Source organism: Amphiura filiformis, chromosome 17 (genome assembly GCF_039555335.1).
Source record: "Amphiura filiformis chromosome 17, Afil_fr2py, whole genome shotgun sequence".
NCBI classification, from domain to species: domain Eukaryota; kingdom Metazoa; phylum Echinodermata; class Ophiuroidea; order Amphilepidida; family Amphiuridae; genus Amphiura; species Amphiura filiformis.
In genome coordinates, this window is record NC_092644.1 from 20,400,306 (window position 1) to 20,472,394 (window position 72,089).

A 72,089-nucleotide genomic window follows, 5' to 3' on the forward strand; every position below is an offset into this window, starting at 1 on the left:
CATTAACTAGTTCCGGGATCCCTGCATTAATGAGTCCCAAGCGGAGATCCTCGCTGTGCTCTTAGGTATAAATCTCCCTGTAGGCCTATAAAGCTCCATCAGGTTTCCAATGTCAAAACAACACAAGAGGCACTTCAGTTTTTTCCACACAAGTTTTATCATTTGTGTTCACTACTGACTAAAAAATAAATTTATCTATTAAAAAATAAATTGGTTTAATATGCATTTCTTGTCTTTTTAACACTTTTACATACAAAGATCACGTATACATGTGCATTCTTAACATTAAATGGCGAGAATCAATCAGAGCAAATGTTAGAACAATGCGGAACCATGCATTTATTTATACTTCAAAATCAAGTGTACTATTACGGGGCAGTGTTGTCTGACATGTTCATTTTTATTGCGGGTTGATTAGGCCAATGGAACTCGATTATTAGTTTCCGATTGGATGTTTGAAAAAAAGGACAAGGTCGCTATTTCATTATTCATTATTCGGTCTCTTTTCATTATCCATTATGTCAACAAAATCAATGATTTTATGAACAGCTTTCTCCAAATTTAGGTTCCCCACCAGTTAACCAAAGTATATATTGTTGATGAAAGACCATCTCAAAACCGGTATTAATGCTTAGATCATCTTTACAGACATTTTGCAACAGATTGAGAAAAATTTGAATTTTGTCATTAAAATGAAAAGAAATTTGCAATTTTGTAATCACTAGAAACATGATGAGGTAATCCTTAAATTTCCATTATTTACTACATCCTCTACCCCTACAACTAAGAAAAACTGCTGATTATGATCAGCAGGGGATGTCAGACATTTTGAGAGTTTCAATTTTGATTATTTCCATTTCAATTTTCAGATAATTCACTTTTTTATGAAAATAATGAAAGTTTTGGTCAAATCGAAAAAGTGATGCGGGCGGTCAATAGGAAACTAACAATCGAGTTCCATTAGCCTTAAGGGCGTGAGAGAGTCCAGGGAATTCGAGTCCCGCCCGAGAATTCTAAATTCCCTGCCCGGGTACCAAAAAAATTTTTTAATTTTTAAGAATTTTTTTTCTAGTGTCCCTGGACCTAGACCTAAATGCTAGGATCATTCATGGTTGACCTTAGACTATGCCATAGTCGATTTTTTATATATAAAAATATGTTATTATTCATGATGAACGCATTCAGTTGAACTCGAAATTATCCTGATATTTATTACATCAAAATACTAGTATAAAATGGTTATGAAAAAGTTTATATAATTATATTAATTGTGACAGTAAAAGTATATGTAGGCAGGCTTATATTATTGAATGCAACATACATTGTATTGTAATGCTTTGACCCAGAACCAGATGGGCAAAATGGACAAGGATGATAAAATAAACAAAGACAAAAGAAAATGGAGCTAAAAGAGATGAATGATGTTATATCAAACAGTAAAACATAATTTATTTATCCATAGGCCTAAAGAATCCTAATTACAAAGTCTGCCGCTCTGTGAATGTATGTCTATAGTCCATAAATCATATCGGTCATCAATGGGAGTTTGAGCTTTTTTTCTGCATACTTTGGGAGATATATTAATTTAATTAGCAGGACTAATTTGGGAAAATAAAATGGATGACGATGGCATTTTGGGGCATTTTCTGCCATGTTCGACCAATTTACGTGAAAACTATACATTTTTAACCTTTTTATTTTTTCATATTTCAAAATAGGTCCACTAGTACTCCTAAAATATGCAATTTCAAGAGTTGCAAGGATACTTATTATTGATTTATGGCATTTTGGAAATTAAAAATATAAAAACTGCCCAAATTAGCAGCCTTTTCGCAAGAAATTGGTTTAGAAAAGACGTTTTGGGCTGTAACTTGAATTTCAACGATTCAAAAAGTGTTTTTTGTTTCTGCACACAACCTTTCCAACAAAAGCAAAATTAATCATATTTTGTCATTTTGAAATTTTCCTGTGACCCCGCTACTATAATAGTACTTCAATACTGAACAATTCTAATTTTAGAATCTGCCAGTTTATTAATCGCGAAAGCCCGAGTTAAAAATCGACTATGGACTTTTAATATTAAACGGGACTTTGATAGGGCAAAGTCCCTTAACACACCTTGTTTATCGATCCAATTAAACCGCAAGCAAGTACAATACACGCTATGCACCTACTGAGAGTTTAATGTTCCTGCCAACACAAAGGGCGGTATAGTTGTGTACCATGTAGACACAACGATACCGCCCTTTGTGTTGGCAGTGACCGGATAATTTAAACCATAACCAGTCAATGAATTTTGAAAAAAGCAGGTGTGCTACAAATCGCACTCCTGGAAATAGTCAGGCGAGCTACATGTGTGCTGTTAATTGCACTCGGTAAGGATTTTAGGTGTGCTATCATTTGCACTCGGTAAGAAGTTTAGGTGGGCTATTTGAATTATTGCACTTTGATATTCAGATAAGAAGCATTTTATGCAAATTTCCCAGCACTGCCCCACGCACCCACTGCATGACATCACATGCACAGAACTGACGAATAATCGTAAAGCGTGGGATCGGTGAAATTTTGTAAATTTTGGTAAGAAACACCTCGTGCATATTGTCTGTCTCAATCCGTTGAAAAACTGGATCCTCCGCAGTAAAATCCACCATGACCACTTGAAATAAGCTTCCAGCAAAGTCAGAAAAAATATACCATGTCCAACAAAAAATTATAACTAGGCCGCAAAAAACGCAATTTTTTGAAGTAAAAAACGAGATCCTAAATTTTGAAAAGCGAGAAAAGCGAGATTTCCCCCGAAAAATGGCACAAGAAGCTTTAAAAACGCCCGAAAATACGAAAATGCAAAAAAAATCCAAAATGTTGCCTGCCCTCTGTTGTTCAGATTAGGTCAGTTTAAATATAAACAAGACTCACTGAACTGCCGGCGTGAGTCGAAGAAAAAGTGACCAAAATTGGACCTTGAATTATGTTTTATAGCCGAAATATTACAGTAATTCGATAAATATAATGATATTTGGCCTAAACTTGAACTCATTTGAAATGAAATGTCAGTTTGAGTATATGACTTTTCCACTCATCCATTATAAAGCTTGCAATGATGCTGAATTCTGCACTTTGGCGAAGTTGGACGAACTTTTATGGCATAAAGCAACATTTTTACAGTAAGTGCACTGCTTGGAAACAAGGTGCGCTATAAATCGCACTCGGTAAAGTGATTTAAGGTGAGCTCTATGCGCGCGATCACACTCGCGCGCCATCACACTCGCGCGCCTTAAAATGCATTGACTGCATTACGAGATCTGGGCGACCAATGCCAGATCCATTTAAAGATGCATTACATCATGGCCAATTTTAGTAGGCCAGAAATCTGACAATCTCATCCATAGACAGCCGTGTTAAGCATGTAAACCGCAATACCAAAGTCAGTAGTCGCAATACCAAAGTCAGTAGTCCACTTGGGACAAACAGAGGGAGTACAGTGACTGAAAAGATCAGATGTGAAAATCTAACAATTGTGCACAAATTAATTGAATCAGAGATCTAAGCTTAAATGCAATAGCCAGAGTATGCACAGTTGGCAAGTGGACTACGGAGAAGTCTAAAAAGTGGTAGAATGAGAAGATTTCCCCCCCCCCAAGTGAACGAAAGGACTTTTGTTTATAGGACTTTGGTGGTATTCAATTGTTCCCTAATGGATCCCTGTTGTTTAATCTTGTTGAAAGATATGCCAAATGAAATAATTGTTTAATACCATGTTGTCTTTTATGGTGAGCTTTCGTTCTTTAATATTTGTATGTGGTGAAAAGTTTACCGACCGACGGGCGACCCTGAATTTGTGGCTTCAAGGACTTTTGTTTATAGGACTTTGGTGGTATTCAATTGTTCCCTAATGGATCCCTGTTGTTTAATCTTGTTGAAAGATATGCCAAATGAAATAATTGTCTAATACCATGTTGTCTTTTATGGTGAGCTTTCGTTCTTTAATATTTGTATGTGGCGAAAAGTTTACCGACCGACGGGCGACCCTGAATTTGTGGCTTCAAGGACAACAAACTCTGATTACAGTTTTAGGAGGAATTATTAATTCTAAGTGTTGTAACTTATTATTTTTCCACCAGGTACTCATAGCATCGGCTAACTCCATTCCCTTACCTGCCTACCAGACCAAAGATTCTTCCTATATTTTTATACAAATTTGTACATTTACCTACCAGCATCATGCGTTTCATAGAAAATAACGAACTAAGGGAATGGGTCAAGGACAACCTGAGAAAGACCATCTTTCAAAAGGTAAGTTTTGAACAAGGTTTTGAAACATTAAAAAACACAAACAAATATGTTTTGTAGAATTACCTACCAGCATCATGCGTTTCATAGAAAATAACGAACTAAGGGAATGGGTCAAGGACAACCTGAGAAAGACCATCTTTCAAAAGGTAAGTTTTGATTAAGGTTTTGAAATATTAAAAAACACAGAAAAATGTTTTTTTAGGAACTTTGCAAAATTGTAGAAAATGTAATAAATTTTACTCGGGGGACAATGAAGTATATCAGGTTGCTGGTGTTTCCTTTTCAGAAAGTAAGCATTCTTACAAATTCTAACCATCAGGCCATGAAACAATTGTTTTGTGTAGGCAACAAAGAGAAAACCTGAATCTGCATAGCCTTTTTGATCTGAGCCAGTCATTTGAAGTTAAGATTATGAAATGAAAGTAGATACCAAATTTATCTGTTTTGTAAAAGTTAAATTCTGTGTTTTCAATTTTCTAGAAATAACCATGCAAATTGACCCATTCTAGGGAATCAGATTTCTTAAAAAACAATGTAAAATTGTAAACCATAGATTTTAAAATAAGCACATTGATTGGAATGTTCCATCTGTCGTGTGAAGTTTCTTTTGTGTTTTTATTCTGTGACTAGTAGTAATATCTTATATTTCTGATATAATCTTTCCAGGCACATGCTTTGGCAACCCAAACAGGCTGTGAAGTCCTTGTTAAACTGCAAGATGTTACCGATGCCGCCGGCTGCCAGTATTATGCCACCAGTACACTACAGCAAGCCTACAAAATTAGCAATCTCAGGCAGCCGGGTGAAATGGCCGTGTCTGGGGAAACAGGAATGCCAATGTTTCCTATGGTCGACAGGGCTATTCAAATTGGAGATGACTCCAACACAGGCTTTGCAAGTTCGCTAGCTTCAGAAGGAGATGGTGATGATGGAGGAGGCGGTGGTCAAGGCGAACTGAACGGAGATGGTCAAAACACACCAGTACCAATGCAATTAAGTATGTCAGGCAATGAGCAGGGAACAGAACAAAGAACTTACAGTGAACAAGGGAGTCAACCGCCAACGCCCAGTGAACAACAACAAGCCGCTGGTATGGGTTTAGGTATGAATATCAAATCAGAACCAGGAAGTGACTTAATGGATTTGATAGGACTTATTCCTGGTTCAGGAAGTGCCATGAACATAAAACAAGAACCTCCAGGAGGGGAGGATAAATCCTCTGATGGGACAGTTAGTTACGAGGACAGTGATGACATTGTTGATGTCACACCTGCTCAGCAAGCAGCTCAGATGCAGATGATGTTCCAACAACAACAATTACAACAACAATTACAACAGCAAGCAGCAACTCAAGCTGCTGCTCAACGTATGGCGGGTCCTATGGGCTCACCACCAACGTCGCCTTTCGGTGCTGCTTCAGCACAATTGCAAGCTTTCAGCTCGAGTGTGCCGACAGCATCACAGGGTAGCCCAAGTGGGGCATCCCAAAGATACCCAGTGCCAATGGCCCCTAAACCATACCAGTGTGCAACCTGTCAGAAAGCTTTCGGTAGTATTCAATTGTTGCAAAAACATACACAGACATTCCACATGAGAGCACAAAATGTAATGGGACAGAAAACGCGAGGGAGAGGAAGGGGCTCGCGAGGAAGCCGGGGAGGAGGTCAAAGGCAATCATGGCAGTCATCTCCCTCACAGTCACCTAACAGGTAAAGAAGCTGCACTCTTGTTGTTCTCTTATTTTTGTTTATTAAAGATTAAAATGTGGAAGAAATCACAAACAGGCCAAGTGTTCTCAAGATCTAGCTGATCACACCACGGTGATTGAATAGATGCAATGTACATAATTATCGAGAATCAGATTTTATTAGAACTGGACAGTTCTGGGGTTCCTCCCGTCTAGTTTTGATTGTTTAATTTTGTTAGTTAACTGATTTTTTTTGGTGATTAAAGCCAGGCTCTCATTTGATGAAAATTAACACTTTCTAATCATGCTCTGCTCCACAGATTCGCAGCACCCGGTCAACAACTAAGCCCCCAACAGCAGCAATGGCTAGAACAAGTAGCAGCAACAAGTTCGCCGTCCCAAATGCCCCAAATAGCCCAAGTCCAAACGTTACAATCACAAGGAGGAAGTTCACCAGGCGCAAGTTCCCCCTATGGCCAGCACAGTCCGGCTCCGCTTTCCGCCCCTGGTGCTGGTCCATCACGTGCGCCCCACAAGCTAGAAGACAGTTGATAGGATCATCTCCAAGTCGGGTAAGTGTCTTCATCCATGTATGATGTTGTCTTGAATGATGAGGGGCAGAGTTTTATCACAGTTCTTAGATGGGTCTGGAAAAAAAGCTTTTGAAATAATTTGGTATTTTTACTATTTTCTATGATGGAATCTTTCCCTGGATTCCCTGTATTTAGTCTCAGTGTGGATACTGTTGCATGCCACATCAGAGAAAAGAATTTGAAACAACAGAAGAGGTTAAAAAATCTTATCGCTGTTCTAGCAAACATGGACAAGCCCATGGTGGAAAAAAATGGGGGAATTTGGGAAGCTCCTTTCTAGGAAATATTGGTAACTGGAGGGAAATTTTTGAATTTCGAGGGAACTTGTGGCTTTCTCTGCACGAAAACACAAATGGTGGGAAGTTTGGTTTGCTTCCCGGGATTTTATTTTTTTAGCCCTAGATTTATAACCTAAAGGGGGATGAGTGAAACTTAGAGGGTCAGTTCTTGTGATTACAAGCCAACTTGCAAGAGCTAGCACTTGGCTATGCCTTGGTGCAAATAGAGGTACCTGTCACAGACATGGTTTCAACCAATTTCAGATTAGTAGTGGTACCTGTAAAATATGCATAAATTTGTGTAAGCCCCTATCTGTACTTCTGCAGGGGGAAGTAAATTGTGAACTAAATTACTTGGCCATACTTACAGAAGGTTACCTAACATTTAACTTGTGATGAAAATTGAGAAAAAAACGATCACCTAAGTTTTGTGATAAAACTCTGCTACCATCATCAAGGCATATTTAGTATGAAGATGATCTCGAAAAGGAAAGGGGGTAAACTTTTATTGGTGTGATAAACAAAATTCTATTAGACCAAAATGTTACATCTTAGATGTAGTTGAAATAAAAAAAATTCAGATATCAAAATCTCATGCTCCAGGACTATTGTGATGCAATCGACCTAAAACAAGTAAGCATGGCAGACCATATGTCATTTTGATATTACTGCATTGTTGAAGAACACAAGTAAACATGCTACATTTTTGAATCAATATTGAATTTAGTGATGGCATAAATAAAAGGAAAAAAGAAACTGCCTACTTGTCACATGACCAAATCTCGTCAGATTTCCAGACTGCTTGATTGCAACACAATGATGCCATACTCCAGACAAGAACCCTTACTCCTACTGCAATCCTATCTCTACAGCACTTTAGCCCTCTTTTGCCCGAATCGTATTGATTTTGAGAATAAAATGTTCCTTTATTTACATGCAGGCCTGGGGTGCCGCATAGAGCAAAAAAAAAAAAAAAGATTCCAAACTTCATTTCTCCTAAAACCAAATTACATTGCCAGCGCTTAGCTACAAATAGTCAAGTTCCTCGCACTTCATTATTGGTCATTTTAAAGAGTCATAGCCGTTTAAGTCATTTATGGGGCAATTTATGCACAGATGAACATTTTTACGATATATTTCTGATATGCGCTTCCGAAAATTGGAAGTGTTGACTGCAAAATGTAGCCAACTTTTGAATCTTACTACATTGTCATTTTGTGCGGTTACAATGGTTATTTTCATTTAACATTCATGAGTAGAAATCATCTTCATACGTCTATTCTTATTAAAATGTTTCCTAAATAATATGTGTTATGTGTTGATGTCAAAGGCCTTCACAATACAGCAAGTGCATCAGTCAAATTTTGATATTGATAATCCTGTTCCAAGTTCAACTAACCTCAGTTTTAAATTAAAATAAATAAAGAATATCAGTATTTAGTACTTTCAAGTTGATAATCTCCATTTTAACAATCAGAGATCCAAATAAATGAGGGATTGTGGTCTTTGTTATAATTAAAGTAACCCTGGGGAGAAAAAGTATTTGGCAATGGGGAAAATACACAGGCTAGGAGTGTGATTTTCATCAAAATCTGTAGAAACATGACTCCTTTCTCAAGTAACTGGTGCAATTGGCCCTGTTAGTGGATTGGTTTCTTTTTCAAATGATCTAAAGCAACAAAAATGTGAAAAAGAAGTTGCATTGCTTGTGGTTCTCACAATATTTAGGTTGGGATTCAGTAGAAGGGCCAGGAAAGTTGAACAGCAAACATTTGGTTTCTAACGATTAACAATAACATTAACAATTTAATAACTTGCACAAAAACATTTCACCTGTCAAAAAAAGTAAGAGCAATCACTGCCCTTGAATTCATTAATCATCAAAGCACATCTAGTTGTACTGGTAGGGCAATGTTTTATAATGAAGTGAAGGCCTTTGATCAGTCTTGGTGAAAGGGGGACATTCTCCATGATGCGACAATGACCCTCTTTGATCTTGATTGAACTGTGTTAATGATATGCAGGCAAGAAAATGCATGCTTTCAAAAGTGTAATGAATCCACAGAACCTGAAATTCAATGCCAAAAAGAAGCTCATTGATTATTTCTGAAAGTTTTTCAAGTTCTGACAAAACAAATTTTATTCGGTATGTGTGTTACAGAAACACCTGTTCTCAAATTACCTACTTACATGTATGTATCTTTTCATTCACACTGTTGAACACGATGAAAGCATATATTTTCTGTGTCTAGTGTATGCATCAATAAATTGAACTGATCAAGATCACCTAGAACTACATGTACTAGTGCCAGTGGGCAGGATTACGTTCACGACATATGAAAAATTGCCCCTAAAAAAAGGTAAAAGAGTGGTTGAAAGTGGGACAAGTATTTTGCACATGTGTATTTGATCTGAAGTGCATACTAAAAAATAAAACAAGATTTCAGAGATCTTTTTTTTGCATACATGTAGTACGGTAGTCTATGTGAATTTGAATCAGGTTTGAGATGGACATATGGATTGAAAAAGGGAAAAAAGACAGAAAAAACAATTCTTTGAAAAAATAACATATTGTCAGATGAACAGGTGGTCTGAGTGTGCTGTCTATTGAATCAAATAAAACAAAATGTGAAGATCTGATCATCCTGGTCTGTCACTATACTTGCAACATTCTTGAATCCCAATTTACTCCAGATGTCCATCTCATTTTACTAAAAATGGCCTATGGAATCAGAGATAATATCACCACACCAAGTTCCTCTTAACAGAGAAATATCAAATCTGTACACCTGAGCATTGTTGCGCAGAAAACATCTGGCGTCGTTGAGCTGTTGATCTCCTTCAAATAACATAATCCTGTGCGATTGGAACTTTGTGTGTGATACTAGCTCTTTCCTAGATTCTAATTGGGTGCAAATCAAGCCAGTATACATAAAATTACCAGGTAAATTCATAGGCCTTGTAGTATACAACTGAGACTCCTTAAGAATTTGTCATGTGCTGTGCTGGGACCTTGTCACTGAAAACAAATAATATTTAGCATTAAATCCCACCTCGTTAGCAAAGAAATGAACGAACATAACATTTCCTAAAGGCACTTTAGGGTTTAGGCTATTATTGAGTAAAACCTAACATCAACATGGAATCTAGACTTAGGGTAGAGCTGCATTTTGATGGTGGTTTGATGTTGGTTCGTTAGTGTGGCAGGTCCGGTGCTCTTTTCCAAGTCCTGAATTCGATATGAACAAGCCTTGCCCTATTTGAAGTTCTGGTTTAGTTCCAAGTTAACACCAATCCATGTCAAGTCACATGTACAGTCTTAAGGCGTCTCATGGAAAGCCCTAGCCAGTGTTGCAAGTTATATTAGTGTCAAAACGGTTGATCATCCGGTTGTTTATATGGACGGCATCATTCTTTCATTGGAGGGAAGCCAGGAAGGAAAGTTCAATCACTGCATTCAACATGTTGCCAATTCTTTTAAACTTTGTGGTAAATCTATATCAAAATTTTTGGTTGGGACGCAAAGAAAAAATGTTTTGGTATGATTTTCAAACGTCGTAAACTGGTGAGCATCTTTCGCTGTTTGAGGCAAAGCCACGTATCATCTTCATTACCCTGCACATGCGGAGTGAGTCAGCAAGACCGGAGGCGAGGTGGAGCACAATGCACACAAGCATTCGAGGATAGAATCAGGTAATCCTTTGTAGTGTAGTCACATATATGCAAACTTTTCAATGTTATGGCCCCTATTAAAAGGCATGACATAATAGCCCATAATTTGAGGAAACTTGTTTAAGATTGTGATGACTTAACTTTGAAGTTTCCTTTATTGTGTATCCAAAATGGACGCAAATTTCACACATATTTATCACAATTTAGATGTATGTGTACCGTAGTGATGTTGATTTTTGATTCTTGGTTTTAATGTTAAGGATGTACAAAGCTTATGAAGTAAAGCAATGTAACATGATGCGATCACTCTACAGTCAAATTTATGAGTGAACGAATGCATTCATAATTGGGAGAACTCTGCCTTTTCTAGTTTCCTGTGATAGCTAACAATGAAACTCTTTTGTGATCTTAATTGGCTTGGTCTAGTCTATCTCTGGACAGACAATGTGTTGGATGCATTGTAAATGATTTGGACAAGAGTTTCAGTGAAAGATGTGATTGTGATATGCGTTGTAAATGATTTGGACAAGAGTTTCAGTGAAAGATGTGATTGTGATATTTCCCAATTGAAATGTTACATTGTTTACATTATTGTTCAGCTGTTGATGATGTCAATAAAGAAAGAATGGAGAATACTTCTTGAATGTTGTGTTGTGTGGTTTATTTCTGATACTGATACAAAATTTCCTTGCCGTTTCAGTCCGTATTATAACAAAAACGTGTTTTGTTTTTAAGGAACATTACCAGCATAGTTCATTGTTATTATAAGGAGTCTGCAACTTACAGTGCAAAACAACAGATGCCTGTTTTCTTTTCATGCAGGGTGGACAATCAAAGAAGCATGGTGGACTAGGGCGTTATTTTGGAACCCCAAAGCTGAGAAACATCATGTCCGGGATCTTGCTGGCCCCTGGTCCAGTGGCTACACACAAAGCTGTGAAGAGTCTGAGCTCCGTCTTCAACCTTGCTGTAACAAAGACCAAGTTTGAGACTGCTGCAAAACAACTTCAGAACAGCAACATAGGATCCCTGATATCAGTTCAGGCCATGGGGGCACGGGCTCCTCTTGTGTTTGTAAAGAAAAGCCCAGCAGATTTGGCACAACTGTTAGAGCTGCCACAAAATAAAGATCTGTGTACTCTTCATGAGTATACATATCGGTATGATCTGCCGATACCATCGTACAATCTTACCGCTAAAGTCAGGGAAAGTTTAGTGAAGATGGGGTTGACCTTGCCACAGTTGCTTCCGCAGGAGACGGACAGGTCATCAGCAGCAGGGGCGGATAATCAGCAGGATAGTCCTCAGGAGTCGAGTGGATCTAGTTTTGATTCATTTTCAGGGGTGCAGAAATTTGACTGCTAAAAAATGCTCTTGGTTGTGGTATCCTGGTGGTGTTGGGCCAGTCTAGGATGTTCTCTTAAAGTTGACTCTTTGACTGTATTGATCAGTGTTGCCAGTCTTTTCCTGAAATTTCCTGATTTCAGGAAATTTTACTCGGATGATCCTGTACAAATGTATAGGCAAAGTACATTTTTGACAACACTGACTGGCATCTCTGATTGATAAACTTGGTATTGTGAACTGGTATTGTAGGCCAGTAGAGTTACTAACCCAAACCACAAATATACATGATGTAGTATTGATAGTATAATGAAATGGTGTATTAAAAGAACTCAAACAGACTCGCCAAATTATCATGTATCAAGGGTTACAAGGGGTTTGTTTGTAAATTTAGGACCATTTTCATTTTTATTATTTCACAGAAAAATAGGCGTGTGGGCCAGAGAGACACAACAATAAGAAGCCGATTTGCAACCCCTAAATTGAGAAACATCATGTCCGGCATTCTACTGGCTCCAGGGCCGGTAGCCACACACAAAGCCGTCAAGAGCCTGACGAGAGTTTTCAACCTGGCAGTCACTAAGACCAAATTTGAAGCAGCTGCTAGTAACCTTCATAAAGCTAACCTGGGAACCTACATGCTCAATGTGGGCGGTCTGAAGACGAGTGTCTTTGTAAAGAAAACGCCCGTGGATGCATGGGAACTGTTGAAGCTGGATGAGAACTCGGATCTGTGTACACTGGAGGAATACGAGCGCAGGTTCAACATGAAGACACCGTCGTACAATCTTTCGTCAAAAACGAGGGCGTATTTGGTAGAAACTGGTCTAGTTAATGGTGAACATTTCAACGTGGTCAACATTTCGACATGTAGCAATGTGAATTCTGCTTCGGAAATTATGTGAAGCGTTCACAAGATATCAGTTGTTATACAATGACTCCCACTTGAGTTCCTGTTTGTTCTTTGTAAACAGCATCGCTGTCAATAAATGGTAGAGGGTGGTAATTCATTTGTAGGGACAAGGCAAAACAAAACAGGTTCTTGATTGTTAATGTTTGGATTGGTATTATTTGTTATATTCAGTGACATTGAAATCAGATCCCTTAAACTGGATGTTCCCTGTGATGTGTCATGTTCATAATCACCTACATTGGAAAGATTTACAAAAAGTAGTCGTGTGTAGATAATCTTCTGACAAAGAGCCTGTTTTATTTTGTGTATTTTCAGGGGAAGGGGAAGTCATCACCTGGGACCACTAGGCACAGGAATGTCGGCAAGCGATTTGCGCTGGCTACAGCTCGAGGGATCATGTCGGGCGTCTTGCTGACCCCAGGCCCCGTTGCCACACACAAAGCCCTGAAAAACTTGAGCATGGCCTTTAATGTAGCTGTGACCAAGGCAAAGTTTGTCTCGGCATGCAATCGGTTGCAAGCGTCTAATCTGGGTTGGCTTACGACTGTTGAAAATAATAACCGTCAGGCTGAGGTGTTTGTGAAGCGTCCACCGGAGGAGGCGAGCATGCTCTTGCAGGCTGGAAGTGAAAGTGCAGATCTTGCATCAATTGAGGAATATACCCAGAGGTTTGGACTGCCCCCATCTGCAGCCATTACCCCATCCATCAAAGAGAATCTGATGCGCATGGGAATGGTTAAGCCGGAACATTTTAAAGAGAAATGAAACCTTTAATGGAATAATTGAGCTTTAGTATAAATAAATTGGTGAAAATGTCCATTATTGCATAGCCAATTAGCCATAGATGTGTGAATATTCATGATGTTCTGTGTGGGGTAATTGAATTGTGACTTGTGTGAAATATTTTCAAAAGTAGAGTTGTGCTGGTCTTGCTGATCATGACATGGCATGTTTGTGAATCTTGATCTTAGTTTGATATCATAGGAGCTAAGAGTATGATCTGCCGAGTATTTTGTGGACTGCAGCACATACCTGCAAAATTTGCTCGTCCCAGTACCCCCTCCATCCAGAGTTTTAAAATAAAGCCTTTACACAGACCAGTGCTAAACATCTGTCAATGAAGCAATGTAGTAGTTACCACCCTTGGCGCCCTATTGTATGAAAGCGATGTAGTCAGTGTTCGAATTTTGGAAAAATAAATGGTTGTCCCACGGACAACCAGATTACAATTTCTGGTTGTCCGTCTAAGTTTTTGGTTGTCCGTAGGCCTACAAATGTGACTTTTGGCTAGATTTATGGTTGTCCGGCGGACAACAGAATCAGTATTTTTGGTTGTCCGGCGACTTTTTTAGTTGTCCCGGGCAACCGGACAACCAAAATTTCGAACGCTGGATGTAGTACATCCTGTTGTATTGTAGTACTGGTCGCATGTCACAAATTGGTCACCCAAAAATGGAGGAGCCGTAACATGAAAATCCTTTCTTCACACTTCAAGTTTGATTTATTCTAAAAGTATAATACCTATTGTGGAAAGTTTGGTGTCATTTTGTAGATAATTATGTTCTTTGTCAAATACAAAAAACCCCAAGTCAATTGGACAACTACTTTGAGATTTATACTTCAATATGTAAGATGTGTCAATGGGGGAGCCGGGGCGGGGGAGCCCCATAGAGTTGTACACAAAATTGTGAAAATATGGCAAACTTCAAACCTTTGTATCTTAAAAAGTACAACTAGCATGGACCACAAATTGCACATATATCATCCTGTATTGTAGATCTACCTCATAATAGATCAACTGTAACAAAAGATGTAACTAATTAATTGCCTAATTAAATGCTAATTAAGACAGTTTTTCCTATATGTTACTGTACAAAGTGTACACGTAATGCTCTGACATTTCTAAATGGCCCATCTTTGGCCTGAGTCATCCTGCTTATTCAAAAGTAGACATATTTTTAAGGAAATTTGATGGGGAATTCAATTATGCTATTAGTTTTAGTACCAGAAATGGAGGAAAAAAGTTTTGGTTGATAAATGTCATAAAAATTGTAAAATTTTTTTACAATTTTTGACCACCCTGTATGTTTAACACAACGGATACCAAACTCTTTCTTCCTAATTTGTTTGAAGGGCCCATGAAATGTCTTTCTGAATCCATATTTATTTTGAGCTACATAGCTTTCAGAAAAGTAAAATATGGGGTTCACTGTGCCAAGAAATATGCTAATTTTGTTGATGTTCCACCCTGTATATTTCTTACCCACCCTGTATTATGATGTTAAATTTTGTTGATTTGGCATCCTTGTAATATAAGCTTTCCAGAAATATATACTTATAATGGTCTAAAATGTATTTATTAAAAGTTGTGTTGAAGTGAAACACAATTGGTGATAATTTCCTCATTTTACATTTATGTTACACAAAAGATGACCAATTCATGACATGCGACCTACTGTCCTAATGTATTGGCACGCGCCTATGATCACAGCACAAGCGTATGCAGAGATCAAAACCAATGAATGTCATCCAATCTCTCTTGACTCAAGTATGATGTCACCATAAGCCAATCAGCTCCCACACTTTTTACAGGATAAATGTCTGGAATTGAAGCAATAGAGAAACCCCAAGAACAAGTATTATACCGTACATTGTATACATGCAAAAAGGAAGAACGGCTACAGTTACATGTGAACATGTCAGATTTAGGAGTCATAGTCATCAGTGTCTATAGAATTGTATTTTGAAATTTGAATTGCAGTGTTCCTTATTTTGAGGCTGTTTTGTAAAATTTTTGTAAATGTTTGTGTTGAAACTATGAAGTCAAATAATAAGTTATTACAGATATGTACTGTTGTTAGCATTACAGATGTGAAAATATATCATAGTTGTGTCAGGGAAAAATATTTAGGAAAGGATGTACATTGTACATATTTAACTGGAAGACATCAAATTGTTTTGAAAATGATGTTTATGTAAATTTGATTAACATGTTTAGTAATTGTTTACCTTCATTGGCAATAGATAGTTAAGGAATATAATTAGCTTAGCAATAGCATCTATTAAATATTAATGTTAACATAAGTTGTGACATATCTTTGCTTTAAATTAAGAGGCTAAAAGCAAGACGCTGCTTTGTCCGGAGCCACTCACTGCGTTGCTAATATTTAACCCGGCCGTACCCCTTGAGCATTTTTGTACTTTTTTATGTTGTTGGTCTACTACTTATGCTGTTCCTGCAACCAGGCTTTTTATTTAGTTGGTGGTGTCAAGTTTGGTGCTTCGCTGGGACGCTGATCAATGTGGTTTGTCACTTTTTGGTGTCCTGATGACTATGTTACGGGAGCTCTTTGATGTGTTAGTTAGTGTCAATGGCATTTGGTCCTAATGTTAACAAGCACAAGGCATGCTTTTTAATTTTTCAGTATACTGTATTTAGTACATGTATATTGTACCTATATGATACAAAAGGTTGCTTCAGATGCACATTAGGTTTTTTCTTTTCTCATCCAGGACCTTTTTTTTTTTTTACTACTTTTGTATTGCAGGGAAAGAGAATTGGTGGATTTAAGGAACGTTTTGCAATGGCGTCAATAAAAAACATCATGGCTGGTGTGCTTCTCGCTCCCGGGCCTGTATCAACGCGGCTGACGGTGAAAAACATGAGCCCAGCTTTTAAATTGGCAGTGTCAAAAGCAAAATTTATGTCAGCAGCAAATCACCTGCAGTCTGTAAACCTGGGCACTCTGGTTGTGTTGGATCAGATCTCGAGTCAAGCTCACGTGTTTGTGAAAAGACATCCCTCTGAAATTCATGATGCATTGCAGTTAAAGGAGAACCAGGAAATGTGTACCATAGAGGAGTACATGGATCGATACAGCATGCCCACACCAGTGAGTGTGACGGAAAAAATGAAGCAATGCATGATCGACCGCGGGCTAGTTCCGTCCGAAAGGTTCATTCTATCACCCACTCAAATGGTGCCGTCAGTGGTGTCACCGGTGGTACCCATCTACCTGGAACAGAGTGGCAGTGAACAGAGTCCTTCAATGCAAGATGAATCAATGATGCCTGCATATACAGATACTGAATAATATGCGTCATTGGGTGGCAAAGTTTATGTTTAGTCTTTACTGACAGTATTATGTATCAAACATAGGTCATTGGTCATGCTAAGTTAGGCAATGTTGTGGCATATCAGTATGATATTGTATTGTAATTGGCAGAAAACATTTTCTTTAAATACACCACACCAAGTAAGGTCCCATTACCCCTCTGTACTCCATTGGTGTCAGTGTTTTGTACTCAGTTGGTGTCAGCGTTTTTGCACTCAATTGGTTTCAACTTGTTTTCTTAATTGGTTTCAAAATTTGTCATCAAGAGCCTCTTTTTGTCCTTTCAGGGAAGGAAGCAAAGCGGGTACAGGGATCGCTTCTCGGTGGTATCCATCAAGAACATCAAGGTTGCCGTCTTACTGGCCGCTGGCCCTGTCTCCACGCACTTGACTGTGAAAAATATGAGTGCAGCTTTTAACATGGGGGTGTCCAAAGCTAAGTTTCTGTCGGCAGCTAAGCAACTGGAGGATGCCAACCTGGGCAGGATGATGATACTGGAACAAATTTCACGAGCCACACATGTGTTTGTGAAAAGAACACCAGTCGAGGCTCAAGCGATTCTGGAATCGCCAAACAATGTTGAACTTTGCACTGCTCACGAGTATGAAAGGCGATACAGTATGCCTTTGCCGACAACAATTACAGCTAAAATGAGGGAGTGTTTGCATTCGTTGGGAATATTGGCGCAGGGATTGGTTGGGCCTGGCGGAGATGATCAGGTTCACAACCTGCCCATTCTGGGTCCACAAACAAATATGCCAATAAAGAGAGATGATCAAGTTTTCAACCCTCCAATACCTGGTCCACAAACAAATATGGCAACAAACTACCAGTACCCCAATCAGTACTAGCAAACTAGCTACACTAGACTTCGAAAAAAACTCTCAAATGTGGTGGTGTGATTCAAGGGGAAGTTTAACTCTCAAAACTTACCAAATATGTAATAATAGAAGGAAATATTTTGAGAGGTCAAACTGATTATCAATGCATTCAGTAAAAATGAAATGAAAATGGCTCTTGGATGCCCTAGCAAGTCTCTTGATGGTTTGAAGCTTTCCTGTATACAGTTGATGCATTGTTATAAGATGTTGACGGTCTGTTAAATGAATTTTCATTGAAAAGTGTGGAATTGAAAACTATTTCAGTTGAGAATGACTGGTGTATCTTGTTTCATTTTTATTCCCATTCCTTACAGAGAGTGCACCAGAGTTTCGTACAGCGTTTCAACATAGCTTCAAATAGGAAGATCATGTCGGGGGTTCTGCTAGCCCAGGGACCCGTGTCCAATCAGAAGTCTGTCAAAAACCTGAGTAATACCTTCAAAGTTGGCGTATCGAAAGCCAAATTTCTGGCGGCTGCCAACCAACTGGAACAAGCCAGTCTAGGGTCTGTTGTGGTCTTGGGAGAAATATCAAATACTTGTCATGTTTTCATTAAAAAACCACCAGTAGAGGTTGAGGAGATCTTGGCACAGAAAGAATATTGTGATTTGTGTACTGCAGCGGAGTATGAGACACGGTACTATCTGTCGCCCTCTTGTCATATAACCCCAGCAATGAAGGAATTTCTGGTTTGGGGGAAACTTGTTCCAGAAGAATTACTTTCGGGCCAAAAACAGCTTCAGTTACAATAGCATGCACATGCTCAGAAAATATTTGATGCTGTTGCAGACTTGTTTTTTATGATTAAAAAAAACCGACCTTGCATGTTTTATTTAGAAGGGTCACATGGTGGCCAGGCCTGGCATGTTATGTATGTAGTTGCCATGATATATGTTTACATCCAGTCTTGTTAGGCGTACACCTTTCAAATAAACCAAACCGCCTCTCTTCTTTGTATTTTCAGGGAAGGGGGCGACAGAGAGCTGTGTACGATAAGCAGTTGGTCATGCCTACCACAAGAAACGCCATGAAAGCGGTGTTACTGGCACCGGGACCAGTGTCCACACGCCAGACTACCAGAAACATGAGCTCCTCATTTAAGGTTGCGGTGACCAAAGCCAAGTTTCTGGCAGCCGCTGCTCAGTTACAGGCATCCAATCTGGGCAGTCTAGTGGAACCGTCGGGACTCGGGTCCAGGAGGCAAAGCGGATGCCCCGTGTTTATTAAGAGATTACCGCATGAAATGGTGGATATTTTGACAGTGAAGGAGTTCAGTGATTTGTGCACCGTCGACGAGTACGAGCATAGGTTTAGCTTGCCAACCCCAGCCTCCATCAAACCACAGTTACAAGCCGATCTGATCGCTAAAGGACTTGTGCTGCCACAGTATTTCAAAATCGCCGACAGGAATGTCACAAGCGACAATTCCAGCTATTGATCGCTACTTGGATTCACACAAATGGAGCGAGATAATTGTCTCTTGTGGTAGAATAACTTTCAGTTCCACTGCTTGACATCTAAACATACTTAACATCCATGAAAATTATACATCCCACACACTCTTGTACCCCCACATAGGCACATATATCACCCAGGCTTATTTGAGGAATTTGTGAGAGTATGCAAGGCCCAGTTAATGGTGTACATGTATTGAAAGCTTTATGGTAGCGGTTGCAGGTTGATTAATATTTCATTCAGTTGATACTTGGTACCTGTGAGGGGAGGGTAATTGAACTAGATACATTAGGATCCATAACATACTCATCTATCAAGGCACAGTTCTTTAACCCCAATACATTTGCACATTCATTGAATGACGTTTGAAAATTTGGGTACAAAAATTCATAGTCTGCAACTTGAGGTCAAATTTTGCACAATGATTGGTTAATTGAGGTTATTGAACTATGCCATTGGGATGAGACCATTGTGGTCCATAGTGCTAGTATTCAGCATACTTGTCTGATGATGATTTCATTCATTGAATGACGTTTGGGTACAAAAATTACAGTCTGCAACTTGATGTCAAATTTTGCACAATGATTGTTTAATTGAGGTTATTGAACTATACCATTGGGATGAGGCCATTGTGGTCCTTAGTGCTAGTATTCAGCATACTTGTCTGATGATGATTACATTCATTGAATGACGTTTGAATACAAAAATTCATAGTCTGCAACTTGAGGTCAAATTTTGCACAATGATTGTTTAATTGAGGTTATTGAACTATGTCATTGGGATGAGGCCATTGTGGTCCATAGTGCTAGTCTGATGATGATTTCATTCATTGAATGATGTTTGGGTACAAAAATTCATAGTCTGCAACTTGAGGTCAAATTTTGCACAATGATTGTTTAATTGAGGTTATTGAACTATACCATTGGGATGAGGCCATTGTGGTCCATAGTGCTAGTATTCTTGTCTGATGATGATTTCATTTTGTCTTCACAGGACAGGAAGACGCAGAGCATGGGTTTTGAAAGGCGTTTGACTATCGCCACATCAAAGAATGTGATGACCGCAGTTCTCTTGGCAGCCGGGCCAGTGTCCTCCCACTTGACAACGCGAAACATGAGTTCGTCCTTCAAGGTTGCTGTCAACAAAGCAAGGTTTCTGTCGGCTGCAAATCAGCTGGAATCGGCTGGGTTTGGAAAGTTGGTAGTGCTCGACAGCATCTCGCGTAGCGCTCATGTGTTCGTCAAAAAGACTGCACCGGAAATAGCGGGACTTCTCGCAACTCCAGAGCATGGTAGTATGTGCTCGGTCGAGGAATTTGAGCAACGCTTCAATTTGCCCACTCCGTCTTACATCAACGAGAAAATGCAGGAAACGCTTATTCAGATGGGACTTGTTCCGCAGCAGTACTTCAAACGAAAAGTTAAAACACCAAAGGCTGAGTTTTCAGAGCTTTCATATCCTCCTGGTCTTTTTGCTGTTCAAGGGTCCACTTCTGAAAGCCACTTTCCGGAATAACATTTCCTAAAAAGAAAAGTGGTCTGGTGGTAAATCAAATTTGGTGCTGGACATAGAATTTGGTTTTAATTGACTCCAGGTTTATAAAGTTGGTAGGAAATAGTAGTTTGAATTCAGTTTCAAAGGAATTTGATCATCTTGTTGTACCCCTGTCAGTAACAGTATAAGTAGTCTTTTTGCAGAACAAGTTTTTTCAATTTATATGTTGATCTGGTGTTTTGTTTGCCTTTGCAGGGCAGGAAATTGAACTTAGATTCGCGTCTGAAAACCGCTACAACGAAGAATGTAAAGACTGCCATTTTACTCTCGCCTGGCCCAGTTGCAAACCACCTAACAACGAGAAGCCTGAGCGCTTCGTTCAAGATAGCAGTCAACAAAGCCAGATTTTGTGCAGCAGCAAGTCAACTCGAAAGAGAGGGATTTGGGTCATTGGTTGTGCTGGACAGCATCTCGCACAAAGCTCACGTATTTGTTAAGAAACTGGCTTTGGAAGTGACTGCACTACTGGCAATGCCAGAGCATGTTGGTATGTGCTCAGCGGAGGAATATGAACAACGTTTTCAGATGCCAACTCCAGCATACATCAACCAAAAAATGCAAGAGGAACTTGTAAAGATCGGGCTTGTTCAGCGAGAGTACTTCAAACCAAAAACGACACAATTAATGGATGCTTTAGCGCACTTTAAGTCGGACTTGGTGTGATTTGTTTGTTTTTGTAGTTTTTGGTATTTCAAAACAGTTCACAAACCCTGGCAAGTACATGTGTGTGGAAAATATATGCAAATAAAAGTACACAAACCGTATTTATGATTGTGTCAGTAGAGGACAGTGATCGATACCTAAACAGGTTTGTTAAATTGTAAAAGAGAGGTTCCAAAGTGCTGTAGAGGTTGGTTGAAGTTGATACCTGAGGTAATATTAGGTTTTTATTTGTTGGGGAAAAAGTTTGGCAGCTGTGACCCAGCTTTTTGTAAACAGTGTAACCACATTGGCCAAATTGCACAGCTCCTTTTTATTATCGGAAGTTGCAGTGATCTCCCTCCTTTGCAGGAATATAACTTAACTCTTTGTCCCTTTCAGCCTGTGTTGTAACTTGTGTGGCATTTTTTGTTGCACTTGATATTGATGTGGTGTCTTGTTTGCCTTTTACAGAGCAGAAAAGCGTCTTTTGACAGGCGTCTGATACATGCTACTACCAGGAATATAAAGACGGCCATTTTGCTCTCGCCCGGTCCGGTTGCAAACCACCTGACTACCCGCAGCATGAGTTCATCGCTCAAAGTTGCGGTGACAAAGTTAAAGTTTCTGGCTGCCGCCACGCAATTGCAGGATGCAGGTATGGGGTTGTTGGTCATTCTGAATGCCATTTCTGCCAGTTCGCATGTGTTTGTGAAGAAGCCGCCCTGTGAAATGGTCTACCTAGCCCACGCCAATTCCGATCTGTTTTCTCTTGAGGAATACGAACGTCAGTACGGTTTAGCCCCATTTTCTTATGTTACTCTGGCTATGCAAAACGTGTTAGTAGAGTTGGGGTATGTTCGGGCCGAGGATTTTAAAGTGCAAACACTCCAGCGACGAATCAGGGCTCCTAAAGAAGAGGAGGTTCAAAATGCAATATGCTGATATCTTCTGAATACTCTGAAAGTTGGTCTTTTTCCCTTTAATTTCATTGGTTCTTGCTCTGCGAGGCAATAGAGTATGACTGGTTGCATATTGAATGCACAATAGAGTTGCGGGTTACATCATGGTATGGGCACAGCGTGATGTTTTACATTAATTTACATGCCATGAATTTGATGGATTTGCCAATATCGTGCATTGTAATGAACTTATTAAAACTGGCCGTAACTTGACATAAATTGCATCCAAACATGATTTTACGCTTTACCTGTTTAAAAATGAGGATAAAAGTATTGTTTTGAGACCCTGCAGTGAATCTATCGCCTGATACATGTAGAACACTCGGATACCATTATTGTAAGTGGAACAACAAGATGGAACCGCTTGTTCTAAATATAATGGCATTTCCTGCATTCTATCAAAGCGGTATACACATGTATTGTCGTTGGGCCGGAAAAACAATGGGACATAAGAGGTGTTTCCTGCCCAACGACGATATGTTTTTATACATGGCTGGGTCTCAAAGCAATACCTTTGTGAATCTAATTTTATCTTGTTCTTACCCCTGCTGGAATATTTGCTGCTAGTACAGTTTAAATTCAGTTGGTATGTGTTTGTATCAGATCATGTATATTGTAATTGTCACATAATATTTTTATACAAAAAACAAAAACTGAAAGTCTGCTGCTTTGTAAATACAGCATTTCCTGGTCGGGTTGTGTCTGCCCTAATATTGTCATTCTTTTGGCATTTGTGGAGAAGTTTCTTTAATAAAGTGGTTCTACACCCCTTGATAAATTGGTGACTATTTTTGCATTTTTCTCAAAAAATAATAACACACTGGTAACAAAAGTTATGTAGATTACAGGGACAAGGAATCCAATACACTGGAATTTCAGTGACTCAAAACAAGCGGTACGTTACTTATGATAAGAAAAGAGGATTCCTTGCCCCTATAATATACGTATAACTTTCGTTACCAGTGTGTAGTTATTAAAATTTATCAGGGAGTGTAGTACCATCTTGAAGTTACATTTTGTACTCAAGATGAATTTGAAATATAAGTGAACACATCAAGGTAAAGACTATGCCACTTTAATATTTCCCTTGATTTACAGGATGGAACGTCCTGCCAATTTCCAAATTGAATAAATTGTTTTAACAGCTGATAAAAAGGCTAGTCTAGGCAGTTTCCATATCGTGTTTATTACTGTTCAAATTGCCTACAAAGTGTTGTGAATGGACATTTGTCCATGTTATGAAATGTTAAGTGTTACTGGGTACAAACCAAAAAAGTTGTGTTTCAGATTGGGAGGGAGGTATACTTTGCAATTAGAGTTTCATTGATATTTTGTGTGTTCCATTGAACTCTCTCAAGTTTTTTTTTAAAGAAACATGTTTTACAGTGACAAACATACATGTTTTTACAGGATTTAAGCATAAGTACTTTTGAAATGTTGATGGTAATGTAGAAAATTTTTAATTATTCCACCCATGTTTGCAATTGATTTGTTTAAAGCTTGCCCATGTTAGTCTGTAAATCATCTGCTCGCTATTTAATGGTGATTAACATTAGCAAAACATGGAACATGATGGTTTTTGTGAACTGAGCCAGACTTGGTAAGCAAATGAAGCAATAGTTAATCAAATATAACATGTATACATAGTTATGTAAGATTTCCTAAAATTTGGATTGATTTCACATCTGGGTTTGCATTGCAATCCATCAGAAGATGTACCCCAAATGTTTTGCTACATGTAATTCCTAAAACCATCATTAATCTATGCCCAGTTTTGTGTTGTATATGATGGGTTTGGGTTGGGAAAGTTTGGGAATTCTGATGCTAAGCAGCTGTGCTAAGCAAGTCTTTCATTGGTAACATTGAGTCCAGATTTGACAATTATTGTGGATTCAAGGGGATGAGTTTGATGTTGACATAAGAGACTTTTTGATTCAGATACATAATACATTTGGTTCACTTACTCAGATTTTTGTGTTGTACCTTTCTAGTACTATTTTTATATATGATTTTAAGGTGTCATGACTGTCATCTTAATACCAGTCTCTTTGCTGAATGTTTACACATGAATACATCAAGACACATGCTCCTCACATACATAATTTTACCCATATGGATACTAGAATAAAGTTATTAAGTCAAAAGCAAAGTTACGATTGAATAATGCTATAATGTACAATTTCAGGCGAACCTGGTAAAAAAATCATGTTTATTCAGTCAAATCTTTATTCACCCAGAATTATAAGCCAAAATATGTGGTAACAGCTAAAATATGAGGTAAAAAACAAACAAAACAAAAACCTTGCTATCTTGGCTACCGGTACAGAGCTGTGTGGATTTTATGTCGGAAGAATTACCAGAAGAATTAAAAATTTCCTACAAAAAACTTTGGGATATGTGTGAACAATGAATACATTACATTGCCAAAAAGTCAGATTTGACAAAAATATATGCAAATTCATATTAAGATATTGTACATTATGGCTTTGAAAGTTTACATAAGTTTCTTAAGTGTGTAACCGAGAAGGAACATAGTGATTTTCATAGATCCCAGGCTGTCGATGGGTATAAGCTGAAACATTTGTCGGATTTGTTAAATCATGTGTAGTAACTGTAGTTGGTATCTTTGTGGTTAATGCCAATTAATTTTCATAAATAAGTAACCATGTATAATTGAGAAAATATGTGTAACATAAAATTTGATGTACTCTCTATATAATACAATTTGTCTTGATTCTTTTGATCTGTTTGTTTTTGACTTAGTCAAGTTGTACTTTGAAAAAATAAATTGCTATTAACAAATATATTGTTCAGAAGTGTCTTTGTTTTGTTTTTATAGAGCACCTAGATTTTTGCAAGTTTTTTAAAGCCCAAGTGTTTCTTGGTATACAGATATTAACTGTCTATGAGTTTAATGGTCAAAATATAATCATAAGGTGAAAGATGGAACCGGAAGAGTGGAATGGAACAATACATCTTTCACTGAGTGATTATTTTGACCATTAAACAACTTCATGACTCATCACTCATACATAAATTCTACTAAAAAATACTAATTAAGATAGGAAATGCATTTTTTCATCAACATCATAACACACTTTATATTTTGGGGTCCATTCTACCTACTTCTAAATCAGGAAGTCTGCATACATCTTGGTGCACATGTTCTATGATGCTGCACTGTGATGGTAAAAACTAATCACATGGAGAGGCAGATGGTAAAAAAAATGGCAATGAACTGTCTAGAGATTGTGTACGAGTGATATTCAATATTGTGTTGCAAAGGGAGAAAGGGTGTGGCTCTCTAATGTCTATACTTAAAACAAGCACAGTCATCGATACATAAACATTGTGCAGATCCCTAAAGAGAAGATTGGGGAGGTTGTTGATGGTGTGACATCCACAATATTTAATGCTGTGCAAATGAATTTTCATTTCAAAAAATGTTTGAAGATGACCAAATTCCACACAAACACAACAAGGATGATTTCCTTTGAAGAAAAATGTCCCATCATGCTTCAAATAAGAGATGCCCCCTGAACAACCACTCAGACACGATGAATGCCTGCTATGATGATGCAAAATTCAACACTCCTGGAAGATGTACAGGTACAGATAAAGCATAACATTCTGTATTAAAATTTTGGGAAATATTGGTAACTGGTGTCTGATTAGGGATGGCAATGTGTTTTTTTATGAACATGGAAATCTTGAGAACAAGCTGGGATTGTGATAGACTGCGCTGCATTCCTTTTTTTTTTTTTTTTTTTGGTAAACAATTCATACGCTTCCATGCATGAAACCATTTAAAATCTATGACTGAAACACATCACATCTCCAGTGACTGCCCTGCCCAGAGAAAAAGGACTGCGGTAGTTGGATATGACCTGTGTGACCCACCATATCTTAACACATAGACTCAACCTCTTTCATCTCGAATCTGAGATGAATGTTAATGAAGTAAAAATCAATGTGGGTGGTAAATCTTAACCAATAACAGATAGGCAAGCATACATGTTTATGCATTAGCCCAACCCACTGTGTTCACTGAACTCATTCCACGTTGGTTAGCTCTATCTGCGTCAGGTAAACTTTTTATTCAGATTTCGTTTGACAGCTTAACCATCGCGTATACGTGCGCGACGTCAAGCGTATACATTGGACCTTGTGCAAATAATACGCGCTGGACGGCTATTCAAACGGCTTAATTTGTAAAAACCACAGGATATGTGCATAAACAGACAAGACTGCATTTTTAATGAGGTAACATCATACCCACTATAGAGTGCATAGTTCATTATATATTCGAAATACAGTAGACCAGTTTTCTCATGGATATCTGAGCTGTTGAATCAGAACAGGAATGATGAGTTTTCCAGTTCAGAGAGATTAATTTAGGGAATGATAAATTAAACTGGACTAGGATTGTGAGTGTAATGGCTGCTTCAATTGCTATTGATACAAAACCCTGTGGGCATAGGATAAGGTACATACATTTAGTGCTTCAAAATCGTATGACTGAAATGGTGGAGGGATGTTATAATTTGCAAAACTGAAAATAGCTTGAGATCTGGGTATTTAGCAATACTGGTCAATCATATTTACATTTAGCCTGTCACAAATATCCAAGTTATTTTTTATTGCATTTGCATCAGCGGTTTTGATCCTAGAAGTAAAAATGATCCAAAATGGGCCATGGGTGGTGTATCACCATTTTGGATGCTATTATGACTGCATCACCCACCTTAATTCCTAGGAATTGTCCTGATCAATGCACAATGTTGGCTGTCCTGAATGCAGAGATATGACCAGGGACAGGCGATTTGAGCGGAACCTTTTTTCCGCGCAATTGGCTATTTTTTTTCCTATGGGCAGGGATGCATGATTTGCACTGAAAAAAGAATTCCGTGCAATTTGCTATTTTTTTCCGCGCAAATCGCCTGTCCCTGGATATGACCTTATTTGGTGTTGTGTTTCTCCATTTGCAGGAAAAGAGACGCAGAGAGAACCCTTTCCAAAGTCGTCTGGAGAACCCTTTCCAAAGTCGTCTTGCGACAAATCGTAACATCATGGCCGGCATTCTTTTAGTACCGGGACCGTTTGCTGTGCACAAAGCCGTAAAGAACATGAGCCCTGCTTTCAATTTGGCCGTCTACAAGTCCAAGTACTTAACCGCTGCCAAATCGCTACAGGATGCCGGCTTTGGATCACTTCACATAATTGAGAAAATTTCAAGTAGGGCCCATGTTTTTATCAAGAAAGAACCCAAGTTTGTCAAGCCTATGCTCGAGTTGGCGGAAAATGCCGACTTGTGCACAGACGAAGAATACGAACAACGATTCTGGATGCCTAGCCCATCAACAGTGAAACCGATGATGATAGAAGGATTGATAGAAATGGGTCTTGTTCCTTCTGTTAGCATTAAACCACAGTTGTCGTAATATTGAAACCAGTGAAACAATCAAGTTTTGAAACTGAAGTGCCCATTCTTCATATACCAGTGAATCTACTCATCTATGACTTTAAGATTTAAGATTTATAATTAGGACAAATAATCAATCAAGACATCTTTGATTGAATAGCTAAAGAGCCCAAATATTAGAGCTTTTTTTGGGGGGGCATTTTATCTTGTAGGTGCTACCGCTACCCGTCATTAGATATTTTAAAGCTCTGGTGGTTTATGTTGAGTTTTCTTCTGTCTACCAGGATGACTTAATTAGTTTAAAGGTCTGTCCATATTTGGTATTTTTGTGTGACCTCTGACATGGTTGGTGGCACCCTCCTCCAGGGTGTTCACTAAAGTGGATGGTTTGGCAAGAAAGAGATTTATTATAAGTACTAGGTTTCACTGGATTATGTCAGTGCTTTGGCTAAGATATTTACACTATCCCAACATCTGTTGTTGTAAGGCCTATACTTGTACTTTTAAAATATGTTAGAAAAGAAGCTTGAATCTGTCTGAAGAGAGCATTTTTTCCCAAGTTTGTCCTGATCAATCTGCTTTCATTTCTTTTGTCCCTGCAGAGAAAAAAGAAGAAGAACGAAATACCCAGAATAGGTTGCAGCAGACGTTTTCTTGTCGCAAATATGAGGAATGTCATGAGCGGTATATTACTAGCAGCGGGACCGGTCTCAACTCGTGTCACCGTCAAGAACCTAAGTCCCGCTTTTAACCTTGCGGTCACCAAGACTAAATTCATGAATGCGGCCGAACAACTCGAAGCGGACAATTTAGGCCATCTGATATTGATAGAGGAACTTTCCCGCAAAGCACATATTTTTGTGAAAAGAACACCCGCTGAAATACAGGATCTTTTACTGCATCCGTCCAATCAAGATCTGTGCACAATGAATGATTATGCACAACGTTTCTATGCCGTTTCCCCGACTACAATCACAACGCAAATGCAAGAGAGTCTGGTGTCACGAGGATTTGTCCCACCGGACTCATTCAGTCGCCCAGCCATGTCCGCCCATTTGCAGCAACAGCAGCCACCTCTTCCACAAGCACTGATAGTGCCACCACATGCTCTGTTGGACCAACTAATATTAGAACAGCAGCAACAACAACAACAACAGGAGGAAGAGGCAGAGGAGCATGAAGATCTTACAAAACCATCAACAGAAGGCTGATATTGAAGCTCTGAGCAATTTTGCTGTTTTCCTTTCATGTTGTCACTGCCTTTATCTAGATATTTATATATTTTCAATGTTATTTATTAATATGGCCTATATACAGTCTGTCCACTTAGAAGTACAAACCAAATCTGTGGCATCGGGGTCGATGCTTTGCGTCACACGCGAACGCGACGCAACGCGTAAAGAGCGTGATGCACAAATCGCGCAGCAGTTGGCGCGCCAAAGAAGCATTGCGCTGAAATAATTATTCTCATACTTCCAGTTTCCGAGGTCTATTTACTTTGTACTTTTATGTGGACAGACTATAGTTGAACTTGTGAAACTACTTTGACAAACATCCCACCTAAGTTATTAGAAAAGAGGCTTGAACTGGAGTGTTTGAGCTTTCTCAAGATACTGATTTATTTCCAAGTTTTGTCCTGATCATGGTGCTTTGTCTATTTTGTTCCTGCAGGGAAAAAGAAGAACATAGCATCCAGAGTGGGTGGTAGCAAGCGTTTTCTTGTAGCAACTATGAGGAACGTCATGACTGGTATTTTGCTCGCAGCAGGACCCGTGTCAACTCGCCTCACGGTCAAGAACCTGAGTTCTTCATTCAACCTGGCAGTCACCAAAACCAAATTCATGAGTTCGGCCAAACAACTGGAAGCAGCCAATATAGGACGGCTGGTGTTGTTGGAGGATGTGTCTAGAACAGCGCATATTTTTGTGAAAAGACCACCTGCTGAGGTGCAGGATATCCTATTGCATCCATCTAACCAAGATCTGTGCACACCGAATGAGTATGCACAACGTTATCAGTCTGCTTCTCCATCTACGATCACAACACGGATGCAAGAGAGTCTTGTCTCGCAGGGATTTGTCCCGCCAGGAGTGTTCGGTCAGCCCAGAGCACATTCTCAGCAGCAGCAGTTTCTTTCACAAGCAGTACCAGTGTCGCAGCAAATGCCACCACTGTCTGCCCAACTGTTATTTCAACAGCAGCAGCAGCTGCAAGCTCATGTAAAGCCACCTTTAGATGACTGACAATTGACTTTGTATTTTCCAAAGAAAGCCCAGTTAGAAAGTAGGAGACACCGTTTTGAAAATGATTGAAGACTTATGTTGTATTTGTCCCCAGTAACTACATTGTACGGATAACTTTTAAATTGCATTTTCTGTGTTGACACAAATCCTGTTTTATTTGTGTTTGCAGGGAAAGAAGATGAGCAGTTCCAAGATGTCAACAGCTATGGGAAAGCGTTTTGGTCTTGCAACTGTGAAAAACATTATGAGTGGAGTGCTACTTGCACCTGGTCCTGTTGCGACACATTTAGCCGTGAAAGGTTTAAGCCCCACCTTCAATCTAGCAATTACTAAAGCAAAATTCATGACTGCTGCCAACCAACTTCACTCGTCAAATTTGGGTTCATTGGTATTGCTTGACTCAATCTCACGATCCGCTCATGTGTTTGTCAAAAAGCCACCTGACGAGGTCAGAGGTCAGCTGCAGGATCTTACAACAGATGATGAATATGCGCAGAGGTTCAGCTTACCACCACCTTCCACGGTCAATGCGAAGATGCAGCAAGAACTTGTTCAACGTGGTTATGTCCCTGAAGCTCATTTCAAAATGCAATTAAAGCAAATGTACAGAATGCCACTACCTGCGGAGCTAGTGGCAAAAACAGAACAAATTGATCCCCAAACCCCAGTAGAATGAGAAGGTGTAGGGTTTGGATACATTTTGTAATATGGACTTAGATACATTGTATTATAGATCCATTTCAGTGTTGTTTATCGTATTCAAACACTTGAGTAACATGAACGATCCACAGGCTTATATCTGTTCCCCTTTTGTTTTGTGTCTGCAGGGAAGCCCTGGAAAGAAAGCAGCTGGAATCACTATGAGCACCAAAAAGCGTTTGGCAAATCCAATTACGAGAAACGTTATGACTGGCATTCTCCTAACGCCGGGACCCGTGTGTAATCTCCAGGTGGTTCACAGCATGAGTAGAGTGTTCATGGGTTCTGTCAACAAGTCCAAGTTTCTCTCTGCTGCTCAAAGACTTGAAACGGCTGGGCTAGGCTCGGTTGTATCAATTACAAGTGGAGGTCACATTTTCGTGAAAAGGGTCCCTGAAGAAATTGGTGAACTTCTGCAGCAGCATGAAAATCAAGATCTTTGCACTGTTGAAGAGTTTACATTTAGGTTTGATCTGCCTACCCCTGCGGTGATTTCTCGTAAAGTGCGAAGTACTCTGGTGCAAATGGGTCTGGTGCCTCCCCATCATTTTAAGGAGAAAGAGAAGCGAACAGTGAAACAAGATTCTGATGTGGATTCATGGGCAGAAACTTGACTGAATATATGACAGGTTTTGTTTATTTGTCACTGGCATATTTGAATTTGGACTCCCTACATCTGCAAAGATTTCCCCTTAAGTGCAAGATCCTCTGGTACAAATGGGTTCAGTAAAAAAAACTCGTGTTTCAAACCTCCAAATAAAAAGCAAAGGAGTATGTACCATTTTTGCTATGTATACCGTAACTCATCCATTATCGTCAGAAGTCTGTTCTTATCAAATTCTGTGGCTCATGCATGCTCTGTTCAATTTTATTTTCTGTGTCTTACAGGTGAAAAGGCCCGGCAAGAAAAGCAAGGGAATTAACGTCAGTGCAAATCGTCTGTCCAATCCAACAATACGAAATGTAATGACCGGGCTCCTCCTAACACCCGGACCGGTGTGTAACCTCCGGGTGGTTCAGAGCTTGAGCGCAGTTTTTATGAGTTCGGTCAACAAGGCAAAGTTTCTTCAGGCTGCTAACCGACTTGAGGCTGCCTCCCTGGGCTCGATTGTTGTTGTACCTAAGGGGGTCAGATGTTTGTGAAGAAGTCTCCGAGAGAAATGAGTGAGCTTTTGCAGGTGAAAGAAAATCAAGACCTCTGCGCAATCGACGAGTTTCAGTATAGGTTTGGTCTGCCCTTGGCTCCTAATATTGTAAAAATCCAGGGCACTCTTGAACAAATGGGGTTGCTGGCTCCTAATATTGTAAAAATCCAGGGAACTCTTGAACAAACGGGGTTGCTGCAGTAGAAACAAAGTCTTTTCCTCAAATTTGTGCTTCTTGTTGTGTACAGAGTTCAGATAGTTTGCTTCATATGGCTTTGAGTTACATTTTTGCTAAAAGTGCTCCCATGGAAGTTGGTGCAAACTTGTGATCAAAATAAGAGGGTTTTAATATAGGTTTGTTCTGTGTTCACCATGAGTACAAAGTGTTTTTATTGCTCTGGTACAAATAGGTTTCATGCATGCTGCATCATTTCACTAAGAGGGGGACCTAAGCCTTGTTGGGACTAAACTTTTACCTGGGATATGTTCACTCAATCATGCATCATCAGCATTTAAGTAACATTTTGATCAAATTCTGTGGCTCATGTGTGCTCCTGTTTTATTTTGTGTCTGCAGGGAATGAAGAGCAAGAGAGGCGATGGAATTTATGTCAGTGCAAATCGCTTAAGTAGCCCAACACCAAGAAATGTAATGACTGGTATCCTCTTGTCTCCGGGACCGGTGTGTAACCTTCGGGTGGTTCAAACCATGAGTAGGGTCTTCATGGGTGCGGTCAACAAGCACAAGTTTCGTTCGGCCGCCGAGAGACTGGAGGCGGCCTCTCTAGGCTCGGTTTTTGCAGGAGCAAAGGGAGGCCACATTTTTGTGAAGAAGCCGCCCGAACGAAATTAGCGAACTTTTACAACGGAAAGAAAATCAAGACCTCTGCACCATTGAAGAGTTTCAGTATAGGTTTGGCCTGCCTATGCCTGCTAATATAATGAAAATCAAGGACACTCTTGTACAAATGGGATTGCTGCCTCCTTGATTAGGCCTAAGTGATGACTAGTAAAACTTGACTTGATGCAGAAATTCCTGTAGGAACCTGTCCTCCTGTGGTTACCATGGTTACATACACAACATACAGATTAGTTTACTTCTGTTGTAGACATGTGGCTCATTCATGCTCCCATTTTGTTTTTATCTCGCAGGGCAATCCAAGAAAATCGAAGTTGAGAGCTGGAATCGATGTCAGCGCAAACCGCTTGACAAATCCAACGACTCGAAATGTGATGACTGGTATACTCCTGTCGCCAGGACCGGTGTCCAGCTTGCAAGTTGTTCGGAGTTTAAGCAAACAGTTTATGAGTTCCGTCCTTAAGTCCAAGTTTATGCTTGCTGCAAACAGACTCGAATCGGCTTCTCTCGGCTCGCTTGTTGCTATAACAAGTGGACGACACATTTTTGTCAAGAAAGTTCCGGAAGAAGCTGCTGCATTTTTGCAGCTGAAAGATAATCAAGATCTGTGCACCATTGAAGAGTTTCAGCATAGGTTTGGCCTCCCTACACCTGCAGTGATTTCCCTCAAGATGCAAGGTGCTTTGGTGCAAGCGGGGTTGGTGCCTCAGCATTTTTTCAAGCAAAAAGAAAAACGACAAGTTCAACCCGATGAATGGGAGGGAAACTGATTTCAGAAAAACATTACAAATTTACCATACACTATTTCCCTGTTTGTTGTTTACATTTCTATCAGATAGTATAGTAAATTTGATAAAATTTGGTGGCTTGTGCATGCACATACCAATTTATTAGGCTTCTCAGTGATAGGATAACAGAAATTTGCATTGGTACAATGCATCATATTACAAGAATATTGATGTCTGGTATCCGTATAAGTTTGCAGTAATTCAAAGACTAGTATTTGAAAGGCAATCTTCCTTGTTTTCGCTTATAAAGTAATAAGGGACTTGTGAGTAAGAAGATGGCCAACTCTTGCCTTGATAAAGTGGTGAACATTAAAATGTCTGACTAGGTGCCAAATGGTGTGCGGTACCACTTGTGTTTAGTCACCATGTAACAAGTTGTTCTGCGCAGCACACAGACCAATTTGCCGTAGTTGAAGATTTGAGGTTGGTTCATTCATGCTCCCGTTCTTGTTTTGTATTTCATAGGGCAAACCAAGGAAGATCGGAGCAGGAATCGATGTCAGTGCAAACCGCTTGACAAATCCAACGACTCGAAATGTGATGACTGGTATCCTCCTGTCGCCAGGACCGGTGTCCAGCTTGCAAGTTGTTCGCAGCTTGAGCAGACAGTTTATGAGTTCCGTCCTCAAGTCCAAGTTTCTTCTGGCTGCAAACAGACTCGAAGCAGCCTCTCTCGGCTCTGTCGTTGCTGTAACAAGTGGACGTCACTTTTTCATCAAGAAAGTTCCGGAAGAAGCTGCAGGATTTTTGCAGCTGCAAGATAATCAAGATCTGTGCACCATTGAAGAGTTTCAGCATAGGTTTAGTCTCCCTACACCTGCAGTGATATCCCCTAAAGTACAAGGGGCTTTGGTGCAAATGGGGTTGGTGCCTCCGCATTTTTTCAAGCAAAAAGAAAAACGACAAGTCATAGTTGATGAATCTGAGGGAAACTGATTTAAAAAAAGCATTGGATATTTTCTGTTCTTATGATTAGTAAATTGGATCTGGTTTTGTTTGCTGGTGCATGCACCTTCCCATTCTATTTTGCAGTAGTTTAAAGACTTGAGGCAGCCGTTCTGGTCCATTTGTTTAAGCTATTTAAGGTCATAGGGGTCTGTTGTGTGTGAGGTTTTTCCAGAAGCTAGCTCTACTTGAGCAAGAGGCAGAAATTAAAGTCACTACTTTATTGATAAAGAAATAATAACCAATGAAACCTGATGCAGGCACTTGTGAAGGACCTGTCCTGAAAATTCTGTTTAGCCAGTATTGGCCATCGTAGTGATCATGCCATATCTTGGTTACTGGTTCACGCTTGGTTTGAACACCTGTTACCAACCCATTGACTTTGTGTTATGATCATTTCGGTTGTGGTTCCAAACACAGATTGACCAAAGTTGTAGATTTGTGGCTCATTCTTGCTCCCGATTTTGTTTTGTATTTCATAGGGCATGCCGAGGAAGAGCGGAGCAGGAATCAACGTCAGTGCAAACCGCTTGACAAATCCAACGACTAGAAATGTGATGACTGGTATACTCCGGTCGCCAGGACCAGTGGCCAGCTTGCAAGTTGTTCAGAGTTTGAGCAAACAGTTTATGAGTTCGGTGCTCAAGTCAAAGTTTCTCCTTGCCGCAAACAGACTGGAGGCAGCTTCACTCGGTTCGCTTGTTACAGTTAACACTAGCCGACAAATTTTTGTCAAGAAGGTGCCAGAGGAAGCTGCAGGATTTTTGCAGCTGAAAGATAATCAAGATCTGTGCACCATTGAAGAGTTTCAGCATAGGTTTGGTCTGCCTACACCTGCAGTGATTTCCCCTAAAGTGCAAGTTGCTTTGGTGCAAATGGGGTTGGTGCTTCCACATTTTTTCAAGCAAAAAGAAAAGCGATCAGTCAAACTTGAAGAATCTGAAGAAGAAGCTAATCGACAAGTTGTTCTTTATTAATCTGAGGGAAACTGATTTCGGAAAAACAATGAATCCTTTCCATTCTACTCTATCTTGTATGTTGTATATTTGATCTAATTTTGTCGCTTGGGCATGCACATTTATTATTCTCATAACGATACGATAAACAGAAATTTGCAGCAGTCCAAAAGGCTTAATATATCATGCCACAAAAACATTTTAAGTGTCTCATTTAAGCCACGCCCCTTACCTTGAGGCCCACTCTTGTGATGCATCAAAACATTTTGATCAGTACACCATGTTCACTTTTGAAAAACGCACCACCATATCTTCTCTTTTATTTTTTGTGTCTGCAGGAGAGACCGTCTGGCAGGAAAGGAGATGGAATCAACGTCAGCGCTAATTCTTTTACTAATCCTACGTGTACCACAAGAAATATTATGACGGGCATCCTATTGTCACCAGGACCTGTGTCAAGTTTCATGGTTGTTCGGAACATGAGTAGAATGTTTAGGAGTTCTGTGAACAAATCCAAATTTCTTCTGGCTGCCAACAGACTCAAGTCAGCTTCTCTTGGCTCACTTGTCCGGATTTCAAACACTCACATTTTTGTCAAGAAGGTGCCTGAGCAAACTGCAGAGCTTCTGCGGCTGCAAGTAAATCAAGATCTGTGCACCATTGAAGAGTTTCAGTATAGGTTTGGCCTGCCTACACCTGCCGTGATTTCCCCCAAGGTGCAAGGTGCTCTGGTGCAAGCGGGGTTGGTGCCTCCACATTTTTTTAAGCAAAAAGAAAAGCGATAAGTCAAACTGGAAGAATCTTAAGGAGACTTGTTTAGACTTAATGAAAAAATTTTAACTTGATGAATCAGTCGTAAACTGATTTCAGGGAAATGTATTAACTCTTGTTTGTATTGGGTGATTTGGGTCAACTTGAGGAAGAGGAGTATATTTAAAGACACTGGCATAATGTTGCACTGGTTTGATGTTCCTATGCACATGAGTGATCTTGTCAAAAATAGAGGGGAATGTCGGTGTCTTTCAGCATATCAGAAGGGCAATCTCTTTGTGATGCGCATCATACAAATTTGTTACAAGTATATTGTTAATTTTTGAAAATTGCACCACCATAATTATCTTCTCAGTTGATAGTGACTAAAATCCCAGCTCATGCATGCTCTCTGTTCGATTTTATTTTCTGTGTCTACAGGGGAAAAAGACTGGCAGGAAAGGCGACGGAATCAACGTTAGCGCTAATCGTTTGACTAATCCTTCGTGTACCACGAGAAATATTATGACAGGCCTCCTATTGTCACCAGGACCCGTGACAAAATTAAAGGTGGTGCGCAGCATGAGTAGGCTATTTATGAGTTCCGTAAACAAATCTAAATTTCTTCTGGCTGCTAACAGACTCGAATCGGCTTCCCTAGGCTCTCTGGTGCATATTGCAAATGCTCAGATATTTGTCAAAAAGGTTCCGGAAGAAGCGGCAGAAATATTGCAGCTGGTAGAAAATCAAGACCTTTGTACCTTTGAAGAGTTTCAGCATAGGTTTAGTCTTCCTACACCTTCAATAATCTCCCTGAAAGTGCAAGGTGCTTTGGTGCAAGCTGGGTTGGTGCTTCCACATTATTTCAAGCAAAAAGAAAAACGATCGGTCAAATTTGAAGAATCTGAAGAAGACTTATTTTCGACTGAATGAGAAAATGATCAACTCTGCAATTTGTGAGTTATGTTAGGCTCTTTTTACGTTATATGGTAGAGTAAGTGGTGGAGGATCTGGTAAAAATGTGATTGGGGTCTTAAAGCATCTCAGAAGACCATGTCCTTATTTTTAGGACAAACTCACTCTTGTGATATATCATAAAGCCTATTGAGAAGTGCAATAGGTACATAATGTGCAAGTTGCACCACCATCAGAATATAGTTGATTTTGACCCAATTCTAGCTCATGCATGCTCTGTTCAATTTTATTTTCTGTGTCTACAGGGGAAAAAGTCTGGCACCAGAAAAGGAGATGGAATCAACGCCAGCGCTAGTCGTTTGACTAATCCTTCGTGTACCACAAGAAACATTATGACGGGCATCCTATTGTCACCAGGACCTGTGTCAAGTTTCATGGTTGTTCGTAGCATGAGCAGGATATTCATGAGTTCTGTAAACAAAGCCAAGTTTCTTCTGGCTGCCAACAGACTCGAGTCGGCATCTCTAGGCTCTCTTGTGCAGATTTCAAACGCTCATGTTTTCGTTAAGAAGGTTCCTGAAGAAACTGCAGAGCTTCTGCAGCTGCAAGTAAATCAAGATCTGTGCACCATTGAAGAGTTTCAGTATAGGTTTGGTCTGCCTACACCTACTGTGATATCCCTCAAGGTGCAAGGTGCTCTGGTTCAAGCGGGGTTGGTGCCTCCGCATTTTAAAAAAAAAAAAAAAAAAAAGACCAGCCAACTTCCTCAATGAAACTGAAAATTACTTGACAGGCCTAATAAGAAGTGTATTGACTCTTTTCTGTTTGTGGGTTATATTGGGTTTTTTCATAGTACAGTGAGTACAGGAGAAACCCGAGAAGACTATTTTTAGGACAATCTTTTGTGATAGTTGCAAGTTTTCTCAACTTTTCAGTTGATTGTCAACTCAACTCTGGCTCATGCTCTGTTCACTTTTATTTTCTGTGTGTACAGGGGAGAAAGTCTGGCAAGAAAGGCGACGGAATCAACGTCAGCGCTAATCGTTTGACTAATCCTTCGTGTACCATAAGAAATATTATGACGGGCATCCTATTGTCGCCAGGACCTGTGTCGATATTGAAGGTCGTTCGGAGAATGAGCAGACTATTCATGAGTTCGGTTAACAAATCCAAGTTTCTTCTGGCTGCCAAGAGACTGGAGTCGGCATCTCTAGGCTCTCTTGTGCAGATTGCAAATGGTCACATTTTTGTCAAGAAGGTTCCTGAAGAAACAGCACACCTATTGCAGCTGGAAGAAAATGCAGATCTGTGCACCATTGAAGAGTTCCAGCATAGGTTTAGCCTCCCTACACCTTCAATAATCTCTCTAAATATGCAAGGTGCTTTGGTTCAAATGGGGTTGGTGCCTTCGCATTTTTTCAAGCAAAAAGAAAAATGACATAAATTCACAGTTGATGAATCTTAAGCAAACTGATTTCAGAGAAATCGGGTTGGTGCTTCTACATTATTTCAAGCAAAAAGATAAACGAACAGCTAAACTACTCTACAAAACCGATTTTAGGATTATTTGAGAAATTAAAATGTGTTGGCATTTTTCAATTTGTTGGTTTATGCTGAATGTCAAAGAAATTGATGTGATACCAAAATGATAAATGAACTGACAGTTTTTTATTTGTGGGTCATATTGTGCTCAAAGATATTGATCTTATTCTGTGTTAGGTGCATACCCTATCCCATTTAATCATCATCCTTAACATTGCAGACTTACCAAGGGGCTTTCAGAATTTGGCATCAGTGATGATCGGTATATAGACAGGCTAGTATCAAGCTTAAAAGTAGATAAAACCCAGAAGGTTCTGTTAATAATTCCTAATTTCTTGTGGCTGGTAGCAGAGAGCATGGTCTTTATAAGCTCACATGTTTCAGCAATACAAGATAAAGGGGAATATTTTTAGTGTTAGAACATCTCAGTTGATTGTGACTAAACTGTGGCTCATGTATGTTCTGTTCAATTGTATTTTCTGTGTCTGTAGGGGAAAGGAAACGGCATCACCATCAGTGCATTGCGTTTGACTAATCCTGTGTGCACCACAAGAAACATTATGACGGGCATCCTATTGTCACCAGGACCTGTGTCAAGTTTCAAGGTTATTCGAGCATGAGTAGGATATTCAGGAGTTCTGTAAACAAAGCCAAGTATCTTTTGGCTGCCAACAGACTCGAGTCGGCATCTCTAGGCTCTCTTGTGCGGATTTCAAATGCTCATGTTTTCGTTAAAAAGGTTCCGGAGGAAATGTGCACACATTTGCAGCTGCCAAAAAATGAAGATCTTTGCACCGTTGACGAGTTTGAGCATCGATTTGGCCTTCCCACACCCAATGTCATTGGTGTTTATCTTCAGGATAAACTAATACAGATGGGCTTGGTACCACCTCAGTATTTCACACGAAAAGACAAAATAACCTGCCAAACTGATGATTCTGCAGTTGAATGAGATGTCGTAAAATGATTTTTTTAATGATCAATAACAGCAACTTCAATTTCTTTGATTTCTTTGTTTCTGAATTGCCATTATACAATTGAAATTGAATTCACTTTTTCTATTGCTTCTCAAAGGGCCACCTTTAGGGGGGAAATTGTTTGTTTCCACTACTTTCGATAGTTAAAATTTTTTTAGTGGGGGGATATGAGGGAGCGGAAAAAAGAAAAATGTAGCTTCTCCTTTTGAAAGAATGATGCTAGTTCATTGAAGCCAGTCACCAATGTTACATGTTACTGAATGCGATTCTGGGTTGTGTCCGGTCCTGGAATTGCAAGCTCTCAAGTTCTATTTTATTACTTGTTATCTTTTTTCCCCCTTGTCTGTAGGGCGCAAGGAGGATGGGCATAGGTAAAAGTCGTTCGGCCTTCGCGAATCCCACAACGTGGAACGTCATGACTGGCATTCTACTCTCTCCAGGTCCAGTGTGCAATCTCAGGGTTATCCAGCGGTCAAGTCGTGTATTCATGAATTCGGTGAACAAGTCAAAGTTTCAGGTGGCTGCAAATCGATTGGAGAAGATGGGTTTCGGCTCGGTGGTTGTCCTGCGCCAGTTATCCCAGCAAAGTACTGTTTTTATCAAGAGAGCGCCGCTCGAGGTGGCGGAACTATTGACGGCAAGAGAGAATTCCGAGCTTTGTACATTAGATGAGTACGAATCTAGGTTTGAGCGCCCTCCGTCAGCCGCAATCAACAAAACTATTCAAAACCTTCTCATTAGTGAGAAATACGTACATCCAGGGTATTTTATTCAAGAAAAATAACGCGATATTTTATATCGGTACAGATATTTCAGTGATAGGTTTTTGAAAAATAGGGAATTTGGCCGTATTGTGGGGAATACCATTCCGTGTTTGATTTACTCAATTTGTGCTAGATTATCAATTTCACCTGCAATCTAAACTCCCTGTTTTGTTTTGTGCCCTACAGGGAAAGAAGACCAAGTCTGGTTTTGAAAAAGGACGGAATTGCCGCTTTTCCAATCCTACCACTCGGAATCTCATGGCGGGCATTCTGCTCACCCCGGGACCTGTTTCCACGCACACAGGAGTGCAAAGTCTCAGTCGTATCTTTCGCATCAGCGTGAATAAAGCCAGATTCATTGTGGCTGCCAATCGACTCGAAGCGGCTAATCTAGGCTCTCTAATGGTTGTGGACGCCATTTCAAAATCTTCGCATGTGTTTGTGAAAAAGACCCCGGCCGATATCGAACCGTATCTCAAAGCAAACAGTGATTTGTGTACCCTTTCGGAGTACAAGTGGAAATTTGAGCTTCCTCCTCCAGCTCCGATCACTGTTAAAATGCAGAATGCGCTAGTGGGAAGTGGGATAGTCCCAGCCGAGCATTTTAAGAAACAAGAGAAACGAACAATAGTGATATTACCATCTGATCGGTCACCAAAACCAGAGCCAGATTTATTATAAAATTAACACAACCGTATTGAAAAATTATGCAAAGGTGAAACCATGTCCAGGGATGCAAGTTTTCCTGCTTTTGCAGGTGAATTCCTGCTTTTTGTTACTCCAAATTTACACACTTTTATTTATTTTCAGCCCGTTTTGTGGCTTTCTAGCCCTAATTTACGCGCTTTTCCTGCAAAATCACTCCAGGCCACTTGCATCCCTGCATGTCCATTTCAAGTGTCACGCACCTGTTGAATTACGGCTTGATTGATAAAACTTTCCAAACATGCACAAATTGCACATGTGTATACTAACACGTCAATTAATTTGGAAGATCAAATCTTACACATGAAATCCCATTGTATGTCCACTACAGGCTTGCAAGAAAAGCACACCAGCCTCGTCAGGAACAAAGAGATTCACCGAATCCAGCACAAAAACCATCATGTCCGGAATCCTCCTGGCTCCCGGACCGGTCGCTACCCGTTACGCCCTCACCAGGATGAGCCGCGTATTTTGCACCGCCGTCACAAGATCAAAGTTCCTAGTGGCAGCCAAGAGGCTAGAGACCGCTAATATGGGGCATCTGGTGGCATTGACGTCGGGAAAGAGACCACAGCAGGTGTTTATTAAAAAGACGCCGGCGGAGATGGAAAGATTTTTAAGATCAGATGAGCATGGAGGTTATTGTACTCCTGAGGAGTATTTAGTGAAATTTAAGGCTACACCGTCCACAGTTATTACGCAGAAAATGAAAGATGGCTTGGTGGCGCTTGGACTTGTGTCTGAGAGTTGTTTTAAACAGGAAGAAGTCAGAGAAATGAAATAGGAAAACCATGGCAATTCAAGTTGAAAGCTGAAAGAGAGATAAGATCAGCTCAGATTTATGTTATCAGACATGAATATTTTCCTGCTTTTGCAGGATTTCCTACTTTTTAGTGGTCCAAATATCCGCACTTTCTTTTAATTTCAGCACGTTTTTAGCCTCATTTCCCACGCTTTTTCAGGCTTTTTCAAACTTTTTCTCAGGTTTTTTCATGGATGATCATTCTCATGCCTGGTTATCCATGCATGTTGGGGAAGCGTCTATTTTTAGAAGACAAGTGCCAAACAGAAGACCGTAGATTATAAAGCACCCAATCTCCCTCATTTGCCCAGTCAATTCAGCATCAGTTTAGTAAATCAATGGTCCCAGGATAGTAACCGCATATTTCTCCTCGTGTTTTTCTAGATATGAGATATTAACTTAATGTCTAGAGCAAAAAATGCATGAACTTTTCAAAGTGAAATATCTTTTGTGCCCATCGTCAATTTCAAAAACTTGCCTGTATTTCTTAATGTAGATAATGCATGCTGTGATGAATGAACACATTTCTGTAACTCACATCCAGGATAGCAATGTATGGATATAAAAACACAAGGTTTATTCCTGTTGTTTTTTATGCAGATCAAATGCGGACGGCCATTAGCACAACAATTCTCGCAGTTAAGGTCGAGAAATGTCATGGCTGGTATTCTTCTGGCTCCGGGGCCCGTTTCAACGCTGGTATCGGTGAAACGGCTCAGCAAAGTTTTCAATGATGGCTTGTCTCGGACAAAATTTATCTCGACAGCAAAGAAATTGGAAGAACTTGGATTTGGTGTGCTGGCAAATGCCGGGCAGCATGTATTTGTGAAATTGGCGCCAGAGAACGTCCAGCCATTATTAATGTCATCGGAATATTGTGATCTTTGCACAGCTCAAAAATACGAGCTCAACTATCGGAAACCAACATCATCGGCTGTTGGACAGAAAGTCAAGGAAGCCGTAGTGGCAATGGGTCTTGTACAACCTGAGGCTTTCAATGAGTTTGTGATGTGATAATATTTATGGTTGTAATAATTTGTCTTGCATGTTCATGGCTAATATTGTGTGCTTACTTTATAAATTGCAATAACATAGTTCGTTCACCTTTCCAATTGTTGTCCTCATTCTTCAGGGGTAAATTTTTAATTCTCATTTAGTTTTCAAAGTCGCATGTTAATACAGGGCAGGGCATGTTTCTAAAGTTCAGCATTCATAGCAAATTAAAGAGGCCATCTACAACAGGTTTTAGATATTGTTTTACCCATGCTTTTCCATGATATTGTGGTGTATTGTTCAGTACATAACATGTATGTTTACTGACGAGTCTTGTATTGTGGCTTCCTTGCTTGTGATTGGGTACTGTAGATAAGTGACAAAGAGAGTAGACATGTCTTACAATGAGGTCTGTTCCTGTTTTGTTTGTTCCATGCAGGGCAGAGGCAGTCGACAATCGGGAAAGCAATTCTCCCAGCTGGGAACAAGAAATGTAATGGCCGGTGTCCTCCTCTCTCCAGGGCCGGTCTCAACTCTGATATCTGTGGGGAGACTCAGCAGAGTGTTCAGAGACGGCCTGTCCAATTCAAAATTTACCACTGCCGCTAAGAAATTGGAAGAGGCCGGATTTGGCTCGCTCGTTAACTTAGGGCAGCAGGTGTTTGTGAAAAAATCTCCGGAGGAGGTTGTTTCATTGCTAACGTCGTCTGAATTGAACCATCTCTGCTCAATCGAAACCTATGAACTAAGCTACCGAAAACCAACTTCTACAGGTGTCAGAAAAAAAGTTAAAAATGCTTTAGTTGCCGCGGGTTATGTTAAGGCTGATGTATTTAATTATTGCGATTCCTAGAAAATTATCAGGTTTTTTAAAAAGTATGGTGGGTTCTGCATATGCACAAGTATTTATTTTCCTCATGCATTTATAGACCAGTTAGAATTCAAGACTTGAAGCCATATAAAGTTTGTTCCCATTCTGTTTTTGTGTATTGCAGGGGCATGGACGATCGTCATCAAAGCGATTTTCGCAGCTGAAGGCACGAAATATCATGGCTGGTGTTCTCCTTGCTCCCGGACCAGTGTCGGTTTTGGCGTCTGTCGGAAGGCTTAGCGCTGTGTTCAAAGATGGCATGTCCAATTCCAAATTCATCTCGGCTGCCAAGAAATTAGAAGAAGCTGGATTTGGGTCACTGGTTAAGATAGGGGCAAATGCATTTGTGAAAAAACCTCCGCAGGCAATGGTGCAAAGTCTGCTGATAATGTCTGATTTTAAGGATTTATGCACAGCTGAGGAATATGAAGCCAGCTACAGGAAGCCAGCTTCATCAGCTGTGTCGCAAAAAATTAAAGAAACTGTAGTGTCAATGGGTCTTGTACCGGCTGAAGTTTTTTCTCAGTGATTTTGAGATGTAAATCTGTATATTCAATGGGTTTAGTAATGGCTAAGGGCTCCACCCCCATAATTTTGAAATATTTGTAGTTCCAATTGGTCTTGTAACGATAGGCTTTTCATGGTGTTAATATGTAGATTTGAATTTGAGCAACTTTCTATGTGATGGACAATGTTAAGTTAGTCAAAGTTAAGATTTACAATAAAAAGCATGTACATATTTTTTTTTTCATTTCTATGCAGGGAAAAACTGGGCGGTCAACGCCAAAGCCATTCTCCCAGCTGGCAGCGAAAAATGTAATGGCTGGCATTCTACTTGCCCCCGGGCCAGTGTCGACGTTGATCTCTGTGAAAAGGCTCAGCCGAGTGTTCAATGATGGCTTATCCCAGTTTAAATTTCTCAATGCAGCCAAGAAGTTGGTAGAAGCTGGATATGGTATTCTGGCTAATACGGGTCAGCAAGTATTTGTAAAAAAAATCCCGGCAGAGGTTGAGATGTTACTGGCATCTTGTGATTTCAAGGATCTTTGCAGTATTCAGCATTATGAAACCAACTACAGCAGGCCAACTTCAACGGTTGTCAGTCGAAAGGTTAAAGAGGCTGTGGTGGCTATGGGGCTGGTCAAAGCAGAGCTTTTTCATGATTTAGTCAAACCAGAGCTTGCTCAGAATTTATGATGTAATTTAGTCGATGAGTTGCTACTGGTATTTTCTATTGATGATTCTTTATTTGGTAAAGAGCTCTCTTTGTTAGGATATTTTTTAAGTTATAATCATTAAATACTCTACTGAACAAAAGCTTGGAACAAGTGCAACTGACGTAAAACATTCAATTAAATGTGTGCCTGTTTTGTTTCTTGTGCAGAGGAGAAGAGGAGGTACAGAAGGACAATTTTCTCAGCTGGGGACAAAAATGTGATGTCTGGCATCCTGCTCACTCCAGGGCCATTGTCGACGCCTCGGTCGGTGGGTAGGCTCAGCCAAGTTTTCAACGATGGCCTCTCCCAGTCAAAGTTCCTCTCTGCTGCCAAGAAATTGGAACAAGCTGGATTTGGTACGATGGCGATACTGTCTAATGTAGGGCGCCCAGCGCATGTGTTCATCAAAAAGTCTCCAGCAGAAATTGAACCGTTGCTCAAGTCAGTTACGTTTAGTGATCTTTGCAATGTTGAGGATTATGCGGCCAAGTACAGCCGGCCACCCTCGACTGTTATCACACGAAGGATGAAAGAAGCGGTGGTTCAGACTGGGCTTGTGAAAGCGGAACTTTTCGGCGATTTGTGATCTGAAAATAGAAAACATAATTTTGTTAGTGTCCACAAGGTCATGTATTTTCATCTGTGAATGTTCAGTTTCAATGCCCTTCATGATATTTCATGTTGTGGGATTCGCAAAGCCCAAACAACTTTTATCTATGCCCATCCTCCTTGCTCACTACATACAAGGGAGGGGGGGATAACATGTAATTTAGTAGAGCTTGAGAACTTGCTTTAGTTACCATAGAACTTTTACTATGTAACCAATAAGACTACATAATCTTCTTGTTGATTTATGGGCCGACTTTGTTGTAATTTTTGGTTAGGTTTTCCATCTTGGAGTAATCATATTTTCATGTCACTTGGAAATCACATGTATCAGGACACTAGATGTTTTTAGGGAAAATGGTTCCATTTCTTTTTGATCTAGACAGAATATTGACAATTTGATTACTTATCGATGTTCTCTTTTAATAATGGCTGATGTACACTCCTATTTGCATTATACTTTCAGAATCCGAGGAGGCAATCCGGCCTGGTCGATCGCACACGTTTTTCCAATCCAACCGCCAGGAACGTCATGTCCGGGGTGCTGCTCACTCCTGGCCCGATCACGACGCACATGTCGGTGAAACGGCTAAGTCGCATTTTCAACACGGCAGTCACAAAAACAAAATTCCTGACAGCCGCTAAGCAGCTGCAGAAGTTGGGTTTGGGCTCGCTCGTGGAGACTTCGCACGGTGCACATTGCTTTGTCAAGAAACCACCGGCGGAAATTGGACCGTTCTTAGAAACTCGGGAAAATTGCGATCTGACCAACTTTGATGTGTATGAGAACAGATACAACCTGCCTCTCTCTGTTGTTGTCAAAGACAAATTTAGACACTTTGTGGTGTCTCGTGGATTGGTACCGGAAGCAGCTATTAAAGGATATGTTTCTTTCTCAAACCAAGAATCACATTTGCAGTTCTCACAAGAACCAAGTTTTCAATTCGCTAAGCAAGAACCAAGTTGTCAGTTATCTAAACAAGAACCAAGTTTTCAGTAATGATGCATTCATGAGGCTTGATGGAAAGGAGTTTTTTTTTATGATGTGTATTTCTCTGTGGCTTGTATTGAGAGTGGCTTGTAATGGGTTATTTCCCAATTTGGTTTTGAACAAGGCTGTGGAATTTCGATGTGAGGACAGGAATTGGTAATAACGTTTGATGTGAAGGGTCAAAAATCTGGCATTAGTTTTATAACTAAACCACTTTGATAGGAAAAAAGTTATGGGGCGTGAAATAGGGGAATTTTGCACCTAACAACATAACATTGTGATACAATTAACCAAAATCTTGCAATCCGCCATTCACACTATACCACTGTTTGATTTCATTCACAGGCTGGCACGAAGAAAGCTACCTCTACTAAGAGTATGTCGAAACGTTTCTCAAATCCTTCACCGAAGAACATCATGTCAGGTGTTTTGCTCGCACCTGGTCCAGTGTCGTGCCTCCAGTCTGTCCAAGGACTGAGTGGGGTGTTCCACAATGCAGTTACCAAGCAGAAGTTCTTGACGGCTGCTAACAAGCTTGAGGCCTTGAATCTTGGGAAACTGGTCGTGCTGGAAGGGATCTCCCGTCAGTGTCATGTGTTTGTGAAGCGCTTGCCTCATGAGGCCCAGGGTATTGTAGTCAGTGAGGATATGTGCAATCCTGTGGAGTATCAGCAACAGTTTCATGCATATGCGTCGAAGGCCATCACCGATAAAATGAAGTCACATTTAGTTGGGATGGGACTGGTGCAGACGTTTGGGGAGACTGTCAAGTCTGAACCACCTGTAGCTACTTGAATAAAATGATGGTGGATTCCAATGTGATAGGTGTAAATTGTTATGAAAATTGCTTTTTGGAATCTGGATAATTATAGATTTAGTCATTAGGATTTGTAGACTACAGAAAGTCTGTGGTATAGGGATTGGAAGTGTAATCTCACTTGAAATAGACTTTTGATGTTTTGAAGAAATTTGCTGATAAACTTTGCATTGGTGGTGGGATTTTGCAGCTGGACATATGGACGTCATAGTTATGAGATAGAAAAGTCAGGTAAATTTGGTATCAATGAGTCCTTTGCTATCTGCAGTAAGGTTTTGCAATATCGAAAGCGCTCGGGTTCAATTTTGTATTTTAAAACAGTATTAAAAATGCAATTTTTATAAGAGGCACTGGGCCAATCTACGGTTTCAGTGCATTTAGTGCAAAACTTAACCACCAATTGTAATGGCATGACCGTCATCGGATTTTTGTGTACTTATATAACATAGCTCTGTTGTCAGGTTGTTGTTATCTCTATTGTATCCTCACATATGGTTTACTTGTCATTGGCAGTGATCTCAAGTATTTTGAGACCAATTGCATTCACTCATGCGTTGTTGTGCTAGCAGCACACACTTGATCAATTTCTTTGTAGTGCAAAGTGTCGTAGATAGCAGGTATCTTGTAGTTTGTCAGGAAAAGTTTTTTTTGCTTTGTACCCTTTCCATTAGCAGACCAACCTATTAAACTCAAAACATCATGGCTGTGATTTATTGAACTCACTTTCTTCTCTTTCTCTCTCTTCTGTCACGTGCAGGGAAACAAAGGTAGAAGACTGGTAGGAGTTCAAGGAAAATGGTTTTCAAACCCCAACATCAAGAATATCAAGTCAGGAATACTCCTCTCACCAGGACCGGTTTCCAACTATCAGTCTGTGCAAAATTTGAGCCGAGTGTTCCACAGTGCCGTTTCCAAGGCCAAATTTCTGGACGGTGCTTTAAAGTTACAGCAGGAAGGGTTGGGGATGCTAGTGTATCTTGACGAAGTGCAGAAAACATGCGCCTTTGTAAAGAAGCCATTGCATGAAATGCAGGTGATCTTGCAAATGATAGGAAGTGATTTGTGTACCTACGAGGAGTATGAGAAACGGTTTAATTTGCCTCTGCCAGGTTCCATAGGTGTGAGAGCGCTGGAGAATCTCAGAAGGAAAGGCTACTTGTTGAACTATGTCATTCCAGAGCAAAAGCCCAATGTGAAAATGTTATCAATTCAGAAAGCTACCTGTCTGTGACCTGTGTCTGTGAATTAGTGTGTATTATTTAATCTGCAGGTTGGGAGGAAGCGGGCTCTGGTCTGCTACTTACCATAACTAGATGAGTTGTCCTCATGTCAGTATGTGGAAACTTGCTTGAAAATGCTAAATACAGTGCTAAGAATTGACTAATACAGTGCAATGATTTGACTAATACAGTGCAATGAATTCACCTGCAGTTCCTGGTTATGTACCATGGTTACTGGATTATGTTCCTATGACAGTGTTGCCAGTCTTCAGGGAATTTCCTGATTTCATGAAATTTTACTTGGATGATCCTGTACAAATGTACAGGCAAAGTCAGGAAATTTTTTTGCTATTTCAGGATTTTTTGACAGCACTGACTGGCATCTCGACTGGATTGCATCACTTTGTAATGGTATTTGAGTTGATAGTGGTTTTGATTTGGTAGAGCTGTGTCACATAGCCACAATGTTTTGTAGGTTGTGTTGTTACTTATTAAGTGGTGACACATGTGACTTCTGATTGGACATAGTTTTGGCAGTTTTGACTTGAAGCTGGTTCATTCATTAGGCATGTAATGATGATTTTTGAAATGATCTGTGATCACAGGTTGACTCGGTATATTGGCAGATATATCTGTAACTGGTCAGAAGTATATTTTGAACTGATCATACAAAGTATGCTGTGGTTTTAAAGAGTTCACCCTCATGTGATTAAATTCCATGTAGTTACACATTAAATAAGTACATTTAAGAGCACAATAACAGAAAGGGTTGTGGTTTGGAAAATGCATTCACCAGTTTCTCATTTTGTGTTTTATACCAACAGGACACGAAGAAACGTCATGTTGGCTCTTTCAAAAATCGCTTTTCCAACCCGTCCACGCGCGGTGTCATGTCTGGCGTGCTGCTCTCCCCCGGACCAGTAGCGACCAAAGTCACCGTTCAAGGCGTGAGTCGGGTCTTCAACAATGCTGTGAACAGAGCCAAATTTCTGGCAGCCGCTGGCAAACTTGAAGAGTTTGGCTTTGGGGAGTTGAAAGAAATCCAAGGTGGTAATCAGAGGGCGGCCGTTTTCATCAAGAAACCTCCCGAACTGATCGTAGGCCTGCTGCAGATCAAACAAAATGCCGACTTGTGTACGATAGAGGAGTACGATAGTCGGTTCAGATCGGCGCCCCCGTCAACGTTGTCGGTGAAACTGAGGGAAAGTCTGGTCCAGTTTGGGTTTGTGCCTTGGCATTATTTTCCGGAAGGCACAACCCCTTTTTCCCTAAGTGATCAGTGATTTGGCCATGATTTTAAATTACCTTCATTTGTTGAAATTGTGGTTTGTTCATGTTTTCACATCGGACATATAGGCACTGGCATGGGCTAATTCCTGTTATAATCTATAGTGATATATCTTGTATGCACTGGAGGATTTCCAAATACAAAGGTTTTAAATTGAGGCTTGTAAACTTCAAAGATATGCATATTTGCATTTGGAACTCTAGTAGTTGAAATATTTGTTGTCATAGTATCATGCTGTGTTTTACCAAACAGTTTGTTCACTTGAACCTTTTTTATGAATTTCTTGTATTGTATTTTGCTCTCAGCGGCGTTACTATATTCTGGTGAGATTTGACCGATATCTTGTTTCATTTTGTGCACAGGGAGGAAGAGAGCGCAGTAAAGGCTTGTTGAAAAACCACTTCAACAACCCGTCCACCAGAGGGATCATGGCCGGCATCTTGCTGTCTCCGGGACCGATCGCCACGCAGGAAACGGTCAAAGGCTTGAGCCGCATATTCCACAACGCCGTCAACCAAGTGAAATTCATGAGCGTTGCAGGAAAGCTACAAGACGCAGGATTCGGTGCGCTTCCGACGGATAACCGATTTAATCTCAGAGGAAATGTGTTTATTAAAAGACCTCCCGACGAAGCGCAAGTGTTGCTGTCGATGAAGGAGAACAAAGATTTGTGCATGGTGGAAGAATACGAAGCGAGGTTTGGATTGCCTCTGCCGTATTGTGTCTCCAGAAAGATGAAAGAGAACCTTGTTCGGGCAGGGATCATCCCAGAACACTATCTATTAGCAAGTAAACCAAGTAGTTCTGTAGTTGGCATTGATGGAGCTGAAATCGAAACCAAATATAACTTAGTGGCAAATTACCCTGTGAAATTGACTAAAAATGACCCCAGTTGAAATTGATCGTGATAGACAATTGGACACAGAGTTGGATTACGTATAGTTTGTAAATGCAGTGGAAATTGACGTCATCATGTTATTTTTGCACTGGAAATCATGCCAAGATATTAAGAAGGGAAAAAAACAGAATTCTTTTATGTTATGTTTTCAGACTTTGATGGAAGGATTGCAGGGCTAAACTTGTTGCAGGTTGTAGAGAATACTTTTTAATTGCAAGGAAGTCGGCACATGGGGTTCATAGGTTAACTTTAATTCATTACCTTGACTATAATACTGTATTGGGTGGAAAATGGGTTGTTCAGGTACTTGTGCGTATTTTTGTGGCGTTCTGTCACAGCTGGGCATCATTGCATGTATTGCTGAGACCAGCTAAGAGCCGCTGGGCGTGTGTTTCATGTAATGCCAGTGTGTTATCATTGTGTGTGGGTCATATGTAATTTCTTGACATCTATTCGTCAGCCAGTGTGGCTCAAGTCTGATCATTCTTTGTACCGTTTCTTTGTTCCATCTGCAGGAAACAAGGAATCGTTTTAGTAACCCATCTACTCGAGGCATCATGGCCGGAATACTCATGACACCCGGACCTGTCGCCACCCGCGTCACCGTCAAAGGGCTCAGTCGCGTTTTCAACAATGCTGTGAATATCCCCAAATTTGTCGCTGCGGCTAAGAAACTTCAGCTCATGGGGCTTGGGTCGTTGGATTCATCCTCTAGTCATAAATCGTCTGATGTTTTCATCAAAGCGCCACCTGAGGTTGCTCAAGCTGTATTGCATGCGAAAGAAAACACAGACTTGTGCAGCTCGTTAGAGTATGTACAGCGATATAGACGACCATCTCCGGCAACTGTGTCTGACAGGATAAAACAACGTCTTGTGAGGGCAGGTCTTGTCCCACAGCATGTCTTTGAGGGTGCCTATCCAAAGCTTTCAGCAAGCTTATATCAAGCTTGATATGGGTTGATTGATAGGGAATATGTTACATGAATGGCATGAGCGTGAATATTTCAGGGTTTTGAGTTCGGTTAAGGCAACATTTTGGTCCAAATTTTAGAAAACAAATAGTTTTTATCATTTTTGATTGTACGATGTTTTAATTAAATATTGCACCAGAAAGTGATACTTGATTGGCTATGGCTAGTGATAAACTTTCTAGAGTGTCTCTGATATGTATTGTTGTTTTATTGCTTCAACTTGCCGTACATTGTGGACGATACAATATTTTCTGATTAATATGGTAGCATGTTACGTACAATATTTATGAGGAGGATCTTAACAATGAAGGATGTTGATTTTTCTTTCAACCACAGAGCAAGACGTCAGAAAGGGAATGGCTGAAACATCGCTTCTCAAATCCGCACATCCGCAACATCATGTCCGGCATTCTTCTGGTACCCGGACCGGTAGCGACTTTGAGATCAGTCAGGGGGCTCAGTCAAGTGTACAACAATGCTGTGAACAAAGCGAAATTTTCAACGGCAGCTAACAGACTTCAGAGCTCCAATTTGGGGAAACTAGTGACACTGGATAGAACATGTCAGACTCTGGATATTTTTGTCAAGTTGCCACAAGAGGACATGCAGCGTTTGCTGTCATTACAGGAAAATGCCGATCTGTGCTCAGCAGAACTCTACGAGTTAAGACTCAAAGCGCCCTCGCCATCGACTATATCTGATGCAATGCAAAAGAAATTGATTGACTTAGGAGTTGTTCGTAAAGAACAGTTTGGAAAATGTGGGCTTGTTCCTAATGAATTTAAGGATGAAATCCACTGAATCTTTTACAAGAATAATGTAACAACTACTTTAACTTGTGTACATGAGTACAAGAATACATTTTGAGTCGATGCCATCATCTGGAAGCCCTTATGCACATGAAGTTTGTTTCAACAGAGAATTTTACTGCCAATTTTGGGTAAAAAAAGTGGGGCTCATTTGTACTAAAATTTATACACATAGGTTTTAGTTGACCTTCAAGAAGCTAGGGCTTTATAGGAGCTTTTGCAGGTAGGAATGTTACCAGGGTTAGAAGTTTTAGGCTCTTTTTTTGTGGCTGTAGGCTTGTTTTTAAAGGGTTTTATTCCTATGCTCTTCAGGTTGAACTATTATCATGGCTTGTGTTTTGCACCTAACCGTTCCATTGGTAATTGTAGGTTACACCAAACCCTTCCATTGGTAGTTGTAGGTCTGTAACAAGTCAATATATCCAATGTAGGTTAAATTTCCATACATGTTCTTTTGTATTCTTTCAGGGAAAAGCCAAGAATCCTAAACAAAACGTGGCATCATGCTTCACAAACCCTACCACCAGAAATGTGATGGCCGGAATTCTCTTAACACTTGGACCGGTGACGACTCTCAGTTCTGTGCAGAGACTGAGCAGCACCTTTAACACGGCCGTCAGAAAGTCGCGTTATGCAGCGGCTGCTAAACAGCTTCAGTTGGCTCAGTTGGGGATCTTTTTAGAGGGTCATGGAAAGAATGCTGGCATTTTCATCAAAAAGCCACCAGATCAAGCCATACCCTTCCTTTTACAGTTGGAAATCCAAGATGTGTGCACGCCTGACAAATATGTAGAACGCTACAATAGACCACCCTATTCTGTGATATCGCAAAAATTACAAGCGAAGCTTATAAAGCAAGGTCTTGTACCTGCAGAGGCTTTTCAGTAATGTGTGCAGGCTTTCATTTTCGTGTTTTGTTGCGGCTGAAGGCTTGTTTTTAAAGAGGTTCTATTTCCATGTGTGTTAGGTTTTAATAGTATAATAGGCTTGTGTTTTGCACCTAAACCCTCCCTTTTATTGGTAATTGTGTAGGCATAAAATGAGATGATGCACTCACTGTAGGTTAAAATTTCCGTTTTATTTCATTTTTGTATTCTTTCAGGGAACAGGCAAGGCACATAAGCAAAATCTGGCATCATGCTTCACAAACCCTACCACCAGAAATGTGATGGCTGGGATTCTCTTAACACTTGGACCAGTGACGACTCTCAGTTCTGTGCAGAGACTGAGCACTATCTTTAACACGGCCGTTAGAAAGTCGCGTTACGTAGTGGCTGCCAAACAGCTTGAAGCAGCTCATTTGGGGACCTATCTAGATGGTCTTGGAAAGAGTTCTGGTATTTTCGTCAAAAAACCACCAGATGAAGCAAGACCCTTCCTTCTGCAGTCCGAAATCCACGACGTGTGCACACCTGAAAGATACGAAGAGCGCTACAATAAACCGCCCTCCTGCGTGATATCGCGCAAATTACAAGCGAGTCTTATACAGCAAGGCCATGTGCCTGCCGATCATTTCAAGTCGGCTCCAAACGACATGCAGAGTTTACAGGGAAACGCAGATCTTTGATCGGCAGAGCTCTTCGACAGTTTTGGAAAATTTGGGTATAGGTTGTTCCTAAAGAATGTAGGGATGCACCCGATCACATTGATTAGAATACCGACATTGAAAGTATTAATATCATGCTGTGGCACAAAATCCATTCTTAGAATAATGCAATCTACTGCTTTAATTTGCGTCCTGTTTCATTTGACAGAGAAAACAAGCTTTTGATACTTTTTAAGCTCCTGTACACGTGCAGTTGATTCCAGCCAGAGCATTTGATGAATGTCAATTTTGTGATTATGAAAAACTGAAAATGGGGCTTATTTGTAGTAAAATCTGTGCATAGGTTTTTGCTTATCTGTAAGAGGCTGAGGCTTTGTGTGTGAATGTGTTTGCAGGCTTGTTTGTCAGAGTATGTTGGTTCTCTACAGGTTCTATTGCCGTGCATTTTGGGCTGTAACATTATAGGATTGATAGTATAGTTTAGGCTTGTGTATTGCACCTAAACCTTTTCATTGGTAGATTTGTAGGCATGCAACATGTCAATAATGCACTCACTGTAGGTTAAAACTTGCGTTTTCTTTTGTATTCTTTCAGGGAAAGACCAAGGTATCAAAACAAAATCTGGCATCATGCTTCACAAACCCTACCACCAAAAACGTGATGGCTGGAATTCTCTTAACACTTGGACCAGTGACGACTCTCAGTTCTGTGCAGAGACTGAGCACAGTCTTTAACACGGCTGTCAGAAAGTCACGTTTTGTACTGGCTGCCAAACAGCTTCAGTCGGCTCAGCTGGGGATCTATTTAGATGGTCAAGGAAAGAATTCTGGCATTTTCATCAAAAAGCCACCAGAAAATGCCATACCCTTCCTTCTGCAGTCGGAAATCCAAGATGTGTGCACGCCTGAAAAATATGCAGAGCGCTACAATAAGCCGCCCTCTTCAGGGATATCGGACAAATTAAAAGCGAGGCTTATAGAGCAAGGGCTTGTGCCAGCAAGTCATTTCAAACAAGATTTGAAGATGAAAATGGAGCCGGGTGCACTTGTATCTACCGATCATTTCAAAGAGCAAGTTTTGAAGACGAAAATGGAGTCCGAGTCATTTTATCACTATGAAGTGCATACTGACGATTGCTGATGTTGAAATTGTTTCATTCTGTAGACGTGACTTATGAGGGTGGGCTGTGATTTGTTGACTTTGTTTGCTTAATGTGTGTTTGTGGTTCATAGATGCATTGACCAATATATGGTGTTAAGTGATGGGGCAAAAGGAGTGATTTTTTTGTATCACAATTGGATTTGTCTTTTTTGGTTTCTACTGGTAATAGATCAGTTTTGGCAAACTTAATCTCAATACTAGGCATGTGTTTAGGGCTTTTATGTTGCATGTTTGTGCAAAGTTTATAGTGAAAAGTCTAATTTAATTCCAAGTATACAGTTTTTCTTAGATTCTTCTACAGTTTGTACATGCATTTCCATGGCAACCACCAGTTACTGGCTCACTACTTTCAAGTAAGTGATGTTTTAGTATCCCCCTTCTGACAAAACCTAGCTGGCCAATTTCCTCACAAACTACCTGTTTTATTGCATACTTACAGGACACCAAGAAACCGAAGAATGCGGGAATGAGCTACGGCAAACGCTTCACCAACCCGACTGTCCGGGGGATCATGGCTGGTATACTGCTCGCGCCAGGCCCTGTGACCCTTCACAAATCGGTTCAAGGTCTCAGCCGTATATTCAATGTAGCCGTCACTAAGACGAAATACGTCTCGGCCGCCAACAAGCTACAATCGGCAAATTTTGGCGTGCTGACAAATGTAGGCGGCAAACAGCACATATTTGTGAAGCGCCCTCCTGCAGAAGTACAGAGCCTTTTGATGATAAAAGAGCACTCTGATTTGGCGACATCTGAGGAATACGAGCAGAGATACAATGCTCAGTCATCAGCTGCCATAACGATGAAAATCAAAGAAAGTTTGGTTCAGCAAGGGTTGGTACCACCAGGGACTTTTCAGGGTGACTTACAGCAGCATCAACAACAGCAACACCAACAACAGCAGCAGTCTGCTGGTCAGCCACAAGCCATGGGTCAGCAGCCTGTCAGTCAGGCGTCAATGCTCGGGCAACTTCTGAAACAGGAAGTCCTTCAACCTGACCCCTTGCAAGCCTATCTGCAAAACTTGTAATTTGGTCGTTGTGTTTGGCTCTTGTTGGTATGGTGATTGGTGTTTTAGTGAATGGAATTTGTAGCTAAATCAGTTTATTGTTTTTGCAGTGTGTTGTCTGTCATCCCTTGGTGGAATTGTAAAACTGTAGGGTTAACTGCAAACTAGGCTAGTGTGCATATTTGTTAGGAAAATGTATAAACCCATGTTAAAATTCTTACCTAGATATTACTAATTGTGGCTAACATAATTGAGTAACCTGGCTCCCAGAACATTTATTTTCTTTGTGTTGTAACCTTCACAGGCTAAAAAAGGATCGCAGGACGTATCGAAACGGTTCACCATGCCAGGGGCCAAAAATGTCATGGCGGGAATACTCCTGACTCCAGGACCCGTTTCGACCCACACGGCCTTCAAAAGTCAGAGCCGCGTGTTCAACATGGCCATTAATAAAGCTAAGTATTTGGCTGCTGCCAAGAAGCTGCAGGATGCTGGACTGGGTTTGATAGTTGTCTTGGAGAATATTTCCACTCAGTCGCATGTTTTTGTGAAAAAGATGCCAGCAGAGGCTAGTGTGATTTTGGAAAAGGATCCAAGCGCGTACCTGTGTACACCGGCGGAATATGAGCAGAGATTTCACCTGCCGCCTTTTAAGGTTATTACCCCACAAATACAAAGTAGTCTCATCCAGAGGGGGATGGTGCCCCCTGATTTGTTTGGTCACTCAAGAGAAAGCAAACCATCTATACCTGCATTGGGTGGGGAATATTGACTTAAGGTTTTGACAAATTCATAAAAATAAAAATAGGGGCCATCAGCTGTTAATGCCTAGATATGCTTGATATATAAAAAAAAGGATTTTTTTGTTCATTACGATTTTCTTTGTGTTGTACCCTTTTCAGGCTTACGCAGGATGTATCAAAACGGTTCTCCATGCCTGGGGTCAAAAATGTCTTGGCTGGAATACTGCTAACCCCGGGACCTGTTTCAACACACAGGCCCTTCAAAAGTCAGAGCTGCGTTTTCAGAATGGCCATCAATAAAGCTAAGTTTTTGGCTGCAGCCCATAAGCTGCAGGATGCAGGACTGGGCTTTAGTAGTTGTCTTGGAGAACATTTCAAAGCAGTCGCATGTTTTTGTGAAGATGCCTTCTGTGGTTGGTGCGATTTTGGATAAGGATCCAAGCGCATACTTGTGTACTCCAGTGGAATATGAACATATATAGATTTCACATGTCGCCTTTTAAGATAATTACCCCACAAATACAGAGTAGTTATGTCCAAATGGGACTGGTATCACCCAAGTTGTTTTTGGCCCGTCCAGAGGAAACAAACCTTCATCTTTTCATAACTTCCATAAGAGGAACTTTTATTCATTACGATTTTCTTTGTGTTGTACCTTCACAGGCTAAAAAACGATCGCATGATGTATCAAAACGGTTCTCCATGCCAGGGGCCAAAAATGTCTTAGCTGGAATACTGCTAACCCCGGGACCTGTTTCAACACACAGGTCCTTCAAAAGTCAGAGCCGCGTTTTCAGAATGGCCATCATTAAAGCTAAGTTTTTGGCTGCAGCCCATAAGCTGCAGGATGCAGGACTGGGCTTTAGTAGTTGTCTTGGATAGCCAGGCTCACATCTCACACTATAGGTGGCGCTATTCGTCCATAGGGAAGTGGAATGTGCCTGTACGGTCCAAAAATGGCTTTACTGTGGGGCTCAATGGAAAAAATTACTAAAAATTAATTTTGACAACCAAAACCTAAGTGATGTTGACTTACGTTGGTACTGGGATAATAATGGATTCATAAACTATCACATAGTGCAATCCATGTTCCACCAAGTCGACACTTGATTTAGCTCAAAAGCAATTTGTGTGTAAATCAAGACCATCCAAAACAGCTTTCTTACAGTAAAGAATAGGAGGTCATCTGGGGTCACATACAGTACTGTACATTGTACATGTGCCTGCTGTCACAATTTCACACACAAAATTTTGGACAATTTGGTGACACTATTTTTGTCTGTAACTTCAAAAGTATATGCACTAGAAACATGATTGACCCCTTATTGTTTAGGTAATTTGATTCTCTTTCAAATGAAAGAACTTTCAGCTAAAAATATTGAACTTCAAAATTTTATGAACATACCTATCTTGGAGAACATTTCAAAGCAATTGCATGTTTTTGTGAAGAAGATGCCTTCCGAGGTTGGTGCGATTTTGGATAAGGATCCAAGCGCATACTCCAGCGGAATATGAACATAGATTTCACATGCCGCCTTTTAAGATAATTACCCCACAAATACAGAGTAGTCTTGTCCAAATGGGACTGGTATCACCCGAGTTGTTTTTGGTCCGTCCAGAGGAAACAAACCTACATATTGACAAAACTTCAATAAATTTATGAAAAGAGGAACTGTTATTCATTACGATTTTCTTTGTGTTGTACCTTCACAGGCTAAAAAACGATCGCATGATGTATCAAAACGGTTCTCCATGCCAGGGACCAAAAATGTCATAGCTGGAATACTGCTTACCCCAGGACCCGTTTCAACGCACACGTCCTTCAAGAGTCAGAGCCGCGTTTTCAGAATGGGCATCAATAAAGCTAAGTTTTTGGCTGCAGCCCAGAAGCTGCAGGATGCAGGACTGGGCTTGATAGTTGTCTTGGAGAATATTTCCCATAATTCCCATGTTTTTGTGAAGAAGATGCCTTTTGAGGCCAGTGTGATTTTGGAGAAGAATCCAAGCGCATACTTGTGTACACCGGCGGAATATGAGCAGAGATTTCACATGCCGCCTTTTAAGGGTATTACCCCACAAATACAGGATAGTCTTATTAAGATGGGACTGGTGCCCCCTGAGTTGTTTGGTCACTCAAGAGAAAGCAAACCATCTACACCTGCGTCGGGTGGGGAATATTGACTAAAAGAGGAAACAAACCTACATATTGACAAAACTTCCATAAATTTATGAAAAAAGGAACTTTTATTCATTACGATTTTCTTTGTGTTGTACCTTCACAGGCTAAAAAACGATCGCATGATGTATCAAAACGGTTCTCCATGCCAGGGGCCAAAAATGTCATAGCTGGAATACTGCTCACCCCAGGACCGTTTCAACGCATTACACGTCCTTCAAGAGTCAGAGCAGCGTTTTCAGAATGGGCATCAATAAAGCTAAGTTTTTGGCTGCAGCCCAGAAGCTGCAGGATGCAGGACTGGGCTTGATAGTTGTCTTGGAGAATATTTCCCATAATTCCCATGTTTTTGTGAAGAAGATGCCTTTTGAGGCCAGTGTGATTTTGGAGAAGAATCCAAGCGCATACTTGTGTACACCGGCGGAATATGAGCAGAGATTTCACATGCCGCCTTTTAAGGTTATTACCCCACAAATACAGGATAGTCTTATTAAGATGGGACTGGTGCCCCCTGAGTTGTTTGGTCACTCAAGAGAAAGCAAACCATCTACACCTGCGTCGGGTGGGGAATATTGACTAAAAGTCTTGACAAATTAATAACAAAAATGGGAATATTTGTTCTTTACAATTTTCTTTTGTGTTGTACCTTCACAGGCCAAAAGAGGATCGCAGGATGTAACAAAACGGTTCTCCATGCCAGGGGCCAAAAATGTCATGGCGGGAATACTGCTCACCCCGGGACCCGTGTCAACTCACACGGCCTTCAAAAGCCAGAGCCGCGTTTTCAAAATGGGCATCAATAAAGCTAAGTATTTGGCTGCAGCCCATAAGCTGCAGGATGCAGGACTGGGCTCATTACTTGTCTTGGAGAACATCTCCACTCAGGCGCATGTTTTTGTGAAAAAGATGCCATTTGAGGCAAGTGCGATTTTGGAGAATGATCCAAGCGCGTACCTGTGTACACCGGCGGAATACGAGCATAGATTTCACATGCCGCCTTCCAAGGGTATTACCCCACAAATTCAGAGTAATCTCATCCAGATGGGATTGGTTGCTACTGAATTGTTTGATACCCCAGTAAAACCCCTGGATTAGGTAGTGTAGAATTTGGCAAAAGTCTGATCAAATGATGAAAGATTTTTATGATAAACTTCAGCGTCAAGATCTTTTAATGCCCCCATAAGTACACCTGATATTTGCAAATGAGTACCAAGCATCAGTGCATAGCATATCAGTTAACCAACTCGAGTGTTATTTTAATTTAATTTAATTTACCTTCCAGTGAATCGTAATTAGCCCCAGAAGATGAAACACTCTTTGTGCCACTTGAATGTAAGTAACAGGGATGTGATTTTTCCTCGGATTAGAGGAATTCCTCCTTTTTGAGTTTTTCTTCTCTGTACAAAAGTATAGGAGATTCATTAATTTTCCTTCTTTTTGGTGCTTTTCCACTTTTTTGATTGAACCTCTGTCTCATGCCTGAAGTAAGAGTTTGTTAAAACTCATGGGCGTATTTTCTGAGTAACTAGACCCTCGATTAAAATAAGCGAACAAGGACTTCATGACACATGAGCCATATATTTCAGATTAGTTGAGTGAAAAGGAATTGTCTTTCAGCCCTGCTTGTGTGTTTGTCCATTTAAAGTATTCTCTCTCTTCTCTCTGTGGTCACAAGACAATTGGACAACTTCATTTGAAGCGCGGATTGTTGTTTTTATACTAACCAGAACCGACTCAAATTGTTTGTCGTTTGAGATTCAAAGTTCCATTTGGAGGTTAGGCTCATTTTATTTACATCTCATTTGCTTCTTATCACACTCGTACATAAACAGCCACTGTATCTATGTAACTTCCATGGGGGATTAGAAGGGGGTGGAGCATGAGCCACAGTTGATGTCAGACCCACTTTTACTATTGATAACTAGGACCACATGATTCATAGCATCATAATTTATTTTATGGTCAAATTGCCATTTGAACTTTCATCTGAACCTTTGTTGGCCATTTTTACCTTCAAGTACTTGTCAATGTAAAATTATGGAACATGACCTTTGTTCATGTCGTTGTCTTGTTTAAAGATATTTCTTGTAAGTTGTTAACTTTGCATCTAGGAGAAATACAGCTCTCTCATACTTTTGTATGATTCATAAGGCACATAACTTGGAACTTGGAACCTTGACAGGTTATTTTCTGAGACCATTCGTAATCTTTACCTGCTGTGTATGTTGGATGACCCAATCTTTTTGATGCCACATCTGTAGGCCGCTTAATTTCTCTATAAATTCCTTGAATTGTTTAACAAATGAATGTCCAAATATGCTTTTGGATTGTCGTGTTTGTTGATCATTTTGGAGCATTGTGTACATCAGTTGAGAACAACATGTTATGCTGGCTTCTTTCTCCGAGTGTCTCATACCCAGGGCTTATTTTCAAAAGACAAGCCATCAAAAATGGTTAAAAACAAGGAAATTACCAGTACTAGAAAAGACTCCTTTCGTTTGAATCGTTGTTGATAAAAATGGACCTGGTCTTACATTGTCCAATTCTGCCCCTCTGACCTGTGTGAGTTGCACCAACTGGACACCCTGCAAAAGTGGAACAAGCCATTGTTACGGACAAGAGCGATACTGTGCACCTTCATTTTGAAACTGCCCTAAATTCTTGATTTTAATTTGTCAATTAATTGTTGAACAAGTTTCTTTCAGCTGCAGGCTGACATCGCCAAGACCGCAAAAGAAGGATCATTTTCTATCTAAAGAATCTAAACTGTTGCTGTTGCTTAACCCATGAGAACTACCTGCCGATTGGCCAAAAAGAAGTTTTCATTATCAATTGGACCAATCAGCAACATTGTCAGAATAATTTCACCACACAAAAAAATTGGGGTGAATTATTTGCAAAGCTCCATTATGATTGGTGATTAAAGTGAAAATATCATGTAATTGACCAATCAGAGGCAATGTTAGATCGGCAGGTAGTGCTCAATTGGTTAATATTCAATAATCATGTTCTCTTTACAGGAAAGTACTTAGTATGTTTTGTGTAAAATTATATTACAGAATTTTGTGAGTTTTTTGTAAAAGATATTCTTCATTTTTTTTTTTCTAAAGAAGGGCCCATGAAAGTAGAGGAAATCTGCTATGATCTTGCACATTTATCTCATGCTGTACGTGCTACTTACAGTAAATTATGCCGTGTTCAACACTCAAATTGTATCAGTATGTTCAAAGTATTTTTGTATCATAGTGTAAAGTAGTTACCAAACAGTACACTGGACTGATAGTTATATATGCTAAGCATTCATGTCAACCATCATATCCAGACACGATCAAGCAAAAAAATGAGGACAGTGTTGTGAACATTTTTATTAGATTTTTGCGATATGATTAAGAACTTTTAATCGGATTTTAATCGTGTAAAATGCCATTAGCATGTGACATACTGGTAAGAATGCCACATTATAATTGAAAGCATGGGGATTTAAAGAGGCATTTTGTGATCCACAGCCGCATCCCCCCACACACTTTAAAACTAACATATTTAACTCTAAAACAATTTTGGCAACAGTGTCCTCATTTGTTTGGTCGGGTCGCATATATTTTGGGTTATTAAACTTCAAACTATCGATATTCAATCGTTGTTAATGTTGTATATATATATCAACTGTAGTTGTAAAATATTATGAATATGTATGTTTTGTACAGTAAGTAGTTTAAGTTCATAGGCTGCTTAAAACATTTCTTGTTGTGTATATGCAAGGAGAAAAACAGGTTTACAGGTTTAACTTGGCTAACAGTCATAAACAACTTCAGAAACAACACTAGGATCCACAACATGCTCATGTATCAAGGCGCAGTTCTTTAACCCCAATACATTTGCACATTCAGTGAATGACCTTTGGAAATTTGGGTACAAAAACTCATACCCTGAAACTTGAGGTCAAATTTTGCACTATGATTGTTTATTTGAGGTTATTGAACTATGCCATTGGGATGAGGCCATTGTGGTCCATAGTGCAAGTGAAACAGACGTAACATGATTTGTGTGTGATAATGAGCAATCAAAAATTGCTTCTGATGAAAACAGAATGTTACTGTAGTGCAGAAGGCCTGAAATTGAATTAGGTAAACAATTTCACTGACTGGAAACCCACCTTTTAACATTTTAAATTTAATTGTGTGTCTCAGAAGCTTTAATATCTAGAAACTAGACATTATTCAGGTATTACCGAGAATATTTTTGTTTCAAACATTAAGTAAATTCAGTCAAGAAACAATTTTGCAAAGATGTTAGGATTTTGAGGAAAACCTGGTTTATAAGTTTCCTTTTGTCTATTCCAGTTGGTATCCATCCACCCCCTGTGGAAGACATGACCATAATCTCCCACATGGGAGTTAAAGATTTCAAATGGAGTCACCAATTCAGGTAACCCCATTTGAAATTCACACACTCTGTGTGGAACATTAAGGTCACATCTTCTATAGGGGGTGTATAGATTTCCAATTGAAATAACCCCAAAATTGTTGTTATCATTTTGTTACTTTGAATTGTAGATGTAGTTCAACAAAACAATGATGGGGTCAAAGACCCCTTTGTTTACATTTTTGTTTATTTTAATATGTGTACACAGATGTTATATTGGGTTGGAGATAAGCCCATGATTGCTGAAAGCATGTTTTTTACTTGTGTTGAAGTTTGACAAATAGTCTGTAACAGCTAAAAGTGATTAGTTATTTTTGAAGAATGTTTAAACGATGGGAGTTTAAAGTAATATCATAATTATGAATATATCTTGTTTTTGGATCCCTAGTTGGTGAGTTATGCAACTAAAATATAAGAATATTGTTTCAACCTTGATTGGGCCACTCCAAAGACAACACAGAATAAGAAGCATTTGATTCAATTTCGTTGTGCTGGAATTGGATATGATTATAGCAAATCAAGAATTTGCACCGCATAATTTGCTGCTTTAGGGAGAATTACTATTGATTCTTGCAAATTTGTATGTGAATCTTGAATGATTGGATACATCATGCATAATCAATCACTGGAGCATTGTGATGTCTTTGGAAGTGTCTTCTCTGTTAAAACTGCAAGATTGACATTTGTATTCATATAAAAATCCATGCTATTTCAAGCCCGATCCAAATTTACTTTACTTGCTTTCTGAACATTGCCCAGAGTAAATTCCAACGAGCACAAGAAAGATCTTTGGCAATGGCTGCTCATCAAATTTCAGCTGTGATTCGATCAAGCAAAATGAGTCGATTGTGGAGTAAAATAATTTTTCATGTTGGTTAAAATTCTTGCACATTGTACAGGCTGAATTGACATCAGAATTGAACCTTCAGTTTCCATGATGTGATCATTTTTATTATGTTCCTAAATATTTTTTAAAAATTGAGTAAACTCTTTATGTGAACATTTATCATGAAACAGATCATTTTGCTTGATTTTCTTAAAATTACAGTCAAATTAAAATAATAATTAGCATCAGAGTTCACTCATCCTGAGATATTTCTCTAAGTAACCAGTTTTTGTTTTAAAGTATATCATTCATAGGTAAAAAGAATTGGCTTGTATATTCACTTGATATGCGCACCAGATCCACTAAACGAGGTATCAAACAACATGTCAGTGAGCTTGATTTAACGCAACAACTTAAAAACTGCATGGGCTGCTTTATGCACAAATGGGTTTACTGCTTATGTTAGACAAAGGTAGTTAACCATTTTTTCCTCCAGGCAGCTATTGCAGTTATACTTTGTGTGCTCCAAGCACCCTCATGCAAATGGAACTTGTGGGCACATCTAGTGAATCATTGGGCTATTGCAGTTGAAATCCATACACCCCCTGTGGAAGATGTAACCTTAATCTCCAACACAGGGAGTGTATTTCAAATGGGGTTACCTGAATGGGTGATTTCATTGTAATTCACACTCCCTGTGTGGAAGATTTAGGTCATGTCCATAGGGGGTGTATTGATATAAACTGGAATAGCCCATTGCAAGTCTGTCTTTGTTAAACTACACATCACATCATTTGCAAGTGAAAATATATTTTACAGAGCTCTCTGCGCTAATAATGTTAAGGTCAAATTTATGTATTGTAAGCAAGATAGTGTTAATTAAATTAATTTTTAAATCAAAGATACATTCGTGGCTTTGTTGCAAATTGAAAACTTAACTAATGTGTATCATGTATGTGTCAGTTTTTGTGTAATAAAATATTTCTTGATTATTGAAATCGGTTGTCATCCATTGTTTTTCTTGATGTGGTCATTGTTTGATTTTTTTTTCACTGTAATGACCAAAATGAGAGGTTGCCCCTGGAAAATATAAAACTGAGTGAACAAATTTGAGGGCATTAATTAATTGGATGAAATCTGGCGAATAAGGGCACTTTTTGTGCAGGATGTGAATTTTCAGGATTTGTTTTTATCTTCCATTCCCTGTACAAAAGAAAAGGAAAATCAGGATTTCGGGACCCCTCGCCTCCAGTAAATTTGGATTTAATTTGCCTAAGTCATTTCTTGTGATAGTGAGAACAAAGAACAAAATATGGTTCAAGGATGCAGATTAACATACTTATTCACCAATCTTTGCACAAGAACAAATCTGATACGATCAAGCAAAATGAGTCGGAACTCGGAAATATTAAATTTTCAGTTTCTTATAGGATAGTAAAAAGCATTTACAAATCTGGATTTTGCTGAAAACCCCATTGAAACTGAACAACCAGTTCCAAAGATATGAGCAATTAAAGAGTTTCCAAAACAAGAGAAAACAAAAGGAAATATTTCCTTTGTTTGGCTATATCTCAAAATCAATATGTCTGAGTTCCGACTGATTTTGCTTGATCGCATCACAAATGTTAATGAGACATTGATTATATTTGTCTAAAAAATAAAATTTTGATTATGGTGCAGAATTTTATACATGGTAAAAATACACAGAAAACAATCTCTAAAAAAACATAACAAGCCCAGAGGCATACATTTACAAGAAATGAAAGTTTTAAATAATAATATAGGTACCACAACTTAAGTTCCCCACTAATACTTTTTAAGTAAGTCGAAAAATATTTTGCGAAATGTAAAAAGGTATCAATAGCCTATTTGATTGTGGACCAATTTATAGCATCACACATCATTGCGTTCAGTCACAATGGTTAATTGTGTAATTAAAAAAAGTATTTGGGGGGCACTTGTGGACCCTATATTACAATTTGAACAAATGTTACACAAAACAGGATCACCTATGAGAGTCATAAAAATAATTTATTGGGGTTCTGTAAAATAAGTCGGGAAGGGGGGAATCAAAAAGATATAAACTAGTATCTTAAAATGGCTGTATTTTCCTGCCTGTACTGAGAAATTGCTTTGTGACATTGTGAAACCATGGGGCGGACAACCAACGGGTGATGCTGTGCATTTGGTTGGGACACCTGGCTGCACTTGCTGTGGAAGTATCAGATGCTTGTTCTTGTAAATTAGGTAGGCTAGGTAGCTTTAACTTGGGTAGTATTCGCATCTGCCTGGTGGCCTTGGTCGCAGGTGTACAATATGGTTGAACACAACGGCAACATGATTACGCAGTATATAGTGGTTGATACACAGCTATAGCTCACTATCAAAGATAAATATACTGACAATCTGGTTACAGTTCTGCAAAATCACAAATGATGAATATGAACAAGTATGCATAGTGCTCTTGTTCCAACAAAATATCGTTGATTATGTTTCTGTTCTGACACATACAGATAATTTTGTTTTGAATAATGTATGGACTTGAAAATGCACATCTTGTTGTGGTGCCCTCAGAGCAGCCCTCACAGGTTTTATTTGCACTTGAAAAGACTGATAGCTAATTGGACTGGGGCATGGACTCAGTTGGATGGTCACTGAATAGGGGTGATCTCTGGAATGTGTGGCTACTGGACTTGCACCATCTGGCAAATGTGTCTAGGAGCTATATTGCATCAAAGAAAGATTAAAAAACAAAAAATACCGGTAGCTTTTAGATCATGTAGAATTGAATGGTCCATCTCAAAGACCTGTCACGTTTTATTATGAGTCATTTGTCTCTAGTAATAAATGCAGCTTGTAAATAATAATAAATAATCTTGCATCGATCATCACTGACCCTGTAGATTTGCACTATATTCATTCTACCTGCAGTCTGCCGCCTGGACAACCAATTCTTTAGAAATGCTTAGTCGCGCTAAAAGTCGATCGATACATGTAAAAATCAGCACAATTCAGAGATACACCTTTTGCTATGAAATTAATTTTCTCGGTCAAATATAAAGCAATATTTTTTTTTCTTTTTTAATGTCAGTTAAAAACTTGGTGCTTGAATATTCATTTTTTTTAAAATCCTGGTGTTAAAATTAAGCATCAAATTGTGTCTTTTAGTGTGATATTTTTTATTTTTATAGGACTTGAATTCGCCTGAGAGCTTTTTACGGAATTCATGTTTTAGCGTCTCAAACTAACATAGTTTGCTAAAGAAAGATATTTCCCACCTCTGTAAAGCACATCGTGTGGGTCTATATGTTATAGTTTTGTCAGAATTTCCGCTTTTGTTTTACCCTTTTTCCATTCATGATCCGAAAATGTCAAACTAAGTAAAAGTAGGCAATGGTGAGTACTTTTATCTCGAGAGCAACCAGCTGAAATAGTCGATATTTCCTTTGTTGTTATCCAGGTCAATTTTTCATTGAAAGCAAATTGCCCGACCAGCGATTAAATCCCCAATTGGGTGTTCTGGTTAAACATGATCAGTAGGAGCGCTATAGGTCTGGGAATTTCTTTGCTATATTGAAGTTCTGGCAACACTATAGCCATGCCGGTATTCCTATTAAACCCAGGGATATCGATCCACAATGCTAGTACTAGCCTTTAGATTTCACGTGTTGATTTAGAAATTTTTCAGCCGACAGTGAAAGATGGTGAAATCAAACGGAAATTCTGACAAAACTATGATATATAGCTCACGGTGATGTGCTTTAGAAAGTTGGGGAAAATCCTTCATTAGCTTAACTATATTACTTTGAAAAGCTAAAAGGTTGATCAAGAAAAAGCTCATGGGCCGAGCTGAAGCCTATAAAATCGAATATCTTACACTAAATGACTGAATTTCAGGCCTAACTTTAACACCAGGATTTTTAAAAAAAATCAGTATCAAGCATTATAGTTTTTCCAGCCATTTACTGAAAAAATGAAAATTATTGCTTTTCATTTGGCTGAGAAAAAATTTTACACTGAAAAGGTGTAACTCAAAATTTTGCTCATTTCAACACCAATTTTGATCGTTTGTATTGCCTCATTAAATGACTGAGTGAGCCTTGCAGAACAAAAGAATCGGTTGTGCAGGTAGCTGACTGCCTGGTGATAGTTATATTCCTGTATCTTTTGGTGTTCTGAAAAGAATGAAATTTGGAAAACATGATTTTGTTTGATATAAATATATGCTTATATTTGTTTTGCAAATGTGTAAATGTTGTTAGAATTGTTCTTGCACAATTATTTCAGGTAAGGTCTTCTTGAGTAGAATTTAACCATTTCTGTGATTTGGGGTGTTCTTTTGACCATACTGTGGTTTTTGGCACTAAATTACCATGTTCTCAAATTTAGTCAAGACTCTCCACATACCCATCATAGTTGTCTATTTGAAGCTTGTCTGGTTGAAGCTGATATGGTTTGTTGTTTCTTGTCTTAACTTTTACATCTACCTTAAAACTGGTCTATGAACTTTGCAACACTGCTCTGGTTTTACAATATTCATGTAGGAAATATCCTGTGCCATTTCATGCACATTTTATATTACGGAGTGTACATTCATTGCAAATATGTCGTTCTTGCCACAATTTGCCTTACTAAGTAGCGCTAGGTCACATATATTTTATTTTATCACCCACAGAAACCTCGCAAGTCTCCATGCAGGAACTCGCTAGCTGCAAGACTGTGCATCGCAAATCATTTCAAAAACGTGACGCACCCTACCATCCGCAATGTCATGTCGGGTGTTCTCCTAACAGCCGGACCGATCGCCACCATGAAATCACTCCAAAGAACCAGTAAAGTATTCCTATTCAGCGTGACCAAATCTAAGTTTGATACGGCCTCTCAGAAGTTACAGGCAGCTAATCTAGGGAGTTTGGTGTTTCTCAACAAGTCTTCGGGTGTGTTCATCAAAAAGACCCCGGATGAGATTGCCAGTATACTGACTATGCCTGAAAATGCCGATTTGTGTACAATGGAGGAGTATACGGCTAGGTTTGATCTCCCTCCAGCAGGTATTATCAAGGAATCGTTACTGGACAAGCTGGTAGAACAGGGATTGGTAGCACCAAGAGATTTAAAATCTTGGTAATAAATGGATGTTACCATGGTTACACATACTGAAGCAGTTTGATGGATTTTCCTACATGACTGACATTTCTTGATCATGATTTCACAAGATACTGATGCTGGTTTAGGATTGAAAAACATGTATATATATATGAAAGACTATGAAAGAAGTTCACTTTGCATGGTGGGCCAGAGTTCATGTACTTGAAGAAATCATCTGGCTCAGTCAGATCGTAACATCTTAATGATGCTGGGTTAAATGGAAAAGGGGAATGAAAGGCATTTCTGTGAAAGATTCTAGAAGGAGGTAGTTTATTTTGTAGTTGGTCAGAGTTCATGTACTTGAAGATATCATCTGGCTCAGTCAGATAGTAACAACTTTCAAATGCTGGTTTAAATGGAAAAGGGAATGAAAGGTATTTTGTAAAAGACTCTGGAAGAAGTTCAGTTTATTTTGGAGTTGGTTTGAGTTCCAAGTACTTGAAGAAATCATCTGGCTCTGACAGATAGAAACATGAAAGATGAAGTTGTGAAATGGTTCTTGCTGGATTTAGGAAGTTGTCAGTGCTTAGCCCTATGAGAACTACCTGCCGATTGGCCAACAAGAAGTTTTCATTATCAATTGGACCAATCAGCAACATTGTTAGAATAATTTCACCTCGCAAAAAATTGGGGTGAATTATTTGCAAAGCTCCATTCTGATTGGTGATTAAAGTGAAGATATCATGTAATTGACCAATCAGAGGCAATGTTAGATCGACAGGTAGTGCTCAGGGGGTTAATTAGTGCCAATCAGTTTTAAGACAATTAGCCAAAGTTGAGATTCTAAAAGATTTGTATTGGTGTTGAGAATTTGTATTTTGTAGCTGAGAACTTGTTCATGTTCCATTGTAGGAAGCATGATTGGGCTATGCCATTTGATATTCATCACACCCCTATGAAAGACTGTGCTTAATCTTCCACACATTGAGTGTATAGATTTCAAATGGAGTCACCCATTCAGGTAACACCATTTGAAATTCACACTCCCTGTGTGGAACATTAAGGTCATGTCTTTTAGTAAGTGTTGTATGGATTCCATCTTGAATAGCCCATTGAAGTCACAATTTCTTAAGGTGACAAATTTGCATTTTTCATTGTTCCTAAAATTTGTATATAAAGTAACATTTGTTAAACTTGAGGTTTCAGGCAACCAAATCTTGAATACCCTTCACACATGAGACAAGGATATTCTTGTTTCCCTGAAGGAAAATAAACACAAAAATTTGATCATTTGGTTTTATTATCAGGGACACCTTAAAGTTAAAATTGGGCTATTCCAGTTGAAATCCATACACCCCTATGGAAGACATGACCTTAATCTCCCACACAGGGGGTATAGATTTCAAATGGAGTCACCCATTCAGGTATAACCCCATTTGAAATTCATAATCCCTGTGTGAAAGATTATGGACATGTCTTCCCAAGCATTGGCGGTGTCTGGATTTGGATTTTGACTGGAATAGCCCTTTAGAAGGGCGAGTGATGGGGACCACCTCTTCAGCCAATGCAGTTAAAAAGTTGGGGCTGTCACTCTGAAAAAAGAATACAACTTTTTGATGACCAATACTTGATGACCAATACTTGGGCTGATGGACTCTGGTAGGGTATAAGTTGTGTCTTTATTGGGGATATTTGAAGTAGGCCACTACATGTAGCAGGGACAATGTTTGAAAGAAAGCTGTAAATACTAGTTTGTGTAAATTTGAAAGACTGATCTTTATCAGAGTTGTTTTTTGACATGTGAACAGAAGTCTGACAATTTATTGTTGTTCTGATTTGTGAACGACACCACACTGTTATTTATATTTATCTTAATCAGCACAGCATATTCCAACTTTCACACATTATACGAGTTTGCACTCACACTTTATTCCATACATTGTAAGTTTATTTTTGTTTTATGCACACAGAGAAATGTTATCGGAAACCGTTTTGGTCAGCAATCCAATCCATCAATAAAACACATCATGGCGGGTGTTCTGCTAACCGCCGGACCTATCGCGACACGTAAGTCCGTCAACGGTCTGAGCCGCACATTCCGTTTCATTGTGACGGCCGCCAAATTTGAAGCAGCGGCTACCAAGCTACAGGCCAGTAATTTAGGACAGCTAATGGAACTAACGGGCGGTCATCGAAAGTGTTTATTAAGCGACCACCAGCTGAAGCACAGGTGCTATTGCAGTCGGATTCGAACATGGGACTGTGCGTAACGCCAGCCGAATACCAGGAACGATACTATTTACCTACTCCGGCTTCAGTTTCGCCTAAGATTAAGGAGGGCGTGGTTAATCTGGGTTTGGTGCCTAGGGAGTTGCTTTGTGTGGAGGAAGTAAAATCTGTGGCTAATATTGAAGAACATATTTTATAATTATTTATACGGTGCAGTAATTAACTTGGTGGTTGGTTGGTTTGATCGTTTGTATTGCCTCATTAAATGACTGAGTGAGCCTTGCAGAACAAAAGAATCGGTTGTGCAGG

The 72,089-nt window shown here is 39.7% G+C and overlaps 1 protein-coding gene across 4 annotated transcripts; it reads left to right on the forward strand.

Annotated features, from left to right (window-relative positions):
- The first annotated feature begins 4,328 nt into the window (after positions 1 to 4,328).
- Positions 4,329 to 25,188, forward strand: LOC140137442 (uncharacterized). Of its 4 annotated transcripts, none has more exons than XM_072159097.1 (4): positions 4,329 to 4,439; positions 4,960 to 6,002; positions 6,301 to 6,552; positions 20,225 to 25,188. In XM_072159097.1, exons 1-3 carry the CDS (start codon positions 4,368 to 4,370, stop codon positions 6,530 to 6,532), a joined length of 1,347 nt encoding a protein of 448 aa, XP_072015198.1. In that variant the 5' UTR covers positions 4,329 to 4,367; the 3' UTR covers positions 6,533 to 6,552; positions 20,225 to 25,188. The 4 variants fall into 4 exon arrangements, with proteins under 4 accessions (XP_072015198.1, XP_072015199.1, XP_072015200.1 ...); XM_072159098.1 differs by having other exon boundaries at positions 20,981 to 25,188; XM_072159099.1 differs by having other exon boundaries at positions 21,899 to 25,188.
- Positions 25,189 to 72,089: the final 46,901 nt, after the last annotated feature.

Bases quoted from the DNA above. Each gene is read 5' to 3' on its own strand.
- LOC140137442 (XM_072159097.1), top strand. From the start codon at position 4,368: ATGCGTTTCATAGAAAATAACGAACTAAGGGAATGGGTCAAGGACAAC. The intron at 4,440-4,959 runs GTAAGTTTTGAT...TAATCTTTCCAG, and splicing joins GAAAGACCATCTTTCAAAAG to GCACATGCTTTGGCAACCCA. The intron at 6,003-6,300 runs GTAAAGAAGCTG...TCTGCTCCACAG, and splicing joins CCCTCACAGTCACCTAACAG to ATTCGCAGCACCCGGTCAAC.